Genomic DNA, 72,089 nt, shown 5'->3' on the forward strand with positions numbered 1-72,089 from the left:
CACATGGGGGGGTTATGTTTACATAACTTTGTTGCCTTATGAAGGGCAGGGGGGGGGCAAGAATTTCTTGCACAGGGGCCCACTACAGTCCGTGTCCGCCCCTGTAGGAGCGACTGTGTTTGTTTCTTTCTTTCTTTGCATATCCACAGGATGTGTCATAAATGTGTAGTAGATGCTAGTCCCACCAATGGGACCTGCATCTATTTAGAGAACAGAGTTCTAACACCCATTGGTGCATTCTTTTCAATGGCAATTTCGACAAATTCCCCACTGACTGTAATATGCAATGAGTCACTATTTTCGGGACAAAGTAGCTATTGATGGGACTCTCATCTATGACATATCCATATGGGAATACTTCTTCAAGTTCCTGTTAACCACCTGCTTTTATGCTTTTAGCATCATTAAACTCTACCAATATTGATTTTGCTGTAAAATTCTTTACAATCTATTGCTTTATGTCAGGTGTTTTCATGTTATTATCTCTCAAAGTCTTATTTCCATCTCTTCCTTTCATGGCGGAAATAACTGCATCTAGGTGCTGGCCAACAGGAATGAGCCATGTTGTTTACGCAAGTCGAGAGTTACGCCAACAATGTAGCGTTCTTTGTTACGCTGGTTAAGTTGTTCACATTTATTTCTATGGGAGTTTTACAAACTTTTGGTAAGTTTGGTTCTGAGATAGTATAACTCTACGCACCAAACAGTCACAGCAAAAAATAAGGTATGAAAAGTTATTTTATCATTTGAAAAACATTAACACATAGAAACAAAACAACTGTAAAAAAAATAGCCTCACACCATGAGAAACAGCAGCAAACAAGGAGTTTATACTGAAAACTATCTCTCCAGACAAATTTCTGGACTGAATATAATTAGCGCACTAGAAAACAGATGTCTAGTTGCAGATAGATACATATCAGACACTAGGATTGGCAGCAGTTGGTACCTCCTTAGCAATAATCATTGTAAATTAATCTGAGAATAACTTGTTTCCTCACATGAATACATAGTATTTCGGTATGTGCCAATTCCAAAGAGTAATAGCCCCCTGAGGAAGTTACTAACAAAACGTGCATTGGGGTGGAGGTACAGCCAGAACAGCATGCACCTGACTCTTGGCAACTTTTTTAAGGTATTGTTTGCCTATGTACAGTACAGACCAAAAGTTTGGACACACCTTCTCATTTAAAGATTTTTCTGTATATTCTTGACTATGAAAATTGTACATTCACACTGAAGGCATCAAAACTATGAATTACCACATGTGGAATTATATACTTAACAAAAAAGTGTGAAACAACTGAAAATATGTCTTATCTTCTAGCTTCTTCAAAGAAGCCATCTTTTGCTTTGATGACTGCTTTGCACACTCTTGGCATTCTCAAGATGAGCTTCAAGAGGTAGTCACCGGAAATGGTCTTCCAATAATCTTGAAGGAGTGAAGGCGTTCCCAGAGATGCTTAGCACTTGTTGGCCCTTTTGCCTTCACTCTGTGGTCCAGCTCACCCCAAACCATCTCGATTGGGTTCAGGTCTGGTGACTGTGGAGGCCAGGTCATCTGGCGTAGCCCCCCATCACTCTCCTTCTTGGTCAAATAGCCCTTACACAGCCTGGAGGTGTGTTTGGGGTCATTGTCCTGTTGAAAAATAAATGATGGTCCAACTACATGCAAACCGGATGGAATAGCATGCCACTGCAAGATGCTGTGGTAACCATGCTGGTTCAATATGCCTTCAATTTTGAATAAATCCCCAACAATGTCACCAGCAAAGTACCCCCACACCATCACACCTCCTCCTCCATGCTTCACGGTGGGAACCAGGCATGTAGAGTCCATCCGTTCACCTTTTCTGCGTCGCACAAAGACACGGTGGTTGGAACCAAAGATCTCAAATTTGAACTCATCAGACCAAAGCACAGATTTCCACTGGTCTACTGTCCATTCCTTGTGTTCTTTAGCCCAAACAAGTCTCTTCTGCTTGTTGCCTGTGCTTAGCAGTGGTTTCCTAGCAGCTATTTTACCATGAAGGCCTGCTGCACAAAGTCTCCTCTTAACAGTTGTTGTAGAGATGTGTCTGCTGCTAGAACTCTGTGTGGCATTGACCTGGTCTCTAATCTGAGCTGCTGTTAACCTGCGATTTCTGAGGCTGATGACTCGGATAAACTCATCCTCAGAAGCAGAGGTGACTCTTGGTCTTCCTTTCCTGGGGCAGTCCTCATGTGAGCCAGTTTCTTTGTAGCGCTTGATGGTTTTTGCAACTGCACTTGGGGACACTTTCAAAGTTTTCCCAATTTTTTGGAATGACTGACCTTCATTTCTTAAAGTAATGATGGCCACTCCTTTTTCTTTACTTAGCTGCTTTTTTCTTGCCATAATACAAATTCTAACAGTCTATTCAGTAGGACTATCAGCTGTGTATCCACCAGATTTCTGCACAACACAACTGATGGTCCCAAACCCATTTATAAGGCAAGAAATCCCACTTATTAAACCTGACAGGGCACACCTGTGAAGTGAAAACCATTTCCGGTGACTACCTCTTGAAGCTCATCAAGAGAATGCCAAGAGTGTGCAAAGCAGTCATCAAAGCAAAAGGTGGCTACTTTGAAGAACCTAGAATATAAGACATATTTTCAGTTGTTTCACACTTTTTTGTTAAGTATATAATTCCACATGTGATAATTCATAGTTTTGATGCCTTCAGTGTAATTGTACAATTTTCATAGTCAGGAAAATACAGAAAAATCTTTAAATGAGAAGGTGTGTCCAAACATTTGGTCTGTACTGTAAGTATCATGTAATCTGCTATTACTCTCTTGATTTGCCACATGCCAAAATACTATGTATTCCTGTTAGGGAACAAGTTATTCCCAGATTACTTTACAATGATTATTGCTAAGGAGGTACCAACTGCTGCCAGTACTAGTGTCTGATATGTATCTATCTACAACCAAACATCTGTTTTCTAGTGCGCTAATTATATTCAATCCAGAAATTTGTCTGGAGAGATAGTTTTCAGTATAAACTCCTTGTTTGCTGCTGTTTCTCACGGTGTGAGGCTATTTTATACAGTTGTTTTGTTTCTATGTGTTAATGTTTTTCAAATAATAAAATAACTTTTCATACCTTATTTTTTGGTGTGACTGTTTGGTGAGTAGAGTTATACTATCTCACAACCAAACCCATTGATTTTCCTATGCTCACATATAAAGCAATGTATAGTGAGTTATTATAGGACAACTTCCTTTGATTGTAAGTCTTTGGTAAGTGAAGCAATTATTGCCATCGTGAAAGGCAGCGATGGAAATAACTCTTTAAGTAGCCCCCTAAGTAATTGTAAACCCCCGGCGATATCCAACACATCTCCACAACTCATACAATGACTGCTAAATGATTTATAATACAGATCACAGAACAGGAAAGTATGTTAAAGTGAAATACAAAGTAGAAATTACAACAAACAAAAAGTCATAACCACCATCACCAGAAATATATTTTCGACAAAGTCTCAATGAAAAACACGAGTGGTCTACGGTTGTCTCTACTATGGTTACCAGATTATGATCACCCATCTCCGCAACCCATGTTAGTTTGTACATGTCCTACTCTTAGCAATTTTACGTACACTCAAGAGTTTAGTTCAACCAGTAGCAACGGGGTTAGTTGTTAGACAAACATATTGTGACATAACGAGGAGAAAACCAGACAGCCCTCCTACAAAACATCATGAAAGGTATAAAAAGGCAGATTTTTTTGGGTTGTTTTTTTTTCAATGAATATTTATTATAAGCAAATAGACAGCTACAGAGTCAAGGCAAAGACGAAAAGAATTTTGCTGGCAGTGTCTCATAGAGTGTACATTCAATGAACAACCAGTGTCTCATCTTTAAAATTACAGAAATGATCAAATATAATAATACAACATTTCCGTTGCGTTGGCAATATCAATAGTTCATACATTAATACAATTTATAACACAAATGTGGGAGATATATATTAATTAATCTGAGATTTTATTTACCCTGAATTGGACTGGCTGATTTATTTACACTGAAGAATATAGGAAATACAGAAGATAATGGAGTTGTCCCACAACTTGTAATGTCTAGGCCAGCAGCGGTAATGGATGTCACTATAGAGGAAGTACTGTATATGCATCCAAGGGGATAATCTCTGTCTTCATTGGGAGCTGAGGAGCGGTCTTCATAGCGGTTACATTAGGAGTTACACATTCAGTAAGGAAGAGGTAGCAGGAAAAAGTTGCGATCTTACATGAAAATGCTTTGCTACTGATCAAACTAAACATTCAAGAGACAGGACGTTGCAGGATGGCCCGAAACTTTTGGTTTTAAGATCTAGTATACCCCCCTAAGCAGACTACTCCAGTAGACATCACATAACAATTGACCAGCAAATGGATGGACAATGACTTTGATTGATGATTCTCCTTGAATGTGGCTAATTCATTCTGAGAATGTCTTTGCATTGATCTAGTTTCTAGGATCTCGGCAATGTAAAATATTGATATCAGGATGTAGTATTAAACCTTAAGGAGAGGTGTTACTTAAAGATCTTGGACCTCAATGTAAAATCTTTAACGGAGCCCAACTATTATAATTCATTTGTATCACTGGTCTCCTCATATAGGACCATGCTCCAGGGCTGGGGTCTAATATTGCAACCCAGTTAGGGATCAGCAACAAGGAATTAATTTAACGTAAAATCAAAAGACAAATTAAAATGTTGACTTATACCTTTGATATACGCCTTAAGAAAGGCAAAATTTCTTGGTTGCTCCTATCATGATTACTTTGAGTTATCAGGTACGACACTAATGGGGCTTAGCCTTTCCTGTAGTCCCCTTATAGTAATGGTATGTTGGCCTTTAGGTGGATAATGTAGGACTATTCATGGGAGTGATGAATAATACATTGCTTGGGTGTAGTTTGGGGAGAGAATATGATGATGGGGTGATGGGTGGCAGATGATGGACCAGTCATATGTCCTGATTGAGATTTTACAGCTACTGAATTGGTAACCACAGATAAACAAATCTCATTTCCCATGAAAGTAACAGAAAGTCCAGGAATATAGTTATTAAATTACAGTACAACAGAGAAGAGCCATACAGCGTTGGTGGGAAGGACAGTCGGAATTAGAAGAGGAATCATGCACAATCTTCAAGTTAAGACCTTTCATCTCTGTTCCTTAGGACATTTTGCAAACCTGCACAAAACTTACTGGATCTGCGACAGATTTAAGTGCTGAAACGTTTTCATCTGTGAATTGATTACAGAAATATCCACAGTTCTTCTGTACATAATCGATAGGACTGGGGCCAGTGGAACATGAATCATCTGTTAATGAAAAAACAAAAATAAGAGCCATTACTTGCTAGGATCAGCATTGCCGAGAGAGCATGTCATGATCATTCAGGACAAAAGAGACAATTGCAACTGTCAGGTATACTTTAATTTTTCATTTCTGAATATGTCTACTTACAGTCATTGAATTATGACCTTCATTGTTTAATCGCCTAGGCTGAATATCTGTCCTGAGCATGTGATGGTTCCAAGTTCTCACCTATCCTAAGGATAACTTTTTTTGATAGCTGGGACCCACATTGATCCTGAGATCATTACTGGGGAATGGAGCAACGACCAGGCCATGAATGAGAGCCTGTGCTCTAGTCATTGCCTATGGGACAATCCGATTATCCAACATTGCCTATGAGACGATCCGACTATGCCTATCTCCAGCAGTTGGATCGTGAATCAATGGAGTGGTGTGGCAAACACTCCATTCACAAATGGCACCTCTGAGTCCCACTTTCGAAATAGTGGGTGCCAGAAAATATGTTGTAAAGTTGCAATCAGCTTTACTGGCTAAAGCCATAATTACTGTAAGTAGAATATTCTGTACATTTTGAGCTAGCTGCACCCCTGTGACACTCCATACGCTTTAGTATTTCAATTCTCTTCTGTAGTAGACAGTTGTCCACAATCGCTCAATAAATATGGTGTCAACCACCTTGGATATATATATTTTATTATGCATCAGGTTTCACTAATAACCCCTCACTAAAGGGGATGTTGACTATGTAAAAAAGTGCCCCTTGTAAAATAAAAATACCCTATACTCACTTCCCACAACGATGCCATTCCAGCAATGTCGCCACTGTGTCTGCCAGTGTTTTCGTGGCTTTGTTATGCCACACGAGCCCTGCAGCCGATCACCGGATGCTATTGGGCTGCAGCGCTCTTACTTCACTTGGACAAATGTCGGACAAATGTAAGAACTAAGCGCACAATAGCTTAATGATCGGCTGCAGGGCTCACAAGACATAACAATGTGAAACGCAGCGCCAAGATTATTGAAACGGCACCGCTGCAGGAGGTGAGTATTTGTAGTTTTTATTATACAAGGGGGACTTCTTCATTTAAGGTGGTGGCCAACTCTTAAAGGGTCAGACATTGACTTACAGGATAGTCATGCCTAAGCCTATCAAGTTTTTTGAAATTTAGTATTTTTTCAAAAGGGACTTACTTGTATGTGGTATTCCAGCTCGGCCCCATTGGCTTTAATGGAGCTGAACTGCAGTACCAAATACCACCATGGTCAGCTGTGACATTGTTTCTAGAAGACAGCAACAATGTGTTTCCCACTCTATAAAACACTTCATAAAACGAGATGAAAGCTGCGACACATGCCTCATTAATGCAAATCATTTACATCTTGACTATACTTTCCATTTACAACATGTCTGTGTACGGTAAAGAGATTAACTTACTCTCTTTATCAAGTTTGTTTAACAAAAACGCCATTATGAAGTCTGCCATATTCTGCCTCTTTGTAGGTACCATAGAATAATATTGCTTACTGCAGGATCCCACTCTGCAAGACAAGAAATGGCGTTAGACATGTATCAGTCATCACGATGTAAGCATAGACCAGTTCCTTGCCAAATTTGGCATCTACCACCTTTGACAGGTTCCTGGACCCAATTATGCAAATTGTTCACATAAGTATCATTTCTATATCTTAGATAATAATGTATTAGTGCCTGGGTGGTGGTAAAACAATGGAGCCTGTAACAGATAGTCTAGGGTCACAGACATGCTGATGGATGTTATTAGGATTGGATCATGGTACATGATTGGAGGGGGTCTGAACTGCTCGCTAAGACATGGTCATAGCAGCTACATGCTGCCACCATTAGGGGAAGCCCACTGCATACAGATATTTAGATCCACCACTAGGAGGCACAGCACTTACTTCATACAGATTTATACAGCCATCACTAGGCAGAATTCACTGCATTCATATTTATATAGTCACCACTAGGGGGAGCTCACTACATATAGATTTATACAGCCATCACTAGGGGGAGCTCACTACATACAGATTTATACAGCCACCACTAGAGGGAGCTCACTACATACAGATTTATACAGCCACCACTAGAGGGAGCTCACTACATACAGATTTATACAGCCACCACTAGGGAGAGCTCACTACATACAGATTTATACAGCCACCACTAGAGGGAGCTCACTACATACAGATTTATACAGCCACCACTAGGGAGAGCTCACTACATATAGATTTATACAGCCACCACTAGAGGGAGCTCACTATATACAGATTTATACAGCCACCACTAGAGGGAGCTCACTACATACAGATTTATATAGTCACCACTAGGGGGAGCTCACTACATATAGATTTATACAGCCACCACTAGGGGGAGCTCCCTGCATCCAGAATTATACAGCCACCACTAGGGGGAGCTCCCTGCATCCAGATTTATACAGCCACCACAAGGGGAAGCTCACTACATACAGATTTATACAGCCATCACTAGGGGGAGCTCACTGCATACAGATTTATACAGCCACCACTAGGGGGAACTCACTATATACAGATTTATACAGTCACCACTAGGGGGAGCTCACTGCTTACAGATTTATAAAGCTCATATTTAGCTCAGTAGTAGCTGTAGACATCCATATGCTGTTAGCTCCCACTAGCAGTGGCTAACGGAAACCAAACATATCATTTACTAAGTCGGAAATTGAAGACTCTTCTGTTTAAGGGCTTAATTAGTTATTGCATTTATGCCTTTTTGTCTAGCTTTAGGTGCTTTTAGCTTGTTTTTTTATGTGTGCCAAATTAATCTTTTAATTTGCACCCTTTTTGAAGTCTATTTTATGTGTTCCCCCTATCTTCTACCTGGAGTATTTGGGCAAATTTTGCAACATTTTAAGCAGAACTGTAAAAAAAAAGAGGCAAAAAGGATAAGGACAAAAATAATGAGCATTTTTAAACATAGCACAACATTTAGGAAGAATTGGGGACAAAAAAATGTCAACAAATAGCACAAGCAAAAATGAAAAACGCAAATGATAAATTGGTCCCATAGCCTACTGGAAATAAATCATTCATCCTCGGAAATTGAAATTTGGATGTGCAATTGGCTACAGCCTCATATCGGCCTTCCTTCGGCTAAAAAGCAGACTGCGAGGAGCAAGGCGTTAGCACACAGGAGGAAGCATGTTTGTATGGATAAGAACTACAACCCTCATTTTCCATTATTGAAAATGTTAAAGCCATCAATAAAGGTGTTTTCCAGGATTAAAAAAACATGGAGTACCATCTTCCAAATACAGCGCCACATCTATCCACAGGTTATATGTGGTATTGCAACTCTTTTCCGTTCACCTTAATTTAGCTTGTTCAACTCATGGAAAAGTGTGGGACTGTTTTTAGAAGAAAATAGGAATGTTTTTTTTGTTTTATTTCGGGCAACCTCTTTAATTGAACATGTGAATATAATATGCATTATTATGTCTCTGCAATGGACCTGTTGATGTAGAGGATGCAGATACTGTAGTTGTACATTATGTGGTTCTACTCACATGATTTGGAATTTTTGACATGAGATTCTTTCTGGAATTAGCTCCAGCATGGTGGAATTGATACTGGAAAGTAGACCACTGAGTGTAAACATCCAATTTTGAGTTTCTTGGATGCTTAAAGAATCCAAGGCTTCAAATACAAGATTTGCAATCATCATCAGCAAGGCTTCTTTCAACTTAGTGTTTGAAGTAAATTCTGGATTCTAAAAAAAAAAAAAAAAAAAAAAAGATTTGTGAAATACAATGGATTATTGAAGGTATTGTAATTCTCACATTAAAGTAAAACATAGGGTAGAGTAAAGCTAGTAGGCTGTTCCTCGAATCTCATCAAAGTTTCTCAGGAAAGTCTTGAATAGGGGTCTAAAGTGTCCCAATGCCTTTGTTTGGACAGCAATAGATATGTATTAAAGGGAATCTGTCAGCGTGAACAACCCTCCTAAGTCTACCCCCTCCTCCCATTCTTTCCGTTTTATGGAAAATTTCAATAAAAATATTTAAACACAACCCTCCTAAGTCATCTATATGGTCATGCAGTTCATAGAAAGCTGAGTAAAATGATACCTTGATATATGTGATCCGATATATTATTCCAGAGAAATCCATGTTTTTTTTTTTTAAATATGTAAATGAGTTGTTAAGATCTATGGGAGGGATATAGATCTCCCTGAGGAATCTGCCTCCAGAGCTTATTTTAAATGAAAGAGGGTGTTACCAGTGTGATACATGTAGATCAGAAGAGCAGACTGTCAGTCATTACATGTCAGTCACATTTAAAATAAGCTCTGGAGTCAGATTCTCAGGGAGATCTATGCCCCACCCATAGATCTTAACAGCTCATTTACATATTAAGAAAAACATAGATTTCTCTGGAATAAGACATCGGATCGCAGATATCAAGGTATCATTTTATTCAGCTTCCTGTGACCTGCATGGCCATATAGACGGCTTTAGAGTGTTGATTCTACTGACAAATTCCCTTTAAATTTAGCTAATGTGGCTAATGCTAATGTACAATGTTGGTTGCTGTTACATTTTTGCCATCCATCCATGCTAAATTGGTGGGCTCTTTCTTATGTGATATAAGCACAGATATCTTCCTCTTCTCCTTTCCCTTCCCTTCTAACCACATTAACATTCAGGCAATGAGACAAAGAATCTGCTGCAGCTGCATCCCCTCCTCCTTGTCACTAACTCACTTTTGAGTACATATTACTGAAAACTGCTGAATATGCTATTTTTCCCTAATACAATATATTACAAAATATATTCACATGTACTACTATTTTTTAGATTTTTTTTATAATGATAAGTATATTTTAATTACAAGCTACAGATAGGTCCAGAAATATTTGGACCGTGACACGAGTTTCGGCATTTTAGCTGTTTGCCAAAACATATTCAAGATACAGCTTTATAATCAATATGGGCTTAAAGTGCAGACTCTCAGCTTTAATTTGAAGGTATTCACATCCTAATTTGAGTAAGGGTTTAGGAATTACAGCTCTTTAATAAATAGCTGCTTCTTTTTCAAGTGACCAAAGTAATTAGACAATTATCTCACAACCTCTGTAATGGGCTGCATGGGCTTTTCCCTCATTAATCCATCATCAGTTTAGCAGGTAAAAGGTCTGGAGCTGACTCCAGGTGTGTCATTTTCATTTGGAAGCTGTTGCTGTAAACCCACAACATGCGGACAAAGGAGCTCTCAATGGAATAGAAACAGACCATTATTAGGCTGAAAAAAAGAAGAAACCCATAAGAGAGATACAAGAAATCTTAGGAGTGGCCAAATCTACAGTTTGGTACAATCTGCAAAAAAAAGAGTGCACAGGTGAGCTTGGGAACTCAAAAAGGCCTGAACATCCACAGAAGACAACAGTGGTGGATGATCACAGAATCCTTTCCATGGAAAAATCCCTTCACAACATCCATGCAAGTGAATAACACTCTCCAGGAAGTCGGTGTCTCAGTATCTACGTCTACCATAAAGAGAAGACTTCTTGAGTGAAAATACTGAGGGTTCACTACAACGTGCTAACCATCAATCAGCCTTAAAAATAGATAGGCCAGATTAGACCTTGCCAAAAAACATCTAAAGAAGCCGCCCAGTTCTGGAAAAGGATTTTTTGGACAGATGAAACTAAGATCAACCTGTACCAGAATGATGGAAAGAGAAAAGTATGGAGAAGGCTTGGAACGGATCATGATCCAAAGCACACAACATCCTCTGTAACACATGGTGGAGGCAGTGTGAGGGCAGGGGCATGTATGGTTTCCCATGGCCCTGGTCACTAGTGTTTATTGATGATGTGACTGAAGACAAAAGCAGCCGGATGAATTCTGTGTGTTCAGGGCGATACTTTCTGCTCAGATTCAACCAAATGAAGTAAAGTTGACTGGACGGTGCTTCACAGGACAGATGGACAATGACCCAAACATACTGCGAAATCAAAGAATTGGGATATTCTGCAATGGCCAAGTCAAGCACCAGATCTCAACCCATCAAGCAGCATTTCACATGCTTAAGGCAAAATTTAAGGCAGAAAGACCCACAAACAAATAACAACTTAAGTCAGCCGTCGTAAAGGTGGTAAAGCATCACAAAGGAGGAAACCTAGCGTTTGGTGACGTCCATGGCCTCCAGACTTCAGGCAGTCAAAGGATTTTCTACTAAGTATTAAAAATGAGCATTATATTTATGGTAAAGTTAATCTGCTCAATTACTTTTGAGCTACTGAAATGAGGAGGCTTTGTAGGAAAATGGCTGAAGTTCTTAAATGTTTCACAGGATATTTTTGTTCAACCCCTTTAATTAAACCTGAAAGTCTCCACTTCAATTGCATCTCAGTTGTTTCATTATAAATCAAAATTAGTGGCCTGCAGAGCTGAAATCAAGGATATTCAGTCCCTGGAAAAAGATTTCTGGACCTAACTGTTTTTTGCCAAGTTAGTAAAAGAGGCCGGGCAGTGGAAACTTTGCTTTATTTAGCTGTCACCATTGGTACTTTGAGGATCTCTTATTGTTTTTACAGGTATAGGGATCTCATGATTTTCTGTTTAACTCCTGAAATATATGCAAGGATGAACCATGAGGTCCAAGTCCTTTTTTGATAAGAAGTATAATTTTTTTTGTTTTATTTTGCTGAATCTTACCGCATTCAGGATAGGAACTAATTGGCTTATGTAAGCATAGAATTCCTCCAAAGTGCCATTAAAGGTGAAGACCAAACTGGTCATTTCTCCAGAATTGCCAATCATAGTGGAACTGGCATCAGCCAGCTGAGATGTGGTCAAATAGCTTTTCACTTCCGTCTAGAAAAAAAGAAAGCAAAATGAAAGATCAATTGAAGAAATGAAAATGTGTAGGGGAACTGCCTTCCCAATGGTTATACATTTCTCTTGAATAATGTAGACTACAGAGCATCCAGCTTCATACTGTGGCTTTCTAGTTGGAACATTTTTGTACATCATTTTTTTTTTAAAGTCACACTAATAATGGTTTAAAGGAGAAATCAAAGAGCTGTAAAGGTAACGAGCAAGTACAAGAGAGGAAGACTTATAAGAGTTGTAAAAGTAACGAGCAAGTACAAGAGAGAGACTTATTAGAGCTCTAAAGAATATAGAGCAAACAAAGAGATGAAGATGTATGGGAGCTGTAAAGGTATGAAGCAAGTATGAGAGAGACATGTGAGAGCTGCAAAAGATTGGAGCAAGGACAAGACAGAATGAAAGAAAGTAAAAATGAGAGAGTGAGACGTATGAGAGCTGTAAAGTATGGAGCAACCATGAGAGCTGTAAAGAAATGGAATAAGTATTAGAGAGATGTATGAGAGCTATAAAGGTATGGAGTAATCGCAAGAAAGATATATGAGAGTTGTAAAGTTATGGAGCTCGTGCAAGAGCTAGAATTAGATACAAATTGTAAAGGTATGGAGCAAGTTGGAGAAAGTGATATCAAAATGTTATCAGATTCTCTTGAATGTTACACTGCATACAAGAAATCGAAGAGCTAAAAAAGTGCGGAGCAAGTACCAGCATAGTACAGAAGAAGAGAAGACTAACCAAATGTCCAATAGGACAGATCATGAAGTAGAGTAAAACAAGACACCTGCAGGAGACTGACATGAAATATGATAAGAAACTCATCACAATGAAGCCAATACTCACCAATACGATGGTTGGGTTCAATTCAATAACATGACTCCATGATGCTAAATAAAAGCACTGCCCGAAGTATCTCGTGATCCATTCGCTTGAGCTCACTGCAGCGCTTGTGCAAGCAACACCTAGTATTAATAATTATGTATGTAGTTACATATGAGATCAAGAAAAATAATATGAAAAACTATAATAACATCCAACATTTTCTAAAGAGATTGCAAAACTAAAACCTCATTGACTCATTGATTTTGAAGTAATCAGTGATTTCCACCCTGTGGATCGCAGAATCCCGAGGTTGTCAAGGTATATTCGGAGTTCTAGTCTTGAAGTGGCCTTACATCTGCGGCTTAGAGACCATTGGTATAGACCTGGTTATTGTATATTTTGACTTACCTGTAGTTGCTTTTTGGGCCTCCAGAACTGAATTGCTAAAGGCGAATATAGCATCAGGGTTCTCAAGGTTCTCCACTTGATTTAAAGGCTGCATGCTGTTGGGTATAAAAAACAGGTCAGCCTGCTAGGTATTATACAGATAGGAATAATTAGAATAAAGCAGAATTTTCTTCTTACATGGCTGCAAGAGAGTCACAGCTGATATCAAGGGGTATAAATCCTAAGGCTCTCGCGTCAATTGAGGAGATAAAAAATTTGAGTCTTCCACCGAACCATTGGGAATAATCACTGGCTGAGAAGAATGACAAAATGGATGCGAGCTTACAGAAGATTTCTCCCATGAAGAACGTTCTCACCTGTACGTTACTTATTTGTGTGATGCCATTCTGTAAAGAAAACAAAAACCAAACACAATAATGTAACCTTACAAACATTCCTCCATAGTGTGGTATTAAAAAATAGCTACAATCATTCGAAGAATCAGTGGAAGAAAATACATAATCCAGTGCATTAAAAAAACTAAACATATTTACCTCCACGAGACCGGCATTAAATGCATCCATGAATTTACCAACAGTCGCACTACTTATTCCATTCAGAATCTTGGAACACTTGTCCTTGTCTGACAAGTACTCTGAGCTGGAAGCCAAGGAGCCCAACTGCTCAGCAGTAAGGAAGCCGACTGCGTCAGTCTAATCAAAAAGTAAAATAATTGTTCATCAGTATCTATCATCTATTATCTATCTATCATCTATCTATTATCTATCATCTATCTATTATTATCTATTACATATTATCTATTATCTATCATCTATCTATTATCTATCTATCATCTATTATCTTTTTATTATCTATCATCTATCTATCTATTATCTATCATCTATTATCTTTTTATTATCTATCATCTATCTATTATCTATCTATCTATCATCTATCTATTTATCTATCTATCTATCATCTATCTATTATTATCTATTGTCTATTATCTATTATCTATCTATTATCTATCTATCTATCATCTATCTATTTATCTATCTATCTATCATCTATCTATTATTATCTATTGTCTATTATCTATTATCTATCTATTATCTATCTATTATCTATCTATTATCTATCATCTATCTATTATTATCTATTACATATTAGCTATCATCTATCTATTATCTATCTATTATCTATCATCTATCTATTATCTATCTATCTATCATCTATCTATTTATCTATCTATCATCTATCTATTATTATCTATTACCTATTATCTATCATCTATCTATTATCTATCATCTATCTATTATTATCTATTACATATTATCTATTATCTATCTATTATCTATCATCTATCTATTATCTATCTATCATCTATCTATTATCTTTTTATTATCTATCATCTATCTATTATTATCTATTGTCTATTATCTATTATCTATCTATTATCTATCTATCATCTATCATCTCTCTGTTATTATCTATTACATATTATCTATCTATTATCTATCTATTATCTATCATCTATCTATTATCTATCTATTATCTATCATCTATCTATTATCTATCTATCTATTATCTATCATCTATCTATCTATCATCTATCTATTATCTATCTATCTATTATCTATCTATTATCTATCTATTATCTATCATCTATCTATTATTATCTATTACATATTATCTATCATCTATCTATTATCTATCATCTATTTATTATTATCTATTGCCTATTATCTATTATCTATCTATTATCTATCATCTATCTATTATCTATCTATCTATTATCTATCTATTATCTATCTATTATCTATCTATTACATATTATCTATCATCTATCTATTATCTATATATTATCTATCATCTATCTATTATTATCTATTACATATTATCTATCATCTATCTATTATCTATCATCTATCTATTATTATCTATGATCTATTATCTATTATCTATCTATTATCTATCATCTATGTATCTATTATCTATCTATTATCTATCTATCTATTATCTATCTATCATCTATCTATTATCTATCATCTATTATCTATCATCTATTATCTATTATCTATCTATCATCTATCTATCTATCTATTATCTATCTATTATCTATCATCTATCTATCTATAATCTATCTATTATCTATCTATCTATTATCTATCTATTATCTATCATCTATCTATTATCTATCTATCTATTATCTATCATCTATCTATTATCTATCATCTATCTATTATCTATTATCTATTATATATCTATTATCTATCTATTTATTATCTCTCTCTCTCTATATATATATATATATTATCTACCTATCTCTTATCTATCTATCTATCTGTCTATCTATCTATCTATCTATTATCTATCATCTATCTATCATCTATCTATCATCTATCTATTATCTATCATCTATCTATTATCTATTACATATCTATTATCTATCTATTTATTATCTCTCTCTCTCTATATATATATATATATTATCTACCTATCTCTTATCTATCTATCTGTCTGTCTATCTATCTATCTATCTATTATCTATCTATCTTTCAATCATCTCTATATCTTATCTAGTTGTTTCCTATCTATATACCATCTCTCTATCTGCTACATTTGTTATGTATCTATATATTTTTATCTTCTCTCTATCTACTGGTTATAAATCTAAAATTCTATTTTTATATATTAATGTGTCTATTTATCTCATACTCTTAAAGATATACTCACAAAAATAATGCCTTCGTTTAAGGATGAAAAATCTGTTATCAAGAAATAGTCACTAAATAATGCAAGGTTGAGATTAATCCATGCGCCGCTGCCTCCTGAACTTGGAGGACATTTTGGTCCTAAAACAAAAAAATACAGAAATCAAATAAGTTTGTAGAAATCGCCTATGTGAACCAACATTGTGTAAACAGAGAGAACATATCGCTTCTTACCAAAGTCTGGTTTATTAAAACTGAGATAAGACTTTGCTTTGTCAGCGATTGCTTTTTGCGCAGTTCCAGATAGTCTGCTATATTGGAGACTAAAGCCAGATATTCTACAGAAGGGGGGAAAAAGAAATGTCATATCAATAACTAGACAATCCCATACAGCATGCCACATACTGTGCACAACATATGTTATCCATGGTTTTTCATAGAATCAACTTTTTTTGTTGCAAACAGTGCCACCCTTATCTAAAGACCATTTTTGGTATTACAGTCAGTCACATTAATAGGGCTCATTTCATTTTGAGTATTATCCATAGCCTGTGAACAAGAGTGGCACAAATTCTAAATTGAGGTCCTTTATGGAAAATGTAGGTTGGCCTAATATAAGGTCAATAAAAAAATAAGATTTTGATGTTAAATGTATTTTTTAATGTTAATTTTTTTCTCCGTTTTCTCTGTACTATAGAAAAAAAATCATAAATCTTACAATTTTCATACTGTCTATTAGTTCTAATGCTAGACCCATGCATTCTGTTCTGTACAGATGACTTTCAGCAGTTTCATTATCATCACGGGCAGGATTATAATGATAGTTGACAGTTATATATAAATATCACAGGTCACCTCCTCCTCCTGTACAATGACTGACAAGATGTCTATATACAGTAGATAACACAGGATCCACCATTCACAATGGGTGATATTACAGCTCACCTCCTCCTCCTGTACAATGACTGATAACACCTCTATATACAATAGATAACGCAGGATCCACCATTCACAATAGGTGATGTCACAGCTCACCTCCTCCTCCTGTACAATGACTGATAACACCTCTATATACAATAGATAACGCAGGATCCACCATTCACAATAGGTGATGTCACAGCTCACCTCCTCCTCCTGTACAATGACTGATAACACCTCTATATACAATAGATAACGCAGGATCCACCATTCACAATAGGTGATGTCACAGCTCACCTCCTCCTCCTGTACAATGACTGATAACACCTCTATATACAGTAGATAACACAGGATCCACCATTCACAATAGGTGATGTCACAGCTCACCTCCTCCTCCTGTACAATGACTGATAACACCTCTATATACAATAGATAACGCAGGATCCACCATTCACAATAGGTGATGTCACAGCTCACCTCCTCCTCCTGTACAATGACTGATAACACCTCTATATACAGTACTCCCCCTCGCTGCACAATGACCTCTATACAGAGACCAGAGCATGTCTTGAATATACTTGTATTTTCCATACATCTACGGGGTCAGAACCATTCTATTCCTGCACATGTCCATGTGGTTGCTGAAAAGAACAGGACATACGAATCTAATAATAGGTCTAGTGGCCGATGTGAAAATTACAAGTTTTTTGAGTTTTTTATGTGGATAATGATTTGGAAAATTGGAAAAAAATAAATTAAAAGAAGATTTACCATAATAACTGGAGTTAAGCAATAGATCATTTTTCGATGACATTTTCCCTATATAGGTGGCCAGCTTAACAATAGGGTAGAAGTATGCAAAAGAGACATTGCATATTGAAATATATTGGTTCACCAATACATTTATCATGACACCGAGTTATTTATACAGTGAAACCTCTTTGAAATGACCCCTCCAGAATTGCTAAATAGTGTTAAATAGTCTTCTAGAGGAATGTTCTTAATATATATAGAATATAAAGGGAATATCGGCCATGGAACATCTTATCGCAATCAGGGGTGATCATCTCAATGAGGTCGCATTTTGGAAAGGTTTAATTATAAAGAATATTCTAGAGATATTTTTTTTCTTACACGGACTGGTAGGCCACGCAGTTAATGCTATTAGGTATCAGCAGGATTTGGGATCCAGTGATGCTGGGTAGTAAGATATTTAATTTGAACTGGAACAGCGATATCCATTTCTCAGTACTCATTGACATAAAATTTGTTGAGATAACTCCAAAAACAGAGTTGAAGATAATGCTTCTGACTTGGTCATTTGCTATGGCAGTAAAGCTATTCTGTTGGGGAAAAAAAATGGGAAAACTAATGTGAATTTTACATGAAGAACAGTGAAGATACAGTATTTTTCATTTAGATAGACAGATAAAGATAGATAGATAAATAGATAGATGATAGATAGATAATGGATAGATAAATAGATAGATAGATAGATAGATACATAGATAGATAGATACATAGATAGATAGATACATAGATAGATAGATAGATACATAGATAGATAGATAATTGATAGATACATAGATAGATAGATAGATAGATGATAGATAGATAGATAGATAGATAGATAGATAGATAGATAGATAGATAGATAGATAGATCATTAATATTAGATGTGTATTAGTCCTTACCTTTTCTGCCGTGGCCTGCCAACTGGTCAAGAACTGGTCTACTTTATCAAAAGACATTGATTGTATACTATTCCCAAGGATTGTGGCTTTGCTTTCATCATTGAGTATGTCTCCGGTAAAGGCTAAACTGCCTTGCTGACTAGGTGACAACAAACTAATTGCTGATAGCTGCAAAGTAAGAAAGTAGAAAGGAAAAAAAAAAAGAACATATCAGGGCTTTGAAGGATTTTAGAATTTTCTTTCTGTTTCATGTACCTTGAAATATTTTACAATTTACAGCAGAATTTCTGGAGAGCAAAAGTCAGAAGACTTAGAACATTTCAATTTAGACAAAAAAAATTGTCCAAATATTTTGATTATGCCAAAAAGGATCCAATACTATATGTCTGTAATCATGGAACACTCCTTTTCCCTGTTCCTATTCTTTGCAGGAGAGAAGACCCTTCTTCTCTTTCATCCTTCCCTTGCTTATTGTTGCCGCCTTTACAGAAGGCATTATTGCTCTACCTTAGGTGGACCTTCTCCTCCTACAAGCCGGTACTAGCTGTTCCTCCCTAATTTTCTTCTTCTTCTTCTGCCCTGATCTCGTCCAACATTTCATAATTGTTTTCAGAAATATATAAAAACAATATTCTATATTCCTCCCCAAACATAAGCTATTTTTGCCTTCTCCTTTTTTTCAACCTCCTTCTGACTGTAAGGCAACTAGCTGCAGCCAGAACTCTCCCCCAATACATTGTCTGTCCCTCCATGTTTTCTTTTGAAGAGGCCATCAAAAATTAGAAATACATGGCTGCTTATTTTCTTACACCCCCCCCCCAAAAAAATACAGCGCCATAGTTTGTTATTACAACTCAGTATCATTCACTGAGCTGAGTTTCAATACCAGACACCAACGGCCATGTTTTTCTTATGCTTGATAGCAAGTATATACTAGGTACCATATTTGTATTTACCATTAAAAAAGTAATATAGAAAAGTGCACTTACCCCATCAAAATTTGATATATAGCTAACTAAATCTTCATATTGTATAAAGATTATGAATCTGCCGAAAAGTGCAGAAGCAACGACACTGCTTTCTCCACTCATAGAGCAGGTGCCTGCGGACAATTGGTAAATCAATGCCTTAAGTATAAGTACATATTCTAGATATAAGGATTAGACATACATCTGTGAATGTTAGAACCTTGCTCTTAGGTTTTTTCCTTTGCTGGTCACATGACCTTGTTGGCCTATTTAATCCTGCTCCGCCCTTCTGGCTTTGCTGGACTTCATTGTATAACTACTTTCTAGCTAGCCTGTGCTCTGTATCTAACTCTGTTAGTTTGCTTGGTCTACGGACCTCTATGTTCTATATATTTTGTTTGTTCGTCTGTCTGCTACTATTTCTGTTAGGAGGTGTCCCATTTTCCTCCCAGTCCTTAGTACTTGTAGGGATTCCTTCCCCACATCTATAGGTCTCCGTACAGACTAGCTTAGGACTTTAGCAGGTCTGATCGCAGGATCAGGTTCCCTGTTACATCGTAGGGATTCAGCTGAGTTCTATCGTAGGGACAGATCTCCTCTCTTTCCTTAGCTCTGGTAGCAGAACATAACAGTGAAGTGCTAAGGTCCATGTGCGAATTTATGTGGGCACCAGCAAGCTTAGAATATTCCTATCTTACCTGATGGCCGTGTGTTGAGGTAAGCTGTTAAGGCACCAGCAAGTGCTTGTTGGGTATCAACGGTAAAGTCATCAAAGCTTAAGTCCAGATATTCTACACTAGATATGGAAAAAAAAATAAAATGTCAATTAAAAAAAAATAATTCCAGACAGAAAAATTAAGAAGATACCTATCCACCATTTGAACTATTAGGCTTGGACATTTTGTCTTCTGCATGTACCATGAGTCACATTGGACCTCAATTTGACACGGTCAGAATTTTTACGATCTTTGCAAGTCACTTATTACTTTTCCCTCAAAGAGAAACCATGAGGTCATGTAGTGGTAGTGCCAAGAGTCTACCAAGACTCACGGACAACCCAAAATTTTCATGGAGTCCTACTACCGAAGATAGGTTGAGTCTATGGTATCAAGATGCGCCTTAGGTCTACACCACATGCCAATGTTCAGTGTCCACAAATGTTGAGTAAAGACTAAGGAAACCTGGACATATTAATCCTTATCTTCCATTACCAGATATAGGAGTTACTTACATTACAAAGTAACCAGAACAGTCAGCAGAACCCAAGATGGACGTCAATATGTCATAATTGATGCTGAATAAGAAAAAGTGTAGCTCGACAGAAAACAGATATTCCCAGTCACTACTGCTGAACTGGTCAAATGTTGACTTCAGAGCACCGACTGCTGCCGACAGGAACTTGAAACCAGTTTCCATGCTTGTAATCTTTGCATTGCTCTACAATAGACAAACAAAATGGCAGTGTAAGAAATACAAGGAAAGTAATGGGGGCCAACTGAATAATTGACAAGGAAAAGTGGTCATTGAAGATTCTCCAGGTTTAATAAGGATCCACTGTACCGTTTTGAAGGCTGCATAGAAGCTAACAAGGAAGGCCTTTGCATCTTCAACCTGAAATTGCTGCACTCTACCCGCCACCTGGCACGCAACTTCTTCTTTCGCTATGTACTCTACAGCAATTACTCCCAGTTGTGCAGGGCTCACAGTTTCAATGACGTCGGTCTTAAGAAGAAGAAAAAAGAGACACTTATAACATACAGTATAGGGAATCCTCACATGAGAACGTTGAGTTGCTGGCAGAAGATACTTACACTCTTAAAGTTTATATTCCATTGTTTATATTCGTTAATGTCTCCATATACAGAGAAACTCCTTATGTTTATATCGATCCAGTCCTGAGTCCTCAGTATGTCTTGTCCACAACGAACACCTAAAACAGTTCAATGTACAATTTATGTAGGACAGTCTTAATTCTTTGAATTTCTATCTATCTATGTCTATCTATCATCACCTTCTACAACCGAACAATGCAGCTGAGAGTTATAATCAGATTTATAGGCATAATCCATACATAATCATTGGAATATGTAGACTAGAGTTATAGATTTGCACAAAAGAATGGCCCATAGACTTACCATTTACAACGGGAGCCGCACTGAGCTGAGGTCTTATACAATAGTCGTATATATTCTTTCTGGTTTCATTTGTCATCTGAGTATAGACATTGTCGAAGGCTTTTACGCTGCAAGTAAAAGCATTGTCAGATGCAGCTAGTCATAAGAATCAGGGTTTTTTTAACATGATATTTGGGCTATAAAATTATTCCTTATCATTTTTTTTAAAAAATGATTTTCAGACATATGAAGTCAAATGAAGGTTAGACTGCCTGGCTATCCATAAAGGGGTTGTATAAGGCTATAAAAAAAGGGGTCAAAAACGGCGCCATCCTTCTCTACACAATTTGGTGTTGCAGATCAGTTGTATTCACGTATATGAGGTTGAGTTGCAATACCTGATACAGCCTAAGAGCAAGAGTGGAGCTGTTTCTAGGTGCAAAATAGTAAAGGACCATCAGAATGAGACTATGGATGGCTACACGCATGGCAGAGTGATCAAACGTTAAGCTGTCAGCTATCTCATGTATATCGGACCCATAAGACTAGGTAGAATTAGCATACGTCACATTCATTATAGTGTATTTACTCACAGTGACTGATAGGAATCACAAGGTAGCGGGAAGCTAATGCGCTCTATGTTGGATATACTGATATGACTGAGGATTTTCTCTAAGACAATCTGGAACCAGTAAGCCCAGTCCTGTACTGAAAACGTGATAAATTCTTCATAGATCACGTCTATTGAGTTTGATAGGATCAAGTACGCAAATGGACTGTTTTGCAGCTCGACCTGCAATACAAAGGACATGCATATAGTAAACTCAGGACAACAAGCCAATAGACCCTGCAGTTTTAACATGCCCAGTTGACTTGTTTCAATAAACAGCATGTAACGCTTCAGAACCAGCAGTGATGGCGCATAAGACAAATTTACGATGCCATCCTACTTTGGAAACCTACCGCATCGATTTCATTCAAATGCATCAAAAAGTCTTCCACTTTCTGTATTGAGTCCATGCTTTGATAGATGGTGACAATTGTACTCTCATTACTCAGTCCTCTCGATTGTATACAGTAGTCTGCAACTTGTGTACCGGAGAATGCAACCAGTGATTCTTCCTAAAGAACAAATCGTGTAACGTATAAATGTTTATCTCCATTGAAATTATTTTATGGCAACAGTTAATAGGGCATAAGATACAGAAGAAAACAATAAAATGAAACTTCAGGATAGACCTTGTTCATCTTTAGCTTCAATTACTTACCGGAGAGAACTCAGGATTGTATTCCTCAAATTCCGGATATGAAGCCTTACTGATGTATCTTCCGTAGAATGAATATAGCCATTCACTACTGGTTCCTGAACTACAAGCAGATCCTGGGAAAAGTAAAAAATAAAAAAAAAATTCTAAGTGCCAAGAAATTGACATATTATAATATGGGTGATGTAACATAGATCCATCATAGTTGAATATAATATCCTGCCTTATGCAGTGTAGAAAATTAGTTTAAGTCAATAATGGAGCAATTTGACCATTTCCTGGCCTAAACTTGTGGTCTCCAACTTTAGACTGGAGATTCGGTACATCTACAATTCCCGGCATGCATTGAAATCCATAGCTTGGCAGGAAAGGCTAGAAGTCATAAGTTTTCAACATTTAGAGAGCTACAGATTGGAGATCAGTTGACGTGTGACTTTCAAGTATTACCTGTTCTTTCTTTCTGTCCCTGATTAAATTCTTTGATTTTTCCATACACAGAATCCTGTTGGATCTCAGTCTGTTGATCAAATGCTTTACTGAAAGCTTCAACCCTACATCCCGAAAAACAAACAATCTTGGATAAACAAAAATATCCTATAGGGGGCGTCTTGGAGTAGAAATATATTTATTATATTGCAACACCAACAGTAATAAAAACTTACAGGAGTCTTTGAGAATTGCAATCAGGGGCTTGAATGGTTTCAATAGCAGTAGCAGGAATAATGCCTGTAATAAGTGAGGCGTAGTCTGAAAACCATTGGAAGTCGGCTTCTGTATTTAGATGTTGAGACATTGGTTTCCAGACAGCGGTATAGAACAATAACTCCATATTGGCATTGTTTAATGACACAATGTCTTTCTAGAGAAGGAATGTCACAAAAGAAAATAATGTCATGTTTTGTTGTGGGTTTGTAGCAAAGGAACAGAGGAAAGGAAGAGCAGGTTTCCCCAAATTGTTGAGAAATCCTCTTTTGAAAAAAAACCCACCACCAATGTAGCTCAGATTTTCAATCCCCCTATCTATTGTGTCGATTGACTAGTTTTTTGATAGAACAATTCCTTTATCAACATAATTTTGGGCATTCTTTCATGTACACAGTCAAACCTCTCTTTGAAAAAAACATCCCCAATGTAAGCTGAATTTTTATAGCAACACCTCTCCATTGAGTAGATCTCCACTTTAGAACACCAAACTTCACTGCAGTTTTATTTATATCACCATAATATATAAAATCTTACCTCTTTAGCCACCCTTGTGCACTCAATCATGAAGCTAGAAACTGCTGAGAAGTCACGCTTTTCAAGTTCCACAAAAATCTGGATGGCTTTAAATTGGTCACTAATGGCGGTGCTGTTCATGAACAGGTTACCCAGTTGTTCACCACTGCACAGATCGAGGACTGTATACTATTGGATATGAAATTCAGAAGATAAAGTACACACGTCAGTCAATGTACCAAAGTCAACTGGATTTTCAAATTCTTAGGTCATTCAAGGTTGGCAGGCATTGTGGGACCAATGTTAGAAATAAAGGATTCCAACTTTGTGTATTCTCTATACATCTAAAGTAAAGGCTTCCTTTTATATTAAAGATGATCCTCTCAAATTCATCAAGAATGGTTAACCATCTACTCTTCAACTTAGAGGGGAAAAAAGGATCGGGCATGTTGAATTTTAGTGCTTGATCCTTTTGTTTTCCTGGGAGATAAGGAGTCATCATAGGTATCTGGCATCTTGCTCCTATCTCCCGATTGAAAACACATGTACATTTGGCCGAGCCGAGCTTGGGTGTCTATAGAAGGGGACAGTTGGGATAGATAGCTGTCTATCAGGGTATCAGAGTCCACCTACCATATCGAATTCTCTGTAATAGGTAATCAGCTGATAGAATTTGACATATATGAAGAAGCCGTAGTAAATGTTTGTGACATAGGTTCTACTGTCCGTGTACAAGCTTCCGCAGACATCTATTGGATCACAAAAAGAAGGATTAATATCAAGTATTTTTTGGGTTATTTAAAGACATATTTTAGCTCTTAGTATAGATATATATATGGTCACCTGATGATCCAGTGGATTGGGCATCAAGGAAATTAATCATTGCTTCAAAAATTGCCATTTTCATTTCTTCGCTTAACTGTTCCATGACATTGCTTAGAGCCAAAAAGCTGAAAAGAAACACAATGAGTTGCATTATTATTTCAATACTAATGCTTGGTTTTATTCACTTTATTTGGACAAGCAAGTTAGTGCTGATTTGTAAAGATCAGTTATAGGGAACGATAGTCCGAAAACATTCAGTCTCTACCCTAACCTTGGCCTCTTTGCTTCAAACCTACCATAATAACCTTATTGGTCTTCAAAACTCTAATTGGCAGGGGAAATGCTGGCATTATGTGATTTACTATCAATATTTGTAGCTAGACTTTTGGGGGTGCCAAAAATATCCAGTCATGTGACCATTACAAATATTAATATTAATGATATGCCAGATAGGTACCACAAAGGACATCATCGACGATAAAGCGCATCCTGGTGGTACTCATTTGGCAAGTTTATGATCAAACCTAATGGACTACAGCAGGGATCCCCAACCAGTGGCTTGAGATGAGAACCACATATGGCTTGCGGGCCCATGATATGTGGCTTGTGACTGTCTGGCAGTCTGGTGCATCAGCACCAGGTCTAGCAAATAGCTATGAAGAGCAGGTCTCCAGATGGTGACTTTTGTGAGTAGCCCTCACAGAAAAGCAGATCTGGAGCATCTACTAGGGTTGGAGAGATAAATTAAGTGCTAAGGTGGAGATAGGATGTTATTGCCAAATAGAGATGGTGATTGAAGCTTGATATGATAGTGAGGTGGGAATGCTTTATGCGAGAATACACAGTGGGGGTATGGTGGGAACTTCTGGATGCATGTATACTTTCTCAGTATTATTTCTGTGGGGACGCTTTGGCTGTCATTATACCAATAATAAGGCTCCTGATGTCACTAATGTGGGGGAGGCAGGAGCTGGATGGGGGAGAAGAGGGCTCGTGACCATTTCTCAGACCTGAATGTGGCTCTCAAGGTAAAAAAAAAGGTTGAGGACCATTGGACTACAGTATAGACAGAGACTGCAACTCACATGATTTGGTACACATTGCAGCCCATCTTTAGTGGGATTACTTCCAAGGCAGTCACAGTAACACCCGAAAGGAAAAACTTGAAATTTGGCTCAAACTGTGAAATTTCATCTGTTGACATTGAGTTCATATTTTTGATCCAGCTTGTGAAGAGGAAAGTAAAGATCTCCTGTTGCACTTCATATGACATGTATTGGACAGTGAGCTACAAAAGAAAGATCTTGGTGTCACTCCGGAATAATAAAAAAAAAGTATTATGATGTTTTATGGATACAGTATTAAGTGGTACCAAGAAAAAATAATACTCACGCCTTCATATTTCACGTTGAACGCAGAACAAAATGAGTATATCTCTGAGGTAGTTACAACATTGTCGCCTGCATACATAGACTCCAACACGACCGTGACGTTCTCAACATTTACTAAATATTCATCGCTGCTGAAGAGATAGTCAACCTTTTGGGAGACGCTGGTTCTGTTGATGACTGAAATCTGGTAGGTAAAAATACATCATATTTCAGTTGACTTTGTTTTTATCAACCTATAGATACCCACAATATCCCAGTGTGGCGCCGCAAAGGAATTGAATATTTTCTTTTAGATTCCCATAAAGATTACAACTGATCACTGGGGGACCTGTGTTTAGAGTACCTTTGAAGGACCCGCTTAAAAAGTAGACAACCCCTTTAATATTCATTAATAATTATTACTGTATAATGACTTACAACGTCAAATGAAGAATAAACTTCTTTAATCTGCGATATGGAAATGACTGAAATGAAGCTCTTCCACACACTTGCAACCCATACTGATGTAGTCTGTGAAATGCTTCCACATCCTTAAAAGATATGAAACCCAACAGTAAGCAAATAAAATCGAAATTTAGATGTTTCTTTTATTTTTCTTCGCACAATTGATCACATGACTTATTAAAAATAAAAAATATAAATACACATATTACATTTTTTTCACAAAATTTAACCCAACAGCCTGGAAGTTTTTCTATAACTTATATGTGGACGTTCTGCTAACACAACATGCAGGATTGATACTTCACTATGACATTTACCATTGAGATTTGAGGACTTAAGAAGGTCCAAAATCCAGGATGCGATGTCCTTCTGGGTTTCTACGCTCATGCTAGAGAATCCATTGTCCAACTGATTCACACTAAAAAAGAATAATAGAAATGAAAGGATGTTAAAAAAAAAGTTTTGCGATTAGTAAACAAATAGTGTTCCACCCAAAACAGAGACACCATCTACTTAAAAGATTAAAGAAATATTTGTTGGTTTCTTCCAAAAACAGTGGCACACCTGTCCTTGGGTTGTGTCTGGTATTGCAAATCCGCGCCATTGAATTGGACTGAACTACAATACTACACACAACTAACAGACAGATTTGGGGCTGTTTTTGGAACAAAAACTAACCAAGTTTTTATTATCCTGCTCAACTCCCTAATGGATGGGGAGGGTTGGGGTGGGATCGGAGTTCTTTTTCAAATATCCAGCTAACCAGATTATAGCTATTCACTTTTTTTAATTTCTCTCCAATTCGTCAGGTCTACATTAGATGCCATTTTGAGGAATTCCAACTCAATGAAATTCTTGAGTAATTTGGGATTGAAAAGGATAGTCAATGCAAGGAGACAAACTCGCTCCATGCGATATATACATTTGTTAATAGGACCACTTTTATCATTGGTCACACGAATCCATGTACCCTATATGTAGAAATTCTATTTTTGCCCCATTCTGATCATTGTTATCACTTACATGACCACAAGAGTATCACAGTCCTCAACGACAAAAAGTTGCAAAATGGTCTTTGAGAAGAATCTAATGAAGAGGTAAATTTTGAGTTCGAATAGTTGTATAATTTGATCATGGCTGTATGTTACTAGGCTGGTCTTTAGGATGGTGAAGTAACTTTGAAGCATGTACTGTCCGACACTGAAGTTCAAAATTATGATATTTTTCTGGGGGGAAACCAAACAAAAATATTTGTTAGACTCGTTCTTGATATCGCAGACCTCATTAATATCGTATACATATACCATAGTAATACAAGACTAGTGGACACCATTGTACCCATTACATGAGTCATGGAGCTGAAAAATATCTTCCTGTGGACTCCTCCATGCTTTTATGCTCTCGGCCATTCTTCAGAGCCAATAGTGATCAAGTGAAGTGCTGCCTTGCAGTCTTAGCAACAGTTCTTCATCTGAGCCATCGATTGTTCAATAACAGCTTGAGGAGAAATTTCATGTAACATCTTAGAGATTTTACAGTTTATAAAACTTACCTTTATGGCTGTTGCGGTGAACCGGGCCATACAGTTATCCACTCTCTCGACAGAAAGTGTCTGCAGGTACGCAAAAACTTTTTCACAATTCTCTTGGCTTTCATACACTTTATCCACCACTATCATGTCTCCTATCTGATCTTCAGACATTGTTGCAAGGACTCCTGTGTCAAACTAAAAGAAAAGTAAAAATTTAAGAACAATATTGAGCAAGTTCATTAAAAGGACATGTCCGCTTCTTCAGCCAGGTGTCCCAACTACAGGTTAAAAAAAAAAACCTGTAGATCAAAATGTCCTGGTTTTCATAATAAAAAACATATATATTTTTTAATATATTTTTAGAATTATCTCATTTACTTTTTAGATCTAACCTAGCTCTCCCTGTACATTAATACTTACGGCATTGAATCCTGTATAGTAAGTAATGAGCTGTTCATAAGTAAGCTTAACACTGTAACTTCCCAGAGATGTTTTCATGAAGCTCACAGTGCTGACTTCTGAATCGGAGCATTTTGTGCCTAAAAAGAATACAACAAAAGCAAGTATGAATCCTAATGTTTCTTGGTAAGGGCAACAATAATAAATGATAATGGTGTAAATAATTTTTTTTACTTTTTGTATAATCAGTTGGCACAATCTACTCACCCTGTGTAAAGAATGAGATAATGAAGTTGTAGACGGCATCCTGGCTTGTTTCGCCAGTTTGATCATAGTTTCCGCTCTGTCCTTTGACGCTGTAATATGACAGGAAGTTTTTTTTTATTTTAAATTGAAATCTTATAAACTTAAATGTATGCACCAACGTTCACTGGATATCCTTTGCTGTTGGGGCAGAGGTGTGTTACTAAATCTATAACAGAGACCATACCCACCATGTGGCATTTGATCTTCCCTTCTAATTTGGATAAGGGGTATTTGGACCCTGTTGGGTAACAGGGTTAAGTACAACAACTACCCATTTAGCCCCAGTTGCTATATCCAATGTTGGACTGGGGTGTCAAGGCCAGGGCCTATCATTAACTGACCTAACAGTAACTTCAGCTACAAGAAAGTATTACATTCCTAAATTTATTTGTCAAATGAATGATGAGCAGGACTATTCCCCTGTGTTGTGGCAGATTTTACGCTTGATGCTTTTCTTGCCACTTGGAGCTCTGTAAGATGGATGTGCCTTACAAAACAGGCCATCCCTCTACTGTGGGACTCAACTACCGCAATTTTGGTCACATTCTTCATCTTCTTAGAATAAGCTCTGGATGGTTTGTTGAATAAATAATGATTGTGAATTAATTCTATTGTGCCAACTACTGCACAAATGGAGGATTGTAGGGCCCACCGGGGAATTCACGCATCCCCCTGTGGGCCAGTCCGAGCTGGGTTATGTCCTTATGTTGTGGCATATTCTCCCCTAGATGCATCTCCTGCCTCTTGGAGCCACGTAAGGTGTATGCACCATGTGAAACAGCCCATCCTTCTGCTGTGGGTCTCAACTAATTTCGGCCATATTCTTCATCTTTTTAGATTCAGCTTTCCTTCTGTAAGTCACTACAATGTTAGCAAGCAATAGGGAAGACATATCACAAGAGGAATGGGGATAACAAATACTAAATTCTCTGGTTCTAGGTTTGGATTTGGAATGGAGTAAACCAGTTTCAAGAAGAGTGCTCCATTTTGATTGTTTGGACTTTAGCACTTTGTTTCTGATCATTCGATTGGATCAATGTTAATCTATATTGTTACTAACATATAAATCTGTGGCACGTGGATAAGTAAGAAATGAATAAAAATACCAATACTAGTAAGATATGACTTCTATTCGGCATCACTTACAAAGCTTTGTAGGAGTCACAAGAAATGCTCAATGGGATTTGACTAAGGATATCACTGGTAACCTCTGTCGTCACGAATTCGAGTCTGTTCACCCACCACAGGTTCCATTGTTCTGATGTGAATGTGGAATATTGCATTGAAATCTCATCCGTCGTCAGTTCTAACAATTTGTATTTTACTTCTGCAGTGAACTCGTCCGTCTGCACAAAAGAGGTAAATGTGTTAGAAATATAAAAGGGGTTTTTTTTCCACAGAAGCTAATGATAGGAGACATTTTATCTGGTGATGGAAAAAAAAAAGAGCTGGTTGGGGTCTCACCGAGATACAAGGTTAAACTTTAAACCACACACAAGGCGTAAATTCACTAAAGTGTAATCATGCAACTCCAGAGAAAGGAGAAAGGAAGCCTGACCTGGGTTGTCACAGAAATTTCTGACTACATCCAAAATGTGTATGTGCGACTGAGTGTACTTGTATGTGTATGTATATACTGTAGGCATAAGTGTGTATGTATATGTATGTGTATCAGAATGTATAATATAATATGTATGTATGTTAGTGGAAATGTATGGATAAATGTATGTAGCTATGTGTTTACATGTATGTGCATATGTTTGTTTGCGTGTGTATTTATGTCTATGAATTTACATGTCTGCGTAAATGTAAGCGTGTATATCTATGGTATGGATAACTGTTTGTAAGCATGTGGGTGTAGGTATCAATGGTTGTGTAGGTTTATTTGTGTATATACTGGATATTTGTGTATGTATATATCTACGTGTGTACATGTACAAGTACTGTATGTGTGTATGCTTATGCGTATGTCTGCATATTTGTGTGTAATGTATATGTGTGTATGTAGTTTACATGTATGTGTGCATGTACAGCATGTATGTGGTATATGTGGGCATTTCACTCCCATTATCTATACACTAAGCAGTGTATTGGTTTAAACACATTAAAATGTAGAGTCTGTAATGTCATTATTCTTCAGTAAAGCCAGTAAGTGTTATCATTCAATTTATAAACAGGGATAACCCCCTCACCAGCTTGCAACAAGCATTGGATTACCCACCATAACACAAGTGCATAGAATAACCTATAAGGAACAATGCTACAAAAAAAATCCAACTCCAGTGCATTTCTTCTATCAATATGCCTCCATTATTATGAGATGGGTATTTTTTCTTCATGAGAAAAAAAAGTTGGAAATTCATTAGCAGTCCATAGACTCTTCAATTTGCCTTTTCATAGTTACTCAGACAATCCTTTCTTGACAGTACCAAAAGAATAGGAAATATCTATGTGTGCCAGAAATGTATTGATGTCAGAGTTGCCTGTTCCGCCTATTGCCCAATATTAGTACTGTAGACAATTGTACGTAGCATGCGCCATATGCAATTCATTCTATGTCGTTGGTTGAAAAACTATAAAGTGTAAACATTATGTAAAATCACAAAAATATAAGCGGGCACTAATGGGGCACTGCAGTTTAATATCTTAATTACCTGAAGTGCTTTGAAGTTCCAGAAAAATATGGCAGCAAGCGCTTACTGAAGAAGACCTTTATTGCTAATCTTATACATTTCTTTTTTTAAAGCAACCCAAATCACCGATCTTTCTGAACCAAGACAGAGGGCACTTAAGATTCTCAAAAGTTGTTTTTATATTTCACAATACATTTTTTGCATTCTATTTTCTAATATATTTCCCACAACCTTAGAAGGGAAATTAATAATAAAAAGAAGAAAGGGGTATAAAAAAAGTTGCACCAATATTTACCGCTTAAAAAAAAAAGGTCAGGAGAATGTATGTAAAGCCTGTCCCAATCACCCAGATCATTAATGCCATAGGGAAACCAACAATCGAAACATCACAATTTTATCCAATATATTTTTCTATCATTTAAAAAAAAAAGTTAATTGAGCGGAATTCTGAGGTTTAGATCATTGTTTTCCATATAAGAACTAACTAAGAACATCACTGAGACACCTGCACCATGTCTAATTTAATATAGCCAATGAGTTGATGCAAAATATTTGTTTTCTAGCTAATAAAAAGAACAAGTGTTAAATGTTAAGCCAATGCTTAGAAGCCAAGATTGGTGTTAGGGGGTTATTTTTGTCTAAACCAGATGTTTATTTTAACTTGATTAATATGTTTGGAGGTTTTTAGTATCTGTATAAACATGTTTCACCAGTGAAACCCCAGTAAAATCCAGCATAGTAATTAGTTGTAAAATTAACCATAATGACAATAAACCCAGTCAAACGGGTTAGACAGTAAGAGCTAATTACATCATCAGAATGATGTGATTGTTCCATATAAATAATGCATGCACTGATTTTTAAAGATTGATCTTAATAATTGCAAACAAGTCTTTCGATAAGTTAATTGCTTTGTTTATGAGGAAGTCAAAATCCCATACCATGTTTGCCAACAATAACTGATCGAAAGTTGACCAATAATTATTGTGAGATCAAACATTTGGAGCAATTACTTTGCATAGATCTGAGGTATGTAGGGCATTCCTTGGCATCAAAAAGGTGCAGGGATGGGTGAGGATCTAAATACCTTATACATTATTATATCACTCATAATTGTTTCTGCTGTCAAAACCAATTACAATAGGGACATCAGCATGTTGACCAATACACAAAAATAAAAAAAATCTGATTTGTAGGAACCGCAATGGGGTCCTTACCAGTCCAAATTTGATAGCAAACCTTATCCCTGCTACCCTCTTGCTGCAAGGAAATCTCTTTGCAAGATAGTAATCTAACTCAAGGTGTGAATAAGTAATACCTTCTTTTGTATCGTTGTAATTCCATTATAGATGCAATACAAAAGAGCTAATAGAGAAACATAGGGCCCACTGTGACAACTAATCATAAATACCACATCTTACCTGGTAAAGAGACCGCCTTCGTCTCCTTAATGAATTCTGTAAACGTTTTCTTGTTTCCTATCAAAAGGCAGTATTTTTGTTTTTCTGTTTTTGTCAACTATAGGTTTATTTTTTTAAATTTTGCTTGGCAGAAAATTGCAGTAAACTTGTTGCGTCCCATCATTTGCTACAATGAATGAACAATATTCTAACCTAATCCCCCTATCTTCTGATTTTATAGAGATATGGGTGCTTGCTGTAACATTTTTCTGATGTTTTTTTTTTATGCTTGCCGAAGTAAAATGGTAAAAAATAGCCACAATCATTTGCACACTCGTCATTGATTTGTGCTAGCTGTCCATTACAACCAATGTTTTAGATACAGAGAAAGGATTGTCCAGTAATTCTGAAATGGCACTTGTAAAATTGAATGGAAAGTATGCAATGCAATAGCTTCAAGTTATTACCTGCTGACGTGCAGCATTAAAACCGTCCCAAAAGTGTCCACAATTCTCAATCGTCTGCAACATGTTATTTTCAACGATGAGGAACGAAAAGATATATCCTATGAGGGTTACATTGCTGTGTGCTGCTGTTTCGCTGTATACTACTTGTCCGATCTGAGCTGAAGAAAATTGATCTAATGACTCAAGCTGTTTAAGAAAAACAAACAAAATGGAAAGACTTGTTTAACAGTGGACAATCCAAAAATATAAGGACATTAATTGTGTTACAGTAGTTGGTTTGGCTTATAATAGTACAAGCTGATCCTCCAATAGGTTTAAGCTGTGATTTAATAATGGGCTTCAAAGGTGCAGCAGAAAAAAGTAGAAGACCCCAATGGATCTTACTTTAGGGTCAATAATTTACCACTGGAGTCTTTGAGATGATTCGCAAACAACCTATTAGACATTATTATATGTCCTATGTGATAACATTACAATGCAATTTAAGGTGGGTGTGAAAATGTTCTGTATTGACAGAGGGAGGGCCCCTCAGAATCTTTTCTTCTGGTGGGCTCTATGAACTCCAACCTTTTATTATTCAGTCTAATTTTGATCCAAATATACCCTAACCTCAATGAAGCAGTTACTAAGTGCCTCATATTAGAGGAAAAGTTCCTTCCGCACTTCACACTCCTTCCATCTTGGATCAATCTAAGACCCATTAATTATAATATGGTATATTTTTATATTTTGTATAGCGTTAAACAATTCCGCAGCGCTGTACTGAAATTGGCTTTGCTTATATTGGTTCACAATATAACATTTCAACTTAACCTACATGTAATTTTTGGGGAATCGCATTGAAAATCTACTAAAGCAACAGTACTGAATCCAGATCTAAGAATCTATCTCTTAAGAAAATCCATAGTCTCGCTGCTCTTACAGTAAAAAATCCTCATCTATGCTGATTTTAGGCAACAATGTTATACAATAGGGAAGTATAGGGAATGTAATTTCAACTGGAATTACTTTTTTTAGACTGTAAGACTAAACGGATAGTTAGAAATAGTTTATAAACAAAGTTTAGACTTTCTTAAAAATGTTGTTGCTTATTTTGCCACCACTGAATTGTATTCTTACCAGATCGAAATCAGGATTCATTTCTTTCATTGCAGCAACACTGACATATGGTCTAAACTGGTAGAAAGTGAGGGTCAACCAATTGCCTTCCGTTTCTATGCATCCTTTTAAAAGAGAAATATTAAAACTTGAGTAATTTAGTGAAGAAACGGAGTTAGCAGAGACATTTCACAATCTTTATAGGACGGGGTCATAAAGTCATGTCATTCACATTAGAGTACAGGGTCAGCATAATGAGTACCATAATTAGAGGGCGGGATCTGAAGAGTCTTTAAGGGGGTGAGTTATGGACCAAGTTATCGTATTTCTGGAAGCCTAGATAATAGTGCTATACACTTTGTACACAGATACGGTCTTATATACAGTTCCCCTGCCATTGTCTCGTCTTTATGGTAGTAAATGTATTCCATCCCTTCTTGGAGTGTATATTTCTTACCATTAACAACCAATCGTTGCAGCTGCCATAAGGCAAACACACACCAATTTTTTAAATAAATAGCAACATTTTTAGAAAAAAAGAAAACATGACACGTCTTCTACCTGCATATATCGAATACCCGATAATAGAAATAAATAAAGCATTCCCTTTAAAATGTGGTCACTTACTGCTTGTGTCGTTCAGAACGAATGATACTATCCAGTTGGCAATACCAGATTTTGTATCTTCATCCATTTGCTCAAATGAGCCGTCAAGTCCTCCAACACTAAAGGGGAAACGCAAGCAAAATATTTTTAATACAGACTATAATTCTCAGTATTCATTATAAAAATGTTGGCAACCGATGTTCAGCAAAGCACCTGTTCCCAATAAATGTTATTCTTTGTAGAATGAAAAGTTCTACAATTCACCAGCTGATTTTTCAAGATGTCTGCCTGGCATTATTCAAGAGGATTTTTACTTTTAGTGCATAAAATAATCTGCTTTGTTTAGTGGAATCAGAACTGTGTCTACTAATGACCGGTATGTCCAAGACATGATCAGAGACATATTTGTGACACCTGGAGGTGAGCAATGATAGTTCTCTATTAAATGTCAGCAAGCAGAAATCTTGAAAAATTCTATACCTTAGGATTATACAAAAATTTTTTGAAATTGTATTACGCCTTTGACTCTCTACTAAGCTTTTTTTAAAGCTTCGCCCCTCTCAAATTGTCCTATCTTACACTTCCATAATGAGTTGTCTCAAAAACAGAGCTACTCTTGTGTGTATCCTAATCAGTTGAATGGAGCTGAACTGTAATACCAAACACAGTCCAAGAGCGGCGCTGGTCTTGAAAAATAGAACACCTTCTTTCAATTTGACGACTGTCCCTTGAATATTGTCTTTTGCAATATCTCTGCTATAGTGTCTATAACATGAAGCTGAAAGTTACCGCTCCGAATGTTATTAATTCTTTCTGAATGACGAATCGGCCTGATATGGATCTTACTTTTGTGTTTCCCTTCGTCAAAAACTCAAAAGTAGAATTTGTTACAGCTTTGACCCAAAAAAGGCTTACACATACTGCTAGTGGTTTCCTCACCAATTGTATTATTAGCTCAAGCAGAAATTAGACCTGCTGTGGTTGACAAAATGATTAGACCATAGATTTATGTTCAACCTTTTATGTCAATTACAGCTTATTCCGTAAAACATTTCAACATCAAGTCAAATGCTACATACATGGAGCGCAAATTGGAGCAGTCTTTCACCACACTGTTCGAAAGTACGGAAAGTTCATCGATGGTAATTTCAGACAGGCAGATGGTCAAATAATTATTGTACCAGATGAACCAATCATTAGGGGTGAACTGGGCAAACCTCAGTTCCAATATTCCCCAAACCCCTTGTAAGAAGAGCCTTCGAACATTAAAGTTGATGATATATTGGATATTTATCTGTGAAGAAAGAAAACAAGAGGAATTCATTGTAGAACGATATTTAAGAGGACCAAAAATCGTCAAGATCTCATGAAGGTATAATTCGTTGTGTTGTCCAGTAGACGGCCACTCACCCGCAATAGATAAGCCTTTAATTGTATGAAGAATAATTGAAAGTATTCAAAGTCCCTGGTCTTCAGGAAGGTGATAACTGCTGAGATATGTATCTCATAGTCTATTGGAAATTCAGTAGTTAATATTCCAGATACGATGATAAGATCCATGAACTGATTCATGCTGAGGTATTCAATAGCCTCAAACTAGGAAATAAAAGAAACCACAAAGAAATGGTCAATGCATTTGTCTTTTACAAAGGGTTTAACCCTTTTCGAAAATGAAGCTTCAGAGACACCTGGAAATGAGTCATTGTCCCCAAGGTAAGTGATAGCCTTAGAGTTGTGCAACCTGTGCTATCAACTACCACACAGATGGCCTAGTGTTGAAAACTTGTGACCATCACCATGAATTGTATGGCACTGTTGTAAGACTACTTTACGTTTTGAGATGATATTTGGTTGGTAATATTTGTGTTGTGGACTGCTATATAGACTCCATACAGTATAATAATTTGGTAGTGTTAATTGACCAACATATGACAATGCTATTAGGACATCATGCAGTAGGATGCTTATATTAGGTAGTATGTGATGATAGAGTATGATTATTTGCACATTGTGTGACCGTACACCATAAGGGAGTTGGGAATCAGCAGAAAGTACAGGACATTATCCAATATGCTTTTCTGGAAAAAAATTAGTTAAGGTTTGACAAGAACAAAAACTTACTCCTTTGAAGTTGAAATTAAAAATTATAATCTCAGCATATGAAAACATACTAGAGGACGCCCCTAAATTGAGCAGAAACCACTGGGAACTTGAAACACCATACGTGCAAGCAGATCCTGCGGAAATAAGAAATCATGATCTATTAAGAGACTTTTTTTTGCAGTAGCACTTAACATTATTGAGCTCTTTATGAAAATGTAAAAGAAAAACTTTGTCCAGGCTAAAACATCTTTTTTCTTTTTTTTCTTCACAGAAGCAGTCCCTACTACTGTTTTAGGGTTCATATATAGGGGAAACCTAGCTATCTGCAAAAGCTCAAACTTACACATGGTTTTCCATTCTAAAAAGTCCTTCAATCTTAACAAATAAAGGAGGAAAACACCAGCAACTTCCTTTACTTCTACTACAATTTGTTGGATTAAATAGTGCTTTAAAATTATTAAACAGTACTCATGCGTCACTAAATGAGAAGGGGTCCTCCTAGAATGTTGGGATGGGAAGGGTTAATTGTGTACATTAACTTTAAACCTTTAGGACACCCCGATGGTAGGTTAATTGTAAGGTGTTCCTCTTGCCAGTTGTAATAGGTAAATGTCAATTTTTTTTTCCTACAGCGCCACCTCAGGATAAATTAGGCATTACATAGCTCCTAATGAAATGTGCTGTCCATGCAATGCATGGGTATGTAAGGTCCTCCAGTCCAAAATGCCCTGTTTGAAAACTTTATCTGCTCTGCTAATTAGGAAAAGCTCCAGAACACTATGAGTTTTCTAAATCCAATGTGAATTCTAGTTTCTATACAGAAAAAAAAAAAAGAAGATCCTTACCTGATTTAAGTACTTCTGCGTTTAAGTAATTCTTTCTGTATTCATACAATAATTCTTGGGTATCATTTGATAAACTGGAATAAACTCCATCAATAGCTCCATAGCTGTAGGAAAACAGAATATAGCCAAAATCTAGTTAATACCATAAAGCACAGAGTAGGGTTAAGTAGAGGAAAGTGTAGATCTCAGGTTTACTTACACAGCCTGGTAATCGGAGCAATCTCCAAGGACAAACAGATTAAGGATAGAACCATTGATACCTACAAAGAGGTAGCTGAATTTCGCTTGGATGATTGTGGTTATTTTTGGTTTACAAAGAGGATCGTCGACAGCGTTAAGCTGGATGAGTGCAGTAGACAGCAAGGAGTATGAGATCTCTTGGCCATAGTTATCCGCTGACAAGGTACTTAGAAAATTGAATATGAAATTATAGTCTTTGATCTGTAGTAATTGCAGAATAGGTAAAGCTGTTTCATAGCTGCTGAAAGATTTGGAAAGACCAACGTATTGGGCCAACTGGAAGTCTGTTAAATCTCCTATCGCAGACTCCTGTTAAGTAAACAACAGTCCAATCATATGTTGCATTACCAGTTATTACCATTTACCTAATGAAGAATTGATTACTTCAAATTAGCAACTTACCATCTCTGTAACGCTCAAAATTGTATATAATGCAACAATTTCAATATTATTTATAAATTTTTTGTAGAATGACTGGACAAAATCACCTGTGTTTGCATTCATGCAAGCTGAAACGACAGAAATTATTTAGTTAATGAAATCCACTTCTGTTAGACACAATCGATATTGATTAGCATGACTAGGCGTGGATACACCCCCAAGGATCTCTGGCCCTACCCATGCTGATACATTTCTATTAAACTTACAATGTTTGCTGATGAACGTAGTGATAAATGATCCAATTAGTTCCTTCTGGCTTTGGTCAAATTTAGAGTATGATACATCTAGGCCCAGAACGCTGTAAAAAAAAATAGGGAAAATCAAAGTTTAGCAAGCTTCTGAATTTTCTGAATTTTCCATATTTTCATCTGAAACAATTTCAATATATAAATGACTTACTAAGAATGTGAGAATAGTAAGAGATGACTAATAGGGTTGTTCACTTAACATTGACTCAATATACTTACAAGCTTTCCAAGCTGTCACATGAAATGAGCGAGGAAGGTATGCAGTCCAGAAGAACTTCATCAATGCTAGTAATATATGGGTATAACAACTCTGTGGTCCAAGTTGCTAGAAAACCTGGAGTAAGATTATCTGGATTTGCAATCAGGTTTCCCCATACAGCATTCAACATATACTTCTTGTTGTTTTCTGATATATCAGAAGAAGGAATCTGAAAGATGAAGATTCAAGACTAAATAAAGAGATGTCTTGGGTTCCCAACAATTCTCAGATCCACAATTATGTGCTGAATAATTTAGGTTAATGTATCTGATTAAATGAACTTTGATTTTTCAGACTCCATAAAAGATAAAATTTTGCCTGCCTATAGCCACCACTAAGGGGAAGCTCACTGTATATAGATTTTTATGGCCCCCACTAGGGGGAGCTCACTGCATATGGATTAATCCAACCACCACTAGGGGGAGCTCACTGCTTGCAGATTTATACAGCCACCACTAAAAGGAACTTACTATATATTAATTTATACAGCCACCACTAGAGGGAGCTCATTGCATGCAGATTTATACAGCCACCACTAGAGGGAGCTCACTACATACAGATTTATACAGCCATCACTAGGGGGAGCTCACTGCATACAGATTTAGACAGCCACCACTGGAGGGAACTCACTGTATATGAAATTAACCAGCCATCACTATGAGAAGCTCATTGCATATAGATTTATACAGATACCACAAGGGAGAACTCACTACATATAGATTTACAGATTTATACAGCCACCGCTAGCGGGAGCTCACTACATACAGATTTATACAGCCACCACTAGGGGGAGCTCACTACATACAGATTTATATAGACACAGCTAGCAGGAGTTCACTACATACAGATTATACAGCCACCACTAGGGGGAGCTCACTGCATACAGATTTATACAGCCACCACTAGAGGGAGCTCATTACATACAGATTCATACAGCTACCACTAGGAGGAGCTCGCTACATACAGATTTATAAAGCCACCACTAGGGGGAACTCACTACATACAGATTTATACAGTTACCGCTAGGGGGAGCTCACTACACACAGATTTATATAGACACAGCTAGCGGGAGCTCACTACATACAGATTTATATAGACACAGCTAGCGGGAGCTCACTACATACAGATTTATATAGACACAGCTAGCGGGAGCTCACTACATACAGATTTATATAGACACAGCTAGCGGGAGCTCACTACATACAGATTTATACACCCACCACTAGGGGGAGCTCACTACATACAGATTTATATAGACACAGCTAGCGGGAGCTCACTACATACAGATTTATACACCCACCACTAGGGGGAGCTCACTACATACAGATTTATATAGACACAGCTAGCGGGAGCTCACTACATACAGATTTATACACCCACCACTAGGGGGAACTCACTACATACAGATTTATAAAGGCACCACTAGGGGGAGTTCACTGTATAAGTGAGTTAATATTAAATATAACCTTAAAAAACTGACTGTTGTGAGCTCCTCCTAGTGTTGGCAAGCATTTGAAGCATGTAATCACCGGGTCTTCCTACCAAGTTCCCCATAGGAGCGATGTATCCTGTCTCTGAGCCAAGAACCCCAAAAACAACATTTACAGTTACAATATCCAACTTTAGTTGCTGCCTGGCATTGTATTTTATCACTGCCACCTTGGAGTGACATTCATAAACAATGTGAATTTTCATAAATAACTTTATATTTGCACTGGGGTGTAATGGTCAGGGAAAATACATGGCAACATGTAACTGTTATGTTAACATATCCTAAAATGATAAATGTTGCATCCCTACTGGAGGTATATGTACTTACTTGGTTATTGAGAATGTTTAAGGTAACCGCAAGAATAGGTGCAGGAATTTGTGAGATGAATAAAGTGAGGGACGCTTGTGAGGTGACAGCCATGGAATTAGAAAGGTAACAGGTAAGGATTGCAGCATAGGTAGTAGCTGGGTGGCCTCCAATCTAAGGACAAGAAAACAAAAAGCTTATTTCATGCAACTGTAAACAGCATTATAGACTCATTCCTAAGTAAATGGGTGACATTTGTCAAGAACGACACTCTGCACTAATTTTGATCCATAGTCTATTAGAATAAGATGCGCCAAATTCATTAAAAGACATACAGTTCTTCATTAATGTACAGCATCTTATGACTGTCTATGTGTTAGAATCAGAAAACATATTCAGGTATAGTAGTGGTAGTTATATTCTTGTACATAGGGGGCAGTATTATAGTAGTTATATTCTTGTACATAGGGGGCAGTATTATAGTAGTTATATTCTTGTACATAGGGGGCAGTATTATAGTAGTTATATTCCTGTACATTGGGGGCAGTATTATAGTAGTTATATTCTTGTACATAGGAGGCAGTATTATAGTAGTTATATTCTTGTACATAGGAGCAGTATTATAGTAGTTATATTCTTGTATATAGGAGCAGTATTATAGTAGTTATATTCCTGTACATAGGGGGCAGTATTATAGCAGTTATATTCTTGTACATAGGGGGCAGTATTATAGTAGTTATATTCTTGTACATAGGAGCAGTATTATAGTAGTTATATTCCTGTACATAGGGGGCAGTATTATAGCAGTTATATTCTTGTACATAGGAGCAGTATTATAGTAGTTATATTTTTGTACATAGGGGGCAGTATTATAGTAGTTATATTCTTGTACATAGGAGGCAGTATTATAGTAGTTATATTATTGTACATAGGAGCAGTATTATAGTAGTTATATTCCTGTACATTGGGGCAGTATTATAGTATTTATATTCTTGTACATAGGAGCAGTATTATAGCAGTTATATTCTTGTACATAGGAGCAGTATTATAGTAGTTATATTTTTGTACATAGGGGGCAGTATTATAGTAGTTATATTTTTGTACATAGGAGCAGTATTATAGTAGTTATATTCTTGTACATAGGAGCAGTATTATAGTAGTTATATTTTTGTACATAGGGGGCAGTATTATAGTAGTTATATTCTTGTACATAGGAGCAGTATTATAGTAGTTATATTTTTGTACATAGGGGGCAGTATTATAGTAGTTATATTCTTGTACATAGGAGCAGTATTATAGTAGTTATATTTTTGTACATAGGGGGCAGTATTATAGTAGTTATATTCTTGTACATAGGGGCAGTATTATAGTAGTTATATTTTTGTACATAGGAGCAGTATTATAGTAGTTATATTCCTGTATATAGGGGGCAGTATTATAGTAGTTATATTCTTGTACATAGGAGCAGTATTATAGTAGTTATATTCTTGTACATAGGAGGCAGTATTATAGTAGTTATATTCTTGTACATAGGAGGCAGTATTATAGTAGTTATATTTTTGTACATAGGGGGCAGTATTATAGTAGTTATATTCTTGTACATAGGAGGCAGTATTATAGTAGTTATATTTTTGTACATAGGGGGCAGTATTATAGTAGTTATATTCTTGTACATAGGAGCAGTATTATAGTAGTTATATTTTTGTACATAGGGGGCAGTATTATAGTAGTTATATTCTTGTACGTAGGGGGCAGTATTATAGTAGTTATATTCTTGTACATAGGAGCAGTATTATAGTAGTTATATTTTTGTACATAGGGGGCAGTATTATAGTAGTTATATTCTTGTACATAGGGGGCAGTATTATAGTAGTTATATTCTTGTACATAGGAGCAGTATTATAGTAGTTATATTTTTGTACATAGGAGCAGTATTATAGTAGTTATATTCCTGTATATAGGGGGCAGTAATATAGTAGTTATATTCTTGTACATAGGGGCAGTATTATTGTAGTTATATTCTTGTACATAGGAGCAGTATTATAGTAGTTATATTCTTGTACATAGGGGGCAGTATTATAGTAGTTATATTCTTGTACATAGGAGGCAGTATTATAGTAGTTATATTCTTGTACATAGGAGGCAGTATTATAGTAGTTATATTTTTGTACATAGGGGGCAGTATTATAGTAGTTATATTCTTGTACATAGGAGGCAGTATTATAGTAGTTATATTTTTGTACATAGGGGGCAGTATTATAGTAGTTATATTCTTGTACATAGGAGCAGTATTATAGTAGTTATATTTTTGTACATAGGGGGCAGTATTATAGTAGTTATATTCTTGTACATAGGAAGCAGTATTATAGTAGTTATATTCTTGTACATAGGGGGCAGTATTATAGTAGTTATATCCTTGTACATAGGGGGCAGTATTATAGTAGTTATATTCTTGTACATAGGAAGCAGTATTATAGTAGTTATATTCTTGTACATAGGGGGCAGTATTATAGTAGTTATATTCTTGTACATAGGGGGCAGTATTATAGTAGTTATATTCTTGTACATAGGGGGCAGTATTATAGTAGTTATATTCTTGTACATAGGGGCAGTATTATAGTAGTTATTTTCTTGTATATAGGGGAAAGTATTATAGTAGTTATATTCTTGTACATAGGAGCAGTATTATAGTAGTTATATTTTTGTACATAGGGGGCAGTATTATAGTAGTTATATTCTTGTACATAGGAGCAGTATTATAGTAGTTATATTTTTGTACATAGGAGCAGTATTATAGTAGTTATATTCCTGTATATAGGGGGCAGTAATATAGTAGTTATATTCTTGTACATAGGGGCAGTATTATTGTAGTTATATTCTTGTACATAGGAGCAGTATTATAGTAGTTATATTCTTGTACATAGGGGGCAGTATTATAGTAGTTATATTCTTGTACATAGGAGGCAGTATTATAGTAGTTATATTCTTGTACATAGGAGGCAGTATTATAGTAGTTATATTTTTGTACATAGGGGGCAGTATTATAGTAGTTATATTCTTGTACATAGGAGGCAGTATTATAGTAGTTATATTTTTGTACATAGGGGGCAGTATTATAGTAGTTATATTCTTGTACATAGGAGCAGTATTATAGTAGTTATATTTTTGTACATAGGGGGCAGTATTATAGTAGTTATATTCTTGTACATAGGAAGCAGTATTATAGTAGTTATATTCTTGTACATAGGGGGCAGTATTATAGTAGTTATATTCTTGTACATAGGGGGCAGTATTATAGTAGTTATATTCTTGTACATAGGAAGCAGTATTATAGTAGTTATATTCTTGTACATAGGGGGCAGTATTATAGTAGTTATATTCTTGTACATAGGGGGCAGTATTATAGTAGTTATATTCTTGTACATAGGGGCAGTATTATAGTAGTTATTTTCTTGTATATAGGGGAAAGTATTGTAGTAGTTATATTCTTGTACATAAAGGTGGTTTTAAAACAAAAAAGTAAATTGAAAAATTAAGCTTACTGATGCACAACCATACTGTAGCATAGTATATGAACAAGCAGCTGATAAATCCTTTGCGTAATTCAAGTAATCCGTAATATCAGAGCTGCAGATAAAAAAAGTACATCAATTAGGAGACTGTAATACAAATCATGTACATGTTCATTTCACTGAGAGGATTTAATTAGATGCTATGATCTAAAGCCTCAAATTTGTTATGTGTTACTTTTGTCTCCGAAGCACAGAATACTGTAGGAAAGTGACTGATGTCATTGCATATAATAAAGTGGCTTATGGATAGCATTCTATTTAATTATTACTAAGTATGAAACATCATCATAAAAGTTTCATGTAAAATATTACTTACAGTCCAGTCAATGCGCTACAGGCATCATCACCTGTTGGACAGGGAAAAAAAAAATTAGATATGGCTATGCTTAAAGTGTAATCCAGATTAGATAGCAATGAAAGGCTAGGAATACTTACGATTCTGTGTGAATGAAGAGCACTAAATGAATGAAAAAGGAAGAAAGAAAACTGTCAGAAAAGTATCTATCTAACCATCTACTTCTCTAGGAACTGAGGTTAAACAATAACTTATTCTATTTGACCCTAAGAGTTAGTAAAAAAATATAGGTATAAAAAATCAGAGTGCTTACCGAAAGACTACCTGATACAGATCCTACTGTTGATGTTAATTCGAATACTAATGGTACCATCGTTGACTTATCAACCGCACCTGCTACCTGTAAAATATTAGAAAGGAACAAGAACAATAGAAACATTGTTAATATTACTATTAGTGTTATTATATTACATTGCTGTGCTTCTGAGTGGCATAAAAAAAATTGTGCAGTACCACTCATGACCACCGGGTGGCAAAAAAAACCCTTTTTTTTTTTAAATATTCTTTTACAATATAATTTGTACATTTTCTTAGTCAGTAACAGTGTTTACCTTTAGTATATAATAAGTCTTCAGTATATATTGTCCTATAAATTATAATTAATGAAAAGGGTGCTTACCGAAGAACTACCTGCTACGGATCCTACTCTTGTTGATTCCAATGGTAATGATGCCATCGTTGACTCATGAACTGGAACTGCTGTCTGTAATAGATTAGAAAGGAACAAGAGCATTAAAAATATTGTTAATATTACTATTAGTGTTAAATGACATTGTTGTATTTCCAAGTGGCATAAAAAAAAATTAGTCAGTACCACTCATGACCAACGGGTGGCAAAAAAACACTTTTTTTTTCAAATATTCTTTTACAATATAATTTGTACATTTTCTTAGTCAGTAACAGTGTTTACCTTTAGTATATAATAAGTCTTCAGTATATATTGTCCTATAAATTATAATTAATGAAAAGGGTGCTTACCGAAGAACTACCTGCTACGGATCCTACTCTTGTTGATTCCAATGGTAATGATGCCATCGTTGACTCATGAACTGGAACTGCTGTCTGTAATAGATTAGAAAGGAACAAGAGCATTAAAAATATTGTTAATATTACTATTAGTGTTAAATGACATTGTTGTATTTCCAAGTGGCATAAAAAAAAATTAGTCAGTACCACTCATGACCAACGGGTGGCAAAAAAACACTTTTTTTTTCAAATATTCTTTTACAATATAATTTGTACATTTTCTTAGTCAGTAACAGTGTTTACCTTTAGTATATAATAAGTCTACAGCATATATTGTCTTATAAATTATAATTAATGAAAAGGGTGGTTTCAAGAATTCATAATATGCCTTTAATAAGTGCTTCTGCCATAAAATACACTGTAGTGAACCCAAGGTAGTTAGGTATGCTCCTTAAATAAGATGTTTCCTTTTACTGTATCAATTGTGCAAATACATTGAAGGCATCTCAAAACTGCACAGTATTTATGCAACGGGTGTGGCAAAATTCTTTTCAATTTTCTTTGTTCCCTGAAGGTAAAATAAGTCTCATTTTTTTCTAATTGATTATTTTTACCAAAACATGCAAAACACTGTGGTATGAAGCCTGTGGCAATTGACAAATTGACAGTGTTTTGGTGGGAAAATTTTGAAACTGCCCTATTTTTACTGGAATTTTTTTTTCACTATATTTTTCCCTTTTTTGTGATTTTTCATTGTTTTACTCTTTTTAATTAATATTTTAAGTTATTCTTTTTTTTCTATGTTATGGACCTGAATTGCAATACCACTCACAACCTGAGTACAGGCGTGGCGCTGTTTTTGTAAGAAAATAGTCATGTTTTTCTAAACCCCTTTAATTAATAATTTCAAGGGGGTTTTTTTATTGTTACCAGCGAAACTTCTGGTGGGTTGTTAACCCCTTTGGACTCTCCTGCCATATCAAGTCTATATGACCACTGTTCTCCTCTACAGTTCATCCTTGTACTCAAAAACTAATACCAGCACTGATGAAGTTGATTTTCCGCCCCGATAAAAACTCTAGCCAAGACCTTTAAAAGAAAAATATGTTCAAGTTTGGAAAATCATGACAACTTTGCTTTTTCTTTCAAAAGCAGCGCCACGTCTGTCCACAGGTTGTGTTTGGTATTGCAGCTCAGCCCCACTCATTTCAATAGAGCTAAGCTGCAGTACCAGATGCAACCTGTAGAAAGATGTGGTGCTATTTCAGGAAGAAAAACATCAAATCCTGCAAAGATCCTTTAATAGAATGTGTTGCCCAGATTTTTACAATGTATTTTATTGATTTTATTTTCCTATTATTCAATATTATATTTACATTTTTCAGGGGGAGGGGCTAATTGTACACATAAAGAAACTAGGTCCTTTATGTGGGAAACATATTTTAGAAAAAAGTAACTTTTTTGTGTCATACTTACAGGGGCAGGACTTCCTTCTGATAATTGTCCTTTTGCTCCATGATCTAAACATAAGGGAAAAAATTATATTATATTATTTTAATACATCATTTATTTTTCTTTTTTTATTATTATTATTTTCTTTTTTTTGCATGTGCCTTTTGAAGCTATAATACATTCTTGTGTTGCTCTTTACTTATGCGTTATCTATTGTTTTCCCCCCAAAATATAGTTTTCAAAAACATTGTGAATACTTACTTGAAAGCAGGAGGCCTGCTATTATTACCAAAACGGATATTACCCCTTTCCTCCCCATCATTCCAGACAACTGGCTGTCCAGTGAAAACTTTGGTTCCGTTCCTTCTGTAGAGTAAACACAATTATAACCCGTTAATCAATATAATTACCTAATTTACTGGCAAAAAAAAATTGTAGAGATTATCATCTAAAGCGAATTTAATTCAATCTAAGAAATACAGTAAAACCTTTACACCTTCCAGAAACAAGATCTAAAAACAAATAATTGCCGATTTATGTACATACATATATATATACATATATATATAAATATATATATATATATATATATATATATACACATATATATTTGTATACGTATATATTTATTTCTTTTGATGTTTTTGCCAGAACCTCAATTAATAAACATGAATTAACTAGAACTTGAAGTGGCAACTGCAAAGAATGAAGACCTTGAAGGACCCAACCAAGGTCCGTTCACTTCATTCTTATGAGTATAGAACTTTCTTTAGAGAGTTACCGTACATATCGTAAATAATGAGACCTTTACCATAAAGTCCTTAAAGGTTTTAAGTCAACCTTTAAAGTGGGGCAGTGTTTACTATAAGCCAAGCACTCCTCCTGTGACATCAAAAGTTACTTAATTTTAGGGTCCTTCAAGGTCCCAAATTGAACTATTGTGTGTTTGAAAATCAGAAGACCCCCCTCCCTCCCGAAAAAAAAATTAACTTTGGGCCAATACTTGATCCTCTTGGGGTGATCCGAATGATTGGTACATAAAGGTGAATATATATATTATACAAAAGTATCTAAAGTAAAAAGGTGAATGACCCTTTTAAAAAATATATATTATACAGTAAGACTAAGAATAATATCCCCCTCACCGCAAGCAAAAAAAAAGTAATTGACTTTGTGCCAACAATTGGTCCTCTTGGATTGAACTTAATACATAAATGTGAATATATATGACCAAAAAATTTCTAAAGCAATAAGGTGAATGATCCCTTTAAAAAAAGATTAAGATACTGTAAGAGTCCTCGACTTTAAGATCTTCTACTCTATAACTTAAAGCAATCTATAAAAATAATAAAATTAGTCAAACCTAGCCCACTTCCTTTTTGTTCATGCATACATAGGATCAATCTATTAAATATTAAGTATTAAATATTCATTTGAATACTTAAAATATTAGTAAAATTCACAAAAAAAGTCAGATTATCTAACAACTAGTAGCAGCAAGTGTTTAGGCCTTCAAATATTATTATTGTATTTCTAATTTTCAAATATTTCAAGTTTTAAAAATTGAAATTTAAATAATAAAAATCTAAATGAAGTTGCTTGATTATCATCAATCTATTTGCTGTAGAATCCATCTCTCAGCTAATAACATGAAATCTGCAGCCAGATCACTTACTTTCGGTGTTTCTTCTATACACCTGTCCTTGGAACCTTAAGATGAACACTGGTGAAAAGCTCAGATGTAAGCAGTACTTATAGGCTGTCTTAAGGCTTAGGTTTGCAGGTGATTTATGCTGCCAGCTATTTGGACAGCAGTCAAAGGACCCATCCCATCTAGAGGCTGTTGTGTGTGTCACTGCATTCCTTGCATGTGTCCATAAGACACATCAGAGGACATTCTCTGGCCTAAGGTACATTTCTCTGTCCCTACCCTGTACCTGAGGTGTTAAAATTAAAGGTCAATTAAAGAAAGTGGAGCATTGCATTCCACACAAAGGGGGGACACTTTGTTTAACTTCATTATGAGTTGTAGTATGTATTATTGTTATTGCTACTATTAATTATGTCCCATTATTAGTTTATAACTCATATTCGCTGTGAATTTTACCCCCCCAAAAAATATGAATTTCCCGATTCTAAATTTTTTCGTAATTCACTTAGAGAAAATCCATCAAAATGGTCATCAGCTGTCGTTTTTTTTCTGGTTTCCTGTGGGCTGAAAAAGAGTTAGGGTGCTTTCACACTGCATTCTGGCACCCGTTCGTTGGTCCCATTGGGGTTTACATCCAACCCCCGCAAAAGAAATTCGGGCTTATGCGCTGACGGGGCCATAGACTATAATGGTGCAAACAGAGCGAATATGTTCCCTGATGTGCATGTTTTTCAGGAGTATACACCTACTGCAGATGGGCAACCAGACGCAGTCTATTACGGACATTAGTAGACTGCATCTGGTTGTTCATCTCCACTAGGCGTAGACTCCCGAAACTGATGCACAACAGAGCACACGTTCGCTCTGTCTGCACCGTTATAGTATATGGCCCCGTCGGTGCATAAACCCAAATCCCGTTTTGTGGAGGGTTCGAATGTGAGCCCCAATGGGATCAACGAACGAGTGCCAGAACACAGTGTGAAAGCACCCTTAAAAAAATTACCTTCAACTCTCTCGTTGCTGTAGCTCCCCATGTGGTCATCTAATCTCTCTCTTCTTTTCTTCAGGTCTGACGATGAATGCCCTCTTCTTGCTCTTCAATGGCACTTTCGACTCTGACTAAACCATGGCTGATGCACGTTATGAACCGCTTTGGTCACCATTACTTATTATAAGTAATATTATTACTTCCAATTCTTTACATTTTTAAAGGGAAAATGTCCCGGAATATATAAAAAAATATATATATATTTAGCCGCCCTATATACAAATTTGCATTACTATTTTTTACTATTGGATCCTTTCTTACCATAGTGCTTTGATTATTTTAGGCTGACTGCTTAATTACTCTACTGGTGTGTATGAGAGTATCTAAGTGATGTGACTGAGCATGTGTGACCACCAACACTGGACACATGAAGTCGACGTTCTGAGAGAGACAGAAAAGATCTCTTATATTTTTATAACTTGAACATGTACATATATTTTTTATTAAATTTAAGCATTTTAAACGTTAGGTCAATCAAGGCCACAAAAAGCTGTGCAAAATTAAAGCCATTATCTCAAGTTTTTCAATGTGGTGTAATACAGCTGTTGGCTACAAAGTTTTTTTTAAGATATGACCCAACCCTTTAATTAATCTTACATTATTGTATAGTCAGCTCCTAAAAATGCAATTATTCACACCTAAATTGTACTATTTTTAGTTATTTATACATTTCTATTAAAGGAGTTTTCCTAAAAAGCCCTCGAGAATGGGGCTTATCCTGTCTGGAATCGAGAGGTACTCTGCTTAATTCATTGTCTATGGGACCAATGGGGAAACCTGAGTACAGCACTCAACTATTTCTGACAGTCCCACAGTCCAGAGAATAAATGGCGTGAAGGCCGAGCATGTGCACCACTTCATTCAAGATACTGAGCCTTCTTCTCAGGGTTCTGGAGCTCCATTCTTAGAAGTTCCTGCAGTTGTATTCCCAATGATCAGTGAGTTATTCTCAATCCTATGGACCTCTATCCTACTTACTATTTATTTAAAACCCCTTTATTATGTGTGTTCTTTTTTTATTTATTATTTTATATACAAGTTTTATAATCCATTAATTAAATGAAACAGAAACTTCATGCTTCATGTCCAGGGAAGCATCAACGAGCCACTTTGTCTTGGCCATGTTTTATAGGTAAAGAGTTGAGGGCAGCAAACCGAACCTTGGCCCTAGATGAAAAAAGCCAAAGTACAGCTCTGACTTTGCCATATTTAAGATAGTTCCATTTTGTAAAATCAATAGAAAACATAACGCTCATCTCTTCTTTGTATTAATCTCCTCTACTATATGGTCCTAATATCATCCTATTTTCTACATACCTACTACAGTACTTCTCTAGAGCTGCCCATGTTCCTTGATTGCTACTTCCCACTCTATTAGTGAACTAAAGCTTTTAATTGTTTGAATTGGCCTCTAAAATCCACATCTCTGAAATGAATCTACATATTAATACCTTATTCATAAATGATAAACCGAATAACTTGACTAATATAGGCATACCTTGCAATTCATGTGATAATGAGCTCGGAGAAATAGGAGTACTCTATGTTAATGAGTCAATCAGACACACAGCTCCATCACAGCATGGTGGCAGTATGCATCATTTATGTTATAGAGATGAAAGTTCCATCAACAAGAGGTTATGTTTTTTTGCAGTTTCTAGGAAAAAAATTTTTCTAGCCACATACATTAGACTGCGATTAGTCAAACCTGCTACTTTTGGCAGGAACAGTCTTCCATCAAATTTGTATTTGATGCTTGTCCAACGTTGATTTGAACTGTATCAGGGAAACAAATGAAATGCCAGTTTCTAACATGCCCAATCTTTTATTTCTCAAAGGATTTAAGCCATGTTAAAAGGCATATAGCAGCAGTTTATACCTTCCCATTCAGAACACATTGCCGAATGAGCATTTGGCCAACAGCTATTGAATATGTAACTCAAAGGGGTTGTCCAATAATGTAATTCATGGCAATTCAGACTTCAGGACGGGCTATAGTCTGAGGAAAAAACATAGTTCCTGTGGGCTGTGTCCCAGCTGACAGAGGAGCTGTATTGTAAGCACACATACTGGTGAGCTGCTAAAGAAGGGTTGTGACAGGAGCAGAAATAAATCTCCTCAGCTGACTGCACATAGAGGACTAAGCCTGGAGAAAAAAATCCTTTGCGATCAGCCAAGGAGAAGTTTATTCCTCTCATCTCACAGCCATTCTCCTCAACTCAATGAGATAGGTGTGCTTATGATACAGCTCCTCTGTCAGTTGAGACACAGGTCTCGAGAGATTTATTTCTTCAGACTGCAGTCAGTCATAATGCGTGACTAGGACAGACTGCCATTTCAATTATGTGACAAGGGCCACTTTATTACATTCTAGGAGAACCCCTTTAAGGTAAAATCAGCTAAAATATTAAAAATAGATCACAAAGGGCCAATTCATTATTTGCGATTACTTGATGTCAGTTTTCTTCATTTCTATTGTTGTATATGTGGAGGTTTTTTGTGCCAAGCTCTTCCAAATGGTGCATGTAATTCATGAATTTGATTCAAAATCAAAAATGCTCTTTATTTTTGTCTTTACATTTTTTTTGTGACTTTTTAGCACCAGAAGTTGCAAAGTCTTTTAAAAGTTGCATGTTTGTCTAAAAAACGCGTCAAACTGAAAAATCTACCTCAAACCATACTTCAAGCAGGGAATGGAGCAAGATGCGCAAAAAAACTCGACATTTGGTAAAAGTTGCATCATATGTGTCTGTCTAAAACATCTTGTTAAGCAAAGTTGTCAAGGAACGATCAAAAAATGACTTAAAAAGAAGAAAAACTTAACAAAAAGTGAGACAAAATGTATAGAGTATAAAGTACAAATACTAAAACCACCAAAACTGAGCAAATTACTCCCGAAAACTGGAGAAACAAGAATGATGAATCAAGACCAAAGACCTTTTCAGACTAGCCAGTCACATAATACGAATACAAGATCCATCATCAGTACCTTACTGACAGTTTCTAACTAGCACCACTAGAGCACTCCAGCCAAAACTGATACATTTTATACTGCCCAGAGCAGGGGACGGCAGTGCAAAATATTTTTCTACTCTTTCTGTGTTGTTTTTGTGTCATACAATGCCTCCTGACATGACCATATAGCCACATAATAGAAAAATAAAACACCAGCAAGCAATAGTATCTTGCAAACAGTTGCCATATGCAACATGATGATTCTCCAGTACTCAATTTTTGTTTTGCGTTTCCATTAGTTTGAATCAAGCAAAATGGCAGTCAAGTTATTTTTTTATTTTTGGAAAAGGGTAACTCTTTTTTTTTAATTAAAAAAAAACATTATATTCTCCTCTCTGTTCGTCTGTCCTGGAGCTGCAGCTTCCCTCCTGGACTCGCTTCCGGTCTCCAGCTTTTTCTATCACTATTTGACACCTCTTTCGCTGACTAGCCCTCAGGAGCTGCACATCATGATGTCTATTGAGCACCGGATGCACCGAAGAGAGGAAAAGACTAAGGATGGAAGAGAAAACTGGTGCCGTTTGGTAGAAAGTGAGCCAACGAAGGATGGTACGGGGAGTTTCAGTGGCAGAACAGGTTGAGGTTAGTATAATATTTTTTATTTTTTGGCCCTCCTCTGTTTATTATGCTTTGGGGGCTGAATAATAATAATAAAAAAAAATTACACCCCCAAAAGACAACTCCCTCATAATGCGAGCTCTGACCTAGCAATCACTTCAACAGCAGAACAAATGCAAAAAAGTTATAGATGTTAAACCAGTGTGTATAATAAATGATCATGAAAGACTTAAAATTTCCCTGACCTAAGCTGATTACAATTCTAAGAACCAGATGAATATTTGCATGAATTTGACTTGTTCTCCCTCTTGTTTTTCTCTATTTTCTTTGTGTGGTTGAAAGATAAGGAGTGTTAAAATATTAATTCCTTCTCAAGACAGTTGTCCCAGTGGCACAGACACCGGGGAGAATGTTTTACGTTATCAGATCCATATTATTTATGCCGGCACGGTAGAACTTTTTGGTGTTTGCATTTGACTTCATCAGTTGTAATCATTCCTAGAATTCACACTGGTGATTGTGTGGTCAGAATTGGTTCCCAAAAAAATGTCCTACTGCTAGAGTGGTGGTCATTAAGATCCCCTCATTTTTTGCACATATTTTGGCTTGTCGTTGGAGTAATCCGGGCTTTCATGATCAGACTTGGTGTCCTCCACTCTGTTTAGTAGCGTCTAACAGCTGCCTGTTTTTCTCTTTCAGCTTTTATACGAGGATCTTTTCTTCACTGCAGGGGCCCTAGGTTGCATCTTCAGAATAGCTTCTGACTGCTGGACCGAGCTGAGAGAATAACTAAACAAGCTGGACTAAGAGCCAATTAGTAACAACTACAGAATCAGATCCAAAAACACTTAGAGATGACCTGGTCATAGTCCAGAAGGTGAGACAGAATAAAGGGCAGTCCAAAGCCATATCAAAGAGGTTAATTCGGAAGAATGGTTAGAAAACTAATGACTATCAAAGAGCACCAGGATAGTGTAGTAATACAGTAACTGGCACAGAACATCACATGAAGGGAAGGTAAAGTGGTTGTCCAGTTAAAATAAGTTAATGTCTATCCACGCGATCGGTGGGTGTCCCACCACTGGGACCCGCACTGATCAGAAGAATAGGAAATGTTTATATTTCCTATATGCACCTTTATTCCTCATGGAATAGCAATGTTCCTGCTCAATTTCTGCTCCCTTCAACCTTTACGGAACTGCTTGGAAAAGTTGAGTGCAGCACTTGGCAGCCTGATAAGAAATGAATGGAGCGGTGGTGGAACATACTGCATTGTTTCTCTATTCTAATGGGAATAAAGGTGCCTGGCAGTCGGACACCCACCAACCAACAAGTTACCACTTCTTCTGTAGATAAGTAATAACTTGTTTTCCCTGGACAACAAGGTACTAGGGGACATAAGTAGCCACCGAATCCGCCCAGCTACTGTTTCGCTAACCAGCTTTGCTGGTTGACCAGCCACTCCAAGTGATTGGCCACAAACACCGTGAGCGACTCAGGCACATTGCGCATGCACCGACTGAGATTTCTGCCAGTGCCAAAACAGAGTATGCTACTGATCGTGGACTGGGACCCTAAACTGGCACAACACCCAAAGATTTCTCATTGGTGACCTGGATCCATCAGCCATAAAGAGGTTGTATAAGGTTAGGAAATATGGCTTATTTCTTTCAAAAACAGCTTGTCCACAAATTGCAGCCTAGCTCTATTGAAATGAATCGCATTGAACTGCAGTACCACATAAAACCTGCAGACAAGTGTGGTGCTGTTATTGAAATCAGACATGTTGATCCAATTCTGTACAACTCTTCAAAAGTCATCCTCTAACTTTTAACACCATGGGTTGGAGCCTTGACATGCCAGGAGCACAAAGGGATGGCCATTTCTTCCCCTTTATGGCAGCCTTTAATTTGTGGTGTTTCTCTGTATTCACAGGACAATGTGTTCATTTTTAGTAAATGTGTAGTGTCCCTCGCTGTGATATACACAAGACTCTGCCACTTCTCGATGTAAGGCTGAATATTTGAAGGGTTCATGTTTTCTGGACTTCTGCCTTCAAGGAAATATTTCCCTCAGATATTTCTCGTGACGCCTTTGTTGTGTTTCATCCCTGTTTCTTATTTTACGTTTTGCAGAAAAAGCTGATTTATGCACAACCACTAAGACAAGTGGAAATATTTTCTGTGCATAGCAATCATACTGCAGGTATCTGTAAACTTTCATACCTGCGTTTTGCTTTGACCCTAAGATAGTCCCGAATCCTGTTTTGACCAATGAAACTTGTTGAATAGCTAATCATATCCATGTCTATCAAGTATCCTCAAGTGGTATATAAGGAAAAAAGGGGAAATTTCAGCCTACCATGCGTATGCCATAAGTGTCCACTGGTGCACGGAAATCCTTGGTAGCAAGTCCAGGGATGAGAAGCAGTAGGAAGTAGTTTAGAAAAACTCCAGCACCTTCTCCGTATCTATCACAAGAAATGTAAAGTTAAAACGTCCATTTTATTAGTTCCATTAAAAAAGCGCCATAAGTAAGGCAGACCTATCCTCAAGTGGGACCAGCTACAACAAGACCCATAAGGTGACAACATGTACTTAATATATACACCTGAAGGTGAGAATGGGCCCTAAAAATGCTTTACCTAGTGGCCCCGACACTCCGCCCCTCAATAACTCAGGACCATAATACGTAGAGCAGCCAAAATATTGTTCCTCCGATGCACAAGTTCTAAGACCTCAATGCCTTCTGAGTGCCACACAGGGCTCAATATATGTCCTCAAATCTAACCAATATTATAACATAAATACATGGATAATTAAAGGGACATACAACATATGATATTTACAGTCAGAGTAGTACCTTGCCTTAAAGAGTAACTGAACTTTGAATCAGATTTTTCATATTTGGCAGATACTATAAATGCCTGCAGATCAGTGGGGGTCAGAGTCCTGGGACACCATCCACTCACTCAATAGATCCCAAAACAGTGCACAGCCCAGCAGACAGGAGCATCAAGCTCCTGTCTGAGCACACTCACACATTGTAAGGTATGGATTCAATAGAAAGCACAGTCTTCATAGCCTATGCTTGCCACTAAATCTGTTCTCCTGACTATTGAGCTGTGCATTGTTCGGGGGTCTATTGGTGGGGACCTCACGACCTAGCACTTCACTTATCTACGGGCATTTAAGTACCTGCCAAATATATAAAATTTAATTCAATTTTTAGTTGCCCTTTAAGAACAAGTTCCATATGAAATTAGTACATCATTGCAACTAATTTTTTCCATTGTAATTATAATCATTTTCAAACAAGTTATTAACATCGGAAGTATTAGAGTACCAAGTTGGGGTGGGGGAAAGCGATGACAGCGCCTGCTGTGCCAAGCAGGGCAGAGCTTTAGAAGACACACTGCAGAGATTGGAGCAGCAGGGGAACTAGGAAAGATGAGTATTTTTAGTATTTTTTTTAATCAATGTGGGCAATTATACAGTTGGCATGGCTATGTGGGGTTCATTATACAGTTTTAAGGTCTATCTGGGGTCCATTGTGCAGTTTTCAGGGCTGTGTGGGGGACCGTATACAGTTTGGAGGGCTACTTGGGGGAAATTATACCATTTGCAGAGCTATCTTAGGGCCATTGTACAGTTTGTAGGGCTATGTGATGGCTAATATACTGTTTAGAGGGCTTTGTGGGGAACCTTATACTGTTTGGAGGGCTAGTGGGAGCCAATATACTGTGAGCGGGCCATTATAAAATGTGGAGGGTTGTGTTGGGGTCATCGTACTGTGTGGAGAGTTGTGTAGGGGTCATCATATTGTGTTTGGGTATCTGTGGGGGTATCATACTTTGCGGGGTGGGGAGTGATGTAGGGTCATGAAACTGTGCGTGAAAGGTATTGTGTAGGAATTCACTGTTAGGGTATCACACTGTTTGGGGGGCACTTTTGGTGGCATCATACTTTACGGGGGGCCATAAAAGAGGAATCTTAATGCATGGGGCCATTTAGAGGATTCAAAAAGAGGACAATTACTTTTTAAGGGCTGCAAAGTTGTGAAAAATGCTCTTCTGTGATCCCGCCAATTTTTTTTTTGTGGTGAAGTGCCCAATTAGGACTTCTGCTAGGGGGCCCATGGTTTCTATGTACGTCCCTGCTCGGAAGTAGATCAGGGGACCCAGTGGGTTTATCTGTTGTAAGCTGATTGTTATGATAGAAAGAAAATTGTTAACATTCAGCATTGAAAGTGGAGAACATTGAGTGTTAATTAAATACAATCTATTGTGTATTCATGAGATCAAGCAGGATCCTTCATAACTTATGCACAAGATTATGGGTGGTGTGGAGCACGTATCATTCACAAATGAGAACATTGTACAGATTCTTACATCGCTATGTCCCAAAGGACGGAATACATCAATGATCTATCTATCTATTTATTCTACTCACTTATATGGCGCCACTAATTCCACAGCGCTTTATAGACATTATTGGCACTGTCCCCATTGGGGCTCACAGTCTACATTCCCTATCAGTATGTGTTTTTGAAGTGTGGGAGGAAACAGGAAAACCCAGAGGAAACCCACACAAACACGGGGAGAACATACAAACTCCTTGCAGATGTTGTCCTTGGTGGGATTTGAACCCAGGAACCCAGCACTGCAAGGATCACTGCTAACCACGTAGCCACCGTGCCGCTTTATCATTCTTTCTTTCTGTCTATCTATCCTTCTATCTATCTATTATCTATCTATCAATTTATCTATCTATCTATCTATCTATCTATGACTGAACCAGCAGAATAGTGAGTGCAGCTCTGGCGTATAATACAGGATGTAATTCAGGATCAGTAATGTAATGTATGTACACAGTGACTGCACCAGCTTAATAGTGAGTGCAGCTCTGGAGTATAATACAGGATGTAACTCAGGATCAGTACAGGATCAGTAATATAATGTATGTACACAGTGACTGCACCAGCAGAATAGTGAGTGCAGCTCTGGAGTATAATACAGGATGAAATTCAGGATCAGTAATGTAATGTATGTACACAGTGACTGCACCAGCAGAATAGTGAGGGCAGCTCTGGAGTATAATACAGGATGTAACTCAGGATCAGTACAGGATAAGCAATGTAATGTATGTACACAGTGACTGCACCAGTAGAATAGTGAATGCAGCTCTGATCAGCTGTTGCTCACTGTGGTGATTGCGGGTGTGGTGGCTGCAGATCCTGCTGTGTGCTGGAACCAACACCTCTCCACCTGGGGAACTGCTCTCTCTCCTACCCAGGGGGGAGTGGGTTTCCAGGGATGAGTGATGGAGCTAAGTCCCAGGCTTCTGCTTCCCGAACCAGGCCGGCGGGGGGCAGAAGAAACCAGCAACCGGCCTGCACATCGGAGGACTCGGGGGTGAGACGCTCCACCAGGAGTCGCAGCAATGTGGCTCCTACTCCCCCCGGGACCATGGAGACTCCTAGAAAAGTCTGACAGCATGCATGATGGTGCTCCTTCTGGAGGAAAGCTGAGTGCTCACGGAGGTGAGGGTGACCTCACTGAGGAAGGTTGGGGGCTGCAAAGTCCCCGGGAGTCTGTGTCCACCTATGCTTCCCGGGTCGTGATCCACCTCCGTGAGTATGAAGATGCAAGTAAGCTCATCAGGAGGCTTCGGGAGGAGCTGCGCTGCACAAGCGCCAAAGCTGCAGGGGCCTCCAAACAGAGGAAGGCCAAGCTCCAGGCAGAGATAAAGAGGCTCACCAGTGAAATTCATGTGCTGGAAATAAGGAAAGCTACCATCAGAGAGCAGAGTGGTCCATTTAAGGAAAAACTAATTAATGAAGACCGCTTCAGAGAAATGGCTGATAACAGAGAGCAAAGGCAGATGGGGCTGCAGCCTGAGAGCCAGATGGATGATGAAAGTGATGATGACCAGCAAAAAGCCCCACCTGGAAGCCTGCAAAGTCACCCACAGGCCACGTGCAGCGAGCTCCCTGCAGGACAGGCGACAATGACATCCGGTCGCAGTTATGCCGGCTCTGGGGAGGACAGTGACAGCAGCGGCCAGGGAGGGGCGCTAATGGCCGAGATTAAGCTCCTGGAGTCCCCAGTGTGCCTCCAAAACTTCCATCTTGGTGACGATCTACCAGAAGAGGCACCTGGGGGCCACAAAAACGCTAAGAAGATCAAGCCAAAGCTGCAGGAAGCGGTAAGCTATGTATATGCCCCCCTCCCTGTACCCCCTGAATCGGCGGCAGGCTCAGCTCACTGTATAAGCCCCGTTACCCAGCCCAGCCCGGGTTCTGCTGTGGATCCGGTGCAAAGGCGGGGGGAGATTACACGGCGTGGTAGTGAGGCGCAGAGCTCCGTCTCTGCTTGTAGTAGCGGGGACGCAGCAGGTGGTGCATCAGCCGAGAGGCTGGACAGTGAGGGCAGCCCAGCAGTGGGCGTTCGGTCAGGCCACGATCCTGTGATGTGCTCCTCAGTGGGAGGGGGGAGCAGCCCGGTGTCAGGGGCGGCTCCGGTAGCCTCGGCGCCTCTGAATGCTGTTGCCGCTGATCACTTAGTTGAGGAGCGGCGGCAGTGTGAGGGGGCTGCTGGGGCTGAGCGTTCCAGTCCTCCCACAAAAGTGTTATTTTGTGTTGGCGCCACTGGTCAGGAAGATCCTGATGCTAAAGATCAGTGGCGCCTCACAACAGCTAAAGATCAGCGGCGTATTGCCACAAATGCAAAACAGCGGAAATTACTGACTGATGATGTGGAGGGCACACATTAGACCAGGGGTGAGATCGCCTCCAGTTCTATGGAGGTGACTGAGCCCCTTGTGCCTGATGATACTGAGGTCAAAATGTCATCCACCATTGTTACTGGTCCAGCAGGAATGAATGTGGTGGTGGGTGTGAATGAGGCCAATTCATTGTCTAGTGGTGTGGTTGCTGGTTTGGTGGAGGGTGAGATGGAAGTGGGTAATAGTGATGCTGCTGGGGCTGATGTAGTCACTGGTCTGATTGCCCCCCCACCGGTGGTGACAACACCTGTCCAGAGTTATGCCAGTGTCACCTCCGGGGCAAATAGGGCATCCTCCTCCTAGTCTCCGGGATTTGGGGACGGCATGTTGCAACGGCGCCTTCTGGAGGCTCTAAAGAAGGGGGAGAGATCACTAATGGTAGAGGGTCAAGAGGTTGATCTATCCTTCTGGATAGAGAGGCATGGCCTCGGGGCCTTCCGAGAGCAAAAAAGGGGGTGATACAGTGTGGTCCCTCCCAACAGCCGGGCCAGGCAGTGTGCATAGGAATGTGGTCCGTCTTCGGTGGAGGGGCAGTGATGCATGTCCTCCAAGGTCTAAAGTTGTGGAGCTCCTGCTGAGAATGGGCTTCAAGACGATTGACATCTACGCCTTGATACATCCCTATTCCACACCTGAGTTTGATGTCAGCTTTGTTCGGCCGGAAGGGCTTGAGCTCTTCTGGACGAATTATGAGTTGGCAAAAAATGAGCCCGGCTGGCGAGACTTTGCCGTTCAGGCAGTGTCTGCCAAAACCAAATCAAGAAAGTGACCGTGATGACTCGTAATGAGTCGCTTTCTTGTTATGACATCATGACGTGGCTTGGTCGGTATGGAGAGGTGGTGGAGATGCCAAAGAAAAACCTCGATGAGTTTGGTATCTGGTCAGGGGCCTGGACGTTTATGGTAAAACTTAAGCGTTCAGGTGGTACGGTTGCCCACATTCCATCACCTGCCTTCCCGGGTAGGGATCATATCCTGGTCTTCTACCAGGGGCAACCGAAGCTCTGTCACAGGTGCGGCGACCCCACACACTTCAGTACAAACTGCACTGTGCAGAAATGTGCGTTGTGTGGGGGTGTCGGCCATCTTGCTGCCTCTTGTGTGGAGATTAGGTGCCACCTGTGTGGTGAGTTAGGTCACCCATTCAGCCGTTGTCCTCACTCCTTCGCTAATGCAGTCGAGACCCCGGTGGGAGAAAGCTGTGAGGCCGATTCTGCTGGGGAGGGGACTAGCAGGGGTGGGGGAGCTGAGGGGCCAAGGAAGAAAAGCTATAAAAAGACGCCTGCCCGGCTGAGGTGTCTAGACAAGCGCAGACAGGAGAGGGAGCGAGGCGAGCCCCGGGCTACTGGGGCAGCCCATGTCCTGGATGCCAGTCTTGCTGCTGAGGCCCCGAGGGATGATGAGTTGGATGAGGAGGTCAGGAGGATCCACAGGGAGGAAACTGCCTCTGCCTGAGAATCCTCCCATTATGAAAGTATGGATGAGGATAATAAGCGGTGGCTAGAGGACAAGCGTAAGCTCGGCACCAAAAAGAAGAGAAAGAAGGGAGATAAAACATCTTCTCCCGCTCTGACCAAGGTACGTAAGGAAGGTAAAACTGACTCCCCTCTAGTTGGTCTTTCTAACCGGTTCCAAGTGTAGCACCCTGAGGATTCGGCTGCTACAGGGGTATTGCACCTCAACCCAGAGGTGTGGTATTCCACTCCCGGGTAAGGATGGAGTGTGGAGCTGAGCTCAGAAGGCTGCATGCACTACACACATCCCATTTCCGGAGGGCAGACCAACGGTACTCCCACTTAGAAATGTGCAGGTACGACCGAGTCTGTCCTTGGCTGGAGTGGGAGGGGGGTGGACCATCCCAGTAGTGTAGGGGCAGATAGGGGGAGCAGCCTGGGTAAAGATAGGAGCTCATTGGGTGCTGGTCACCTGAGCTCACACATAGAGGGAGTATATAAGGTGGGCACCATCTAAGATCAGGTTCAGTCAGCCACAGTCAGTCAGTCTGTGAGTCTTTGCAGAGGAAGAGAGCAGAAGAGCAGAGCAGCCCCAGCCCAAGAGTGAGAGAGGAGAGAGAAAGACCCAGAGGGGGAGAAAGAAGGAACTCTGAGAGCCCAAACTAAATCAAAGGGTGAAGAGTTGGCAACAGGGTACCGGATCCCAAGCTGGCAGAGGCTACAGCACACCTTAGCCAGGAACCGGAGGCCGTGGGCAGAATCTGCCACGGCCACCCACTATATCCACCCGGAAGGCAGACCACGCATAGGGTCAGGGAACCCAGAGATAAGGGTTCGCCAACAAGAGGCCCGAGGGAGCCGGACATAGGTGGATCCCTGGTGGGGAAGGCCAGAGACGAGGACAGGACAGAAAGGGAGCTCAGAACCACGCTCCAGAACTACTTGGGGGTTGGCCGAGTCCAGGACCTGGTGGACGCAGCACGGCTCGGGTGGTCACTCAAGGCCGGAGTGACCGGAACATCTGCAGTAAGTAAAAACCCTGAACTGCACAACCCGACTCTGTCTCTGATTACCATCCTCCCTGCACCTCCACAACCACTATCCTCTGCACCTGACCCCCTGAGGCTATACCCCTCCCGTTGGGGGTTATACTACCTAAGCTGCACCAACACCATCAGCCTCAGCGGACCCTGCTGCAGCGGCGGCCGTAGTGACCGCAATTCAACGGGTGGCGTAGTCGACATAAAGAACTTTAGTAACATCAGTAAGGACTGCCACACACTGAGCTTGACACCCTGGGCACGGACCGGGTCACAGCCACTCGGAGACTACAACCCCCATCTGATCCGGCTCCGGGTATTCCCCTAAAGAATATGGCCCAGGGGGTGCGTCAACTTTGGCGTAGTCGGCAGGATAACGTGCCCGCAACAACCGGGTACTGCGTGCCTGAAGAAAAGAACACTTTTACCTCAAAAAGAAGTCTCCCGCCGGTCCCGGAGGGTCCCCGCCATCGGACTCCATCACAGATCGATTCCCGCCGGTTGTCCGCCATTAACAGCTTTTTCCCGCCATCTGCAGAGTTTCCCGCCACTGGGAGACGATTCCCGCCATTTCCAAAGGTTTCCCGCCTTGTCAGAGCGGACGCCATTATGGGCGTACCAGAGGATGGCAAGAGGCCGCCTCCCATCGTGGGCCAGGACCGAAAATGGCGCCAAAAGTGGAAACCGCCCCCACCAACAGAGACTGTGATGCTAGAGGTGTCTGTCAGCGTGAAAGAACTGCCCCTGGAGCTGACAATCACCAAGTGGCCCCGGGACCGCCCTCGAAGTGGGAGGACTGAGAACAAGAGAGCAAAGATGGGTGTCGCCTGGAGCAGTCTGGAGAGAGCGCACCCGGAGACAAGAAGCCTGGAGCAGAGTCCAGAAAGAGCCTACCCGGAGATGGAGGGAGAGCCAGGCAGCACCGACCCAGTGGTCAGGAGCCTGATGCGGGCCGCCACTCCAGGCAGCACCGACCCAGTGGTCAGGAGCCTGTTGCCGGTCGCCACTCCAGAAGGCCTGCTGGAGACAACGGGAGGAGAGCAGAGCAGCACCGACCCGTTGGTCAGGAGCCTGCTAGAAGCAACGACCCCACTAGGCTTAGTGGAGGTCTTGGCACAGCTCCCCCGAGATCGGGAGTGTGCACAGACCGCGCTGGAGGGCCTCGCACGGAGGATGGCCCGGGTACAGCGAGAGACGTTGGCGGAGTGGAGCCGAGAGATGGCCCAGCAGACCGAGACCCGTCAGCGAAGCACGCCACCCGAGACGAGGAGACAGACCGCCTCTGAGGATGGCGCAGGAGGACTGAAGGCCGGAGACGGCGCCGAGAAGGGAGCCGAACGAATGGAGGCAGGTAAAGGGGACGTCACTACCCCGAGCCGGGAAACCGCGTGCCTGCCCCAGCTCCCCGTCGCAGAGCCCGAAGTACCCCCTGCCGTGCCCGTCGCTGCAACGTCACCGCCGCAGACTAGGCCTCAAACGGAAGCCGCGACCCCTGTGACGTCACACGCCTCGACCCCGAGCGTGGCCAAGCAGGAAGTACCATCGGCCTGGTCGCAAGGCCTAGTACCCCCGGGCGACGCAATACCAACAGCGCCCCCTACCTCCGCGGAGCCCACGGCCTGGTCGCAGGGCCAAGTAACACAGGGCGCCGCCGTTCTTACGGTGCCCTTTACTTTCAAGGTGCCCCAGGCCTGGTCGCAAGGCCTGGTTAACCCGGGCGCCGCTACCACCACGGCGCCCATAACACCTAAAGTACCGCACCTGGGTCGGGACCTGTTCGCCCAGCATACGTGCCCGGATGGGCAGCCCTTCGTATGGCCCCAGGAATACATCCAGCTGGAGCTGCAAAAAGCAAGGGCCATGTGCGAACCCCTGATCCCGGCTCCAAAGCCCATGAAGAGGATCTCGCCCCCGCTAGAAGAGACCCAGTTTGAGTGGGATCCCACCGGAGAAGACCTCATGGGGTTCACTCAGGAGACTCGGGCAGCCGCAGCGGAGCGTGCAGAGTGCTGCCGCCAGCAGCTCGAGGTCTTTGAGAGGGAGCGGAGAGAGAGGCGGGTCCGGGAACAACAAGCCCAAATAAGGAGCGCGGAGCAGAAGAGCCGGACCAGGAGAAACCCCCGTGCAGCGCATGGTCCCCGTACCATCGGGACTGTGATAAAGTTCAATCTGCAGCATGGGTGGGGTTTCATCAGGGATCACCGCACCCCAGGCGACGTCTTCGTGACCAGGAGAGACGTTGAGTCCCACCTACCGGAGGGACACAGAGGTCGTGACCTGTATTTAGGGGACGAGGTCACCTTCACCCGGCACAAGTGTGCCAAAGGACCCTACGCCCTCCATGTGCATCGCCTGACGGAGGAGGAGCTGCGGTGTGAGGAGGAGCAAGAGGACCCGGACGGGTCTGAAACTGAAACTGTCCACAAAGAAAGAGCAGGAGGACGCCGTCGTTGAGTACGGTAGTGAAGAGACTGTATAAAGTTACCCGTTAGGGTATATGCCATGCTGCTAATTTAAATATGGTCCCCGTTGGGACAAGTGTGAACTGTTCCAGTGTGTCCCATTTCCCCACTGACCGAGGACTGAGAGCGGTCAATCCTCCCTAATACCTGGCCGAGGACTGAGAGCGGCCATATCCCCTTGTATATAGTTGCGCTTCCTAAAGCGCCCCCTACCGGTTTTATAAGAAACTGTTTTACTCTAAGAGAGACTGTCGCACTTTACCCGGTCACAAGTTGCACAGTGACCGGAGGTACCAGAAGACAAGAATGTTTTTATGAAAAGTTTATATGAAAAGTTTATCCTGATATATATGATGTTTTATATGTTTTATATGTTTATGTTTATGAAAAAAAAAAAATTGTATGCTTTGGTGTTTTTTATATCTTACAGCCCGAGGACGTGCTGTGATTTACCAGGGGGGAATGTAGCACCCTGAGGATTCGGCTGCTACAGGGGTATTGCACCTCAACCCAGAGGTGTGGTATTCCACTCCCGGGTAAGGATGGAGTGTGGAGCTGAGCTCAGAAGGCTGCATGCACTACACACATCCCATTTCCGGAGGGCAGACCAACGGTACTCCCACTTAGAAATGTGCGGGTACGACCGAGTCTGTCCTTGGCTGGAGTGGGAGGGGGGTGGACCATCCCAGTAGTGTAGGGGCAGATAGGGGGAGCAGCCTGGGTAAAGATAGGAGCTCATTGGGTGCTGGTCACCTGAGCTCACACATAGAGGGAGTATATAAGGTGGGCACCATCTAAGATCAGGGTCAGTCAGCCACAGTCAGTCAGTCTGTGAGTCTTTGCAGAGGAAGAGAGCAGAAGAGCAGAGCAGCCCCAGCCCAAGAGTGAGAGAGGAGAGAGAAAGACCCAGAGGGGGAGAAAGAAGGAACTCTGAGAGCCCAAACTAAATCAAAGGGTGAAGAGTTGGCAACAGGGTACCGGATCCCAAGCTGGCAGAGGCTACAGCACACCTTAGCCAGGAACCGGAGGCCGTGGGCAGAATCTGCCACGGCCACCCACTATATCCACCCGGAAGGCAGACCACGCATAGGGTCAGGGAACCCAGAGACAAGGGTTCGCCAACAAGAGGCCCGAGGGAGCCGGACATAGGTGGATCCCTGGTGGGGAAGGCCAGAGACGAGGACAGGACAGAAAGGGAGCTCAGAACCACGCTCCAGAACTACTTGGGGGTTGGCCGAGTCCAGGACCTGGTGGACGCAGCACGGCTCGGGTGGTCACTCAAGGCCGGAGTGACCGGAACATCTGCAGTAAGTAAAAACCCTGAACTGCACAACCCGACTCTGTCTCTGATTACCATCCTCCCTGCACCTCCACAACCACTATCCTCTGCACCTGACCCCCTGAGGCTATACCCCTCCCGTTGGGGGTTATACTACCTAAGCTGCACCAACACCATCAGCCTCAGCGGACCCTGCTGCAGCGGCGGCCGTAGTGACCGCAATTCAACGGGTGGCGTAGTCGACATAAAGAACTTTAGTAACATCAGTAAGGACTGCCACACACTGAGCTTGACACCCTGGGCACGGACCGGGTCACAGCCACTCGGAGACTACAACCCCCATCTGATCCGGCTCCGGGTATTCCCCTAAAGAATATGGCCCAGGGGGTGCGTCAACTTTGGCGTAGTCGGCAGGATAACGTGCCCGCAACAACCGGGTACTGCGTGCCTGAAGAAAAGAACACTTTTACCTCAAAAAGAAGTCTCCCGCCGGTCCCGGAGGGTCCCCGCCATCGGACTCCATCACAGATCGATTCCCGCCGGTTGTCCGCCATTAACAGCTTTTTCCCGCCATCTGCAGAGTTTCCCGCCACTGGGAGACGATTCCCGCCATTTCCAAAGGTTTCCCGCCTTGTCAGAGCGGACGCCATTATGGGCGTACCAGAGGATGGCAAGAGGCCGCCTCCCATCGTGGGCCAGGACCGAAAATGGCGCCAAAAGTGGAAACCGCCCCCACCAACAGAGACTGTGATGCTAGAGGTGTCTGTCAGCGTGAAAGAACTGCCCCTGGAGCTGACAATCACCAAGTGGCCCCGGGACCGCCCTCGAAGTGGGAGGACTGAGAACAAGAGAGCAAAGATGGGTGTCGCCTGGAGCAGTCTGGAGAGAGCGCACCCGGAGACAAGAAGCCTGGAGCAGAGTCCAGAAAGAGCCTACCCGGAGATGGAGGGAGAGCCAGGCAGCACCGACCCAGTGGTCAGGAGCCTGATGCGGGCCGCCACTCCAGGCAGCACCGACCCAGTGGTCAGGAGCCTGTTGCCGGTCGCCACTCCAGAAGGCCTGCTGGAGACAACGGGAGGAGAGCAGAGCAGCACCGACCCGTTGGTCAGGAGCCTGCTAGAAGCAACGACCCCACTAGGCTTAGTGGAGGTCTTGGCACAGCTCCCCCGAGATCGGGAGTGTGCACAGACCGCGCTGGAGGGCCTCGCACGGAGGATGGCCCGGGTACAGCGAGAGACGTTGGCGGAGTGGAGCCGAGAGATGGCCCAGCAGACCGAGACCCGTCAGCGAAGCACGCCACCCGAGACGAGGAGACAGACCGCCTCTGAGGATGGCGCAGGAGGACTGAAGGCCGGAGACGGCGCCGAGAAGGGAGCCGAACGAATGGAGGCAGGTAAAGGGGACGTCACTACCCCGAGCCGGGAAACCGCGTGCCTGCCCCAGCTCCCCGTCGCAGAGCCCGAAGTACCCCCTGCCGTGCCCGTCGCTGCAACGTCACCGCCGCAGACTAGGCCTCAAACGGAAGCCGCGACCCCTGTGACGTCACACGCCTCGACCCCGAGCGTGGCCAAGCAGGAAGTACCATCGGCCTGGTCGCAAGGCCTAGTACCCCCGGGCGACGCAATACCAACAGCGCCCCCTACCTCCGCGGAGCCCACGGCCTGGTCGCAGGGCCAAGTAACACAGGGCGCCGCCGTTCTTACGGTGCCCTTTACTTTCAAGGTGCCCCAGGCCTGGTCGCAAGGCCTGGTTAACCCGGGCGCCGCTACCACCACGGCGCCCATAACACCTAAAGTACCGCACCTGGGTCGGGACCTGTTCGCCCAGCATACGTGCCCGGATGGGCAGCCCTTCGTATGGCCCCAGGAATACATCCAGCTGGAGCTGCAAAAAGCAAGGGCCATGTGCGAACCCCTGATCCCGGCTCCAAAGCCCATGAAGAGGATCTCGCCCCCGCTAGAAGAGACCCAGTTTGAGTGGGATCCCACCGGAGAAGACCTCATGGGGTTCACTCAGGAGACTCGGGCAGCCGCAGCGGAGCGTGCAGAGTGCTGCCGCCAGCAGCTCGAGGTCTTTGAGAGGGAGCGGAGAGAGAGGCGGGTCCGGGAACAACAAGCCCAAATAAGGAGCGCGGAGCAGAAGAGCCGGACCAGGAGAAACCCCCGTGCAGCGCATGGTCCCCGTACCATCGGGACTGTGATAAAGTTCAATCTGCAGCATGGGTGGGGTTTCATCAGGGATCACCGCACCCCAGGCGACGTCTTCGTGACCAGGAGAGACGTTGAGTCCCACCTACCGGAGGGACACAGAGGTCGTGACCTGTATTTAGGGGACGAGGTCACCTTCACCCGGCACAAGTGTGCCAAAGGACCCTACGCCCTCCATGTGCATCGCCTGACGGAGGAGGAGCTGCGGTGTGAGGAGGAGCAAGAGGACCCGGACGGGTCTGAAACTGAAACTGTCCACAAAGAAAGAGCAGGAGGACGCCGTCGTTGAGTACGGTAGTGAAGAGACTGTATAAAGTTACCCGTTAGGGTATATGCCATGCTGCTAATTTAAATATGGTCCCCGTTGGGACAAGTGTGAACTGTTCCAGTGTGTCCCATTTCCCCACTGACCGAGGACTGAGAGCGGTCAATCCTCCCTAATACCTGGCCGAGGACTGAGAGCGGCCATATCCCCTTGTATATAGTTGCGCTTCCTAAAGCGCCCCCTACCGGTTTTATAAGAAACTGTTTTACTCTAAGAGAGACTGTCGCACTTTACCCGGTCACAAGTTGCACAGTGACCGGAGGTACCAGAAGACAAGAATGTTTTTATGAAAAGTTTATATGAAAAGTTTATCCTGATATATATGATGTTTTATATGTTTTATATGTTTATGTTTATGAAAAAAAAAAAATTGTATGCTTTGGTGTTTTTTATATCTTACAGCCCGAGGACGTGCTGTGATTTACCAGGGGGGAATGTAGCACCCTGAGGATTCGGCTGCTACAGGGGTATTGCACCTCAACCCAGAGGTGTGGTATTCCACTCCCGGGTAAGGATGGAGTGTGGAGCTGAGCTCAGAAGGCTGCATGCACTACACACATCCCATTTCCGGAGGGCAGACCAACGGTACTCCCACTTAGAAATGTGCGGGTACGACCGAGTCTGTCCTTGGCTGGAGTGGGAGGGGGGTGGACCATCCCAGTAGTGTAGGGGCAGATAGGGGGAGCAGCCTGGGTAAAGATAGGAGCTCATTGGGTGCTGGTCACCTGAGCTCACACATAGAGGGAGTATATAAGGTGGGCACCATCTAAGATCAGGGTCAGTCAGCCACAGTCAGTCAGTCTGTGAGTCTTTGCAGAGGAAGAGAGCAGAAGAGCAGAGCAGCCCCAGCCCAAGAGTGAGAGAGGAGAGAGAAAGACCCAGAGGGGGAGAAAGAAGGAACTCTGAGAGCCCAAACTAAATCAAAGGGTGAAGAGTTGGCAACAGGGTACCGGATCCCAAGCTGGCAGTGGCTACAGCACACCTTAGCCAGGAACCGGAGGCCGTGGGCAGAATCTGCCACGGCCACCCACTATATCCACCCGGAAGGCAGACCACGCATAGGGTCAGGGAACCCAGAGACAAGGGTTCGCCAACAAGAGGCCCGAGGGAGCCGGACATAGGTGGATCCCTGGTGGGGAAGGCCAGAGACGAGGACAGGACAGAAAGGGAGCTCAGAACCACGCTCCAGAACTACTTGGGGGTTGGCCGAGTCCAGGACCTGGTGGACGCAGCACGGCTCGGGTGGTCACTCAAGGCCGGAGTGACCGGAACATCTGCAGTAAGTAAAAACCCTGAACTGCACAACCCGACTCTGTCTCTGATTACCATCCTCCCTGCACCTCCACAACCACTATCCTCTGCACCTGACCCCCTGAGGCTATACCCCTCCCGTTGGGGGTTATACTACCTAAGCTGCACCAACACCATCAGCCTCAGCGGACCCTGCTGCAGCGGCGGCCGTAGTGACCGCAATTCAACGGGTGGCGTAGTCGACATAAAGAACTTTAGTAACATCAGTAAGGACTGCCACACACTGAGCTTGACACCCTGGGCACGGACCGGGTCACAGCCACTCGGAGACTACAACCCCCATCTGATCCGGCTCCGGGTATTCCCCTAAAGAATATGGCCCAGGGGGTGCGTCACAAGCTCTTGAGAACATCTCTTCCTCTGAGGAGGAGGCCGAGGGTGAGGTTCCGACTTCGGCGGAGCTTACAGGGGGCACAGAGTTTCCTTCTCCTGGGGATGCAAGGTCCTTGGGGGGAGGGACTGGCCCAGAGTCCGGAGACGAGGACAAGAAAAGAAGGAAAAATGTGGGAATGGACACCTCTGTGTCATTAAAGAGGGGGAATGATTCCTTGTCTGAGGCACAGGATAAGGGGAGTGGGAAGAAAAAAGCCATCTAACTCAATCACCAATGATGGCAGTACCCACTCCGTTGACACTGGCGTCCATTAATGCCAGTCAAATATGGCTAGATTTGCGGCCTTTGATTTTCTCAGCCGGGTTGAAGCTAACATTTTCTTTTTGCAAGAGACCAGGCTGCCAAATATGGCAGAGGTGTTTATCACTAAGAGGAAGTGGAGACTCGGGCCCTCCTAATGGTCTCTTGCGGCCGAGCCGTATAGCAGAGTGGCGGTCCTTTTTACCGCATCGGTGGAATGCCGACGGGTTATTGAGTTAGAAATGTGGAGGTGCCTGATATTAGATGTCCTCATGAAGGGACAAGAGCTCCAGCTCATTAACATCTATGGTCCCAATCTAAGTGGGACCAGAAGTGTCTCTTTATGAGGATCAAGCCCTACCTTTTTACGAGTCGGCAGGTCGTCTTTGGAGGGGACTTTAACACTGTCACGAGGCCCCGGGATAGAGGAGGTTCCAAAGACAAGCTGACTTATGATAGCATCGCCCTTAATAGTATAGCTAGTGAGGCTCGCCTGGTGGATGTCCACATCCGGCACACCGCAGGCCACGAGGGGTTCACCTATCATAGAGGTAACTGTAGGTCCAGGATAGACAGGTTTTATTTAAAGGAGGAA

At 40.4% G+C, this 72,089-nt stretch overlaps 1 protein-coding gene across 1 annotated transcript; it reads right to left on the reverse strand.

The window, feature by feature from the left end:
• Positions 1 to 3,762: 3,762 nt before the first annotated feature.
• On the reverse strand, positions 3,763 to 50,410 carry LOC141161414 (uncharacterized). Its single transcript, XM_073646224.1, has 58 exons — positions 50,380 to 50,410; positions 49,401 to 49,580; positions 47,987 to 48,091; positions 47,750 to 47,793; positions 46,286 to 46,369; positions 45,927 to 46,010; positions 45,561 to 45,647; positions 45,388 to 45,409; positions 45,269 to 45,299; positions 44,923 to 45,007; positions 41,402 to 41,554; positions 39,543 to 39,751; positions 39,282 to 39,373; positions 39,037 to 39,143; positions 38,594 to 38,943; positions 38,395 to 38,498; positions 37,568 to 37,683; positions 36,857 to 37,042; positions 36,526 to 36,740; positions 35,468 to 35,565; positions 34,862 to 34,965; positions 33,743 to 33,928; positions 33,297 to 33,353; positions 30,389 to 30,588; positions 29,204 to 29,292; positions 28,958 to 29,076; positions 28,559 to 28,732; positions 28,030 to 28,232; positions 27,324 to 27,424; positions 26,980 to 27,092; positions 26,564 to 26,746; positions 26,257 to 26,459; positions 25,190 to 25,296; positions 24,980 to 25,095; positions 24,368 to 24,535; positions 23,791 to 23,987; positions 23,576 to 23,679; positions 23,132 to 23,244; positions 22,827 to 22,985; positions 22,457 to 22,656; positions 21,885 to 21,991; positions 21,561 to 21,679; positions 21,310 to 21,471; positions 20,981 to 21,186; positions 20,448 to 20,545; positions 19,771 to 19,883; positions 18,782 to 18,949; positions 18,222 to 18,430; positions 16,404 to 16,507; positions 16,192 to 16,310; positions 14,010 to 14,168; positions 13,654 to 13,862; positions 13,477 to 13,571; positions 13,090 to 13,208; positions 12,076 to 12,234; positions 8,923 to 9,125; positions 6,795 to 6,898; positions 3,763 to 5,361 (listed from the first exon to the last, which is right to left on the reverse strand). The coding sequence occupies exons 1-58, from the start codon at positions 50,408 to 50,410 to the stop codon at positions 5,213 to 5,215; spliced, it is 7,881 nt and encodes a 2,626-aa protein (XP_073502325.1). The 3' UTR covers positions 3,763 to 5,212.
• Positions 50,411 to 72,089: the final 21,679 nt, after the last annotated feature.

The sequence above is a fragment of the Phyllobates terribilis genome, unplaced genomic scaffold (assembly GCF_046119375.1).
Source record: "Phyllobates terribilis strain yellow unplaced genomic scaffold, ASM4611937v1 Scaffold_9__5_contigs__length_417890890, whole genome shotgun sequence".
NCBI classification, from domain to species: Eukaryota; Metazoa; Chordata; class Amphibia; order Anura; family Dendrobatidae; genus Phyllobates; species Phyllobates terribilis.

Coding starts and splice junctions, on each gene's coding strand:
- LOC141161414 (XM_073646224.1), bottom strand. CDS start 50,410: ATGGGGAGCTACAGCAACGAGAGAGTTGAAG. Junction 26,460..26,563: donor TCAACGTGAAATATGAAGGC/GTGAGTATTATT, acceptor TTTCTTTTGTAG/CTCACTGTCCAATACATGTC. Junction 14,169..16,191: donor TAAACGAAGGCATTATTTTT/GTGAGTATATCT, acceptor CTTTTTGATTAG/ACTGACGCAGTCGGCTTCCT.